This window comes from Chanodichthys erythropterus, chromosome 21, assembly GCF_024489055.1.
Source record: "Chanodichthys erythropterus isolate Z2021 chromosome 21, ASM2448905v1, whole genome shotgun sequence".
Taxonomy (NCBI): Eukaryota; Metazoa; Chordata; class Actinopteri; order Cypriniformes; family Xenocyprididae; genus Chanodichthys; species Chanodichthys erythropterus.
Genome location: NC_090241.1, coordinates 23380898 through 23452986, shown reverse-complemented (window position 1 = coordinate 23452986; position 72089 = coordinate 23380898). Strand labels below are relative to the sequence as shown.

The following is a 72089-nucleotide window of genomic DNA, read 5'->3' as shown; positions in this document are numbered from 1 at the left end:
GGTGAAGTGAATATATTTTGTGAGGTTAAGAGGCAAGAGACAGACAACACTGATGCAAGTGCTTCAGTGAGTAATACAGGGCTTCTCAGAAGCACCGGTGTTATTTCTGAAATCCAATTTGTCTGTGCAGGCTGGATATTGTAAAACATGTAAGACACAGAAGTGGGTAATAATAGCGAAAATTTGGCTGCCCAGTGAGAAAACACTTCACCCTTGTCAATTGAAGATGATTTTGCTGAGTAAAGTTGTTTATAAAACTGCATCTCATCATCTGGCTGAATTTGAAATTGACTGAAAAAACATCTTGTATCAAGAAAATGCACTCTAAAAAATGCTGGGTTGAAAATGGACAAATCCAGCGAATGGGTTGTTTTAACCCAGCGGTTGGGTTAAATGTTTGCCAAAACGTGCTGGGAAGTTTTATTTAACAAAACTATTGTTTCAAATTACTACATGACTGGCTTAAAATGAACCCAAATAGGCTGGAAATTAAAAAAAAAAAATCAGACACATAATTGATTACTGTTTAGAGGTAACAATTACTAGATGCAACAATAGTAAGCAAAAGTTGTAGAATAGATCTGTTATGCTGCTACTGCTTTTATTGCTGCTGCTGCTGTAGGTTATTGCTGCAGAGAAAGTACAGGAATGCCAATACATACACAACACATTTCTGTGAGCAAGTAAGAGATGCTGCTGCTGTACAATATAGTGTACATGAATTACCCATAGCAGATCTATACAGGTGGAGTTGGGGAAGGTGGAGGGTTCCTCAAGAGCTCTGCATTGCCAAGGCAATGCTATCAAAGTATTTTGAAGGTTGAGCACACAAGCTCATTGCCTACTGATAAAACAGGAACCAATCAGCTGTGCCCTGCAGATAATGATGTGATTATGAGCAGGTTGAGTTAAAGGACCTAGCCTGCACCATCTAGAGTTTCATGACAGAACTTTGTATATAAAAAAATGGTTCCTAATGAAAGATGATTAGTTTACATTTGATTTTTAGATCTTGTTCTTTCATTGTTTATATATTATTTATTTATATATTTATTTATTTTTAAGTCACTTAAAGGTGCTCTAAGGAGCAATGTCACACGTTTTTAGGCCAAAAAATTTTTTGTCACATACAGCAAACATCTCCTCACTATTAGCTAGCTGCCTGTCCCCTGAACGCACTGTAAAAAACGCGGTCTCTGTAGTCGCCACAAGCTCCAAAAACTGCAATAAAAACAAACTGGTGCAGCCTGGACCACGAATCATAATAAACATGCTCCAGCCAATAACCGACAAGAATGATTTTAAATGTGCATTCATGACTGTTTCAGGAACCATGGAGGGGAGGAGGAGGAGGAGGAGGAGGAGGAGGGAGGGTCTAGCTAGCCTCTGTTTTGTTTGACAACACTTCGAACGTCAACAGGAAGTTACTCCACCCAGGATCGCTTAGAGCACCTTTAAAAAAAAGTTGGTCAAAACCCAAAGGTACAGAAGATCTGATCAAAGCAACAGTTAAACATGGGGACTTAAATACAAAGGGGGGTGATGACTTAAAGGGATAGTTCACCCAAAAATGGAAATTTGATGTTTATCAGCTTACCCCCATGGCATCCAAGATGTAGGTGACTTTGTTTCTTCAGTAGAACACAAATGATGAATTTTAACTCCAACCGTTGCCGTCTGTCAGTCGTATAATGCATGTCAATGGGAATTCCATCTAAAAGAGTAAAAAAAACATGCACAGACAAATCCAAATTAAACCCTGCGGCTCGTGACGACACATTGATGTCCTGAACCACGAAACGATCGTTTTTTGTGAGAAACTGAACAGTATTTATATCATTTTTTACCTCTAAAACACCACTATGTCCAACTGCCCTGCGCTTCCGGTTAGTGAGGTCTGAACGCGCTCTGACAACTGAAGTGATGTCTCGCACTCATTGAAGCAAAGCGCACAAATCGATCGTTTCGTGTCTTAGGACATCAATGTGTCATCACAAGCCGCAGGGTTTAATTTGGATTTGTCTGTGCATGTTTTTTTACTCTTATAGACGAAGTTCCCATTGACATGCATTATACGACTGACAGACTGCAACGGTTGGAGTTAAAAATCATCATTTGTGTTCTACTGAAGAAACAAAGTCACCTACATCTTGGATGCCCTGGTGGTAAGAAGATAAACAGCAAATTTTCATTTTTGGCTGAACTATCCCTTTAAACAGTTATAAAACAATAATATGACAGGACTAAACTGAAATGAGGAACGAAAAAATGAATATGCAAGACAAGAATATGGAGACTTAAATTTTCAAATAAAAAAACATAAAACATAAGAAAAAAGTTCCTAATCCTATCATCTTATTTATTTATTTGTTTGTTTGCAGAAATGCTACTATTAAAGAGTTTGGGTGACTAATATTTTGTGTTTCTGTTCCCATATTGTATCACTGAAATATGATGTAATTATATATTGTATCAGAAAACTGTTGTATTAATCAGTCAGTATGGCTGCCAGGCCAGAAAACAATAAATAGATTCAGTAAGCCGCTGATCAAGTGTCATGTTTTTCCTGATTTGCATAGGACATTGTTAAGATTGAATTAAATCAAACCTTCATTAAAATATAAATTTACTCTTATATATATTTAACGAGTAAAAATTAGAATTCTGTCACCATTGTGCCGTTCCATAGTTCCCTAATGATTTTCCATCTTCTGTGGAACATTAAAGGATAAGTTTTGAATAATTTACTGGTAGCTCTTTTTTATAAAGTTAAAATGAATAGGGAGTCTTTCAAGCTTCGAAACTTAAACACATTTTATAAAAGTTTTATTAAAACGTATAATTTATGTGACAAAACAGACCACAATTTAAGTCATTATCCACCGGTAATCTTCCCCTCCAATGAGCCGTTTAACAATTAAACCATATTATTGAGTCAGTAAGTTGATCTCCAGAATCAGATCAGCTCAGTCAGATTCGTGAACAAACCATTCAAAACAGTTTTTTTGAACTGAAAAGCTCCAACTGAAAATAATTCACAATCTGCTTCTCTCACGAACTCTCACGAACGGGCCAAGGAGAGCTAGGGTGGATGTCAAGATTCTAAGTATTACTTTCGGTCTGTTTAGGACACAAAGCTTTACATGGCGTCACAAAATTGGGAAAACAACACACAAGACTTATGGCCCATTTTTATGAAAGTTTTATGTCATTTTGTAGTGTGACAGCTCCAGTCCTCATTACCTTTAATCATATTAAAAGAGTGGCCTGGAAATTCTTTAAAAAATTAATCTTTTATTCCCCAGAAGAAAGTGATAAAGGTTTACGAATGGATGATAGTGACAGTTTTCATTTTTGGATGAACTATTGGTTTAATTTGTAACACATTAATAACTTCACACACTTAAAAAGATGCAGATAGGAAAATTGCAGACGAGATAAGTTACACATTATTTCATGCATCATTATGCAAAAGCATCAGCAGAGCTTTCTGCTTGAAGGAAGCAGGACAGGCAGATCTTCGGTGACATACTGCTTCTTTTTGTCTTCCCAGTATGGCAGGAAACATTGTAGTGTCACATAAATTAAACGAAATAAGGAATAATGAATAAAGGATAGCAAAAATGAAATGAGGAATGTGTATGTGAGAATGTTACTCTGACAGAATGACTGACAGACCAGTTTACGATAACAAAATAGCTATATGCAACATGTCTGCTGTATGTCGATTATCTTGCATATTCTATGTCATCTCAAAAAAGCACATACTTTCATATGTCAAAATTCAAAAAGCCAATTTATCAAGACTAATTTTTCAAAAGTCCAATCTTACATACAATATCTCAAGACATACTTCCGGCTTTCCGCTGCTGTAAGTAAGTGCTCTACAGCAGATATTGCCTAAATGCATGTGGTGCAACATTCTGTTAAGATGATTCACCCTTACAGTTGGAGCAAAATAAACAACTCGATAAGAGAGGCATTAATTATAAGCATACAGCAGAACATTAATGAAAAATGCAAACACCAAAAGCATGCATGTTCTAACAGATATGCTGAGATGCTCCTGAAATTACAATGACACTCTATTCATCACTACAGTGTGCAGAAATTAATCGTAGCCATCTCATAATTATACCTTGTTTTATCATCCATCTCTAAAGTATTTCTTTGTTGTGGCTGGCTTGTGAAATGCTCATAGCTAAATTGGCTCATCAGGGCTGATTGGGGTAAGGTTGGATGAAAAATAGACAACTTACCTTCAGGGTAATTATACATCAGCAGAATACACTTTCCCTACATACCACTGCCTTGTTACCATGGAGGCACTTGGAGATGGTGAAGAGAGGAAAACTGAGTGTTGGGGATTCAGGGATTGGCCACTGGCAAGCTCCAAGGCAATGCCAGTCACCCTGAACTATATGCTCATGCATCATCCAGATGATTCTGGCTGGTCACAAGTTCACTGCCCTTTGGAGAGGTTCCTGCATTCACATGGTTACTCAGTGTCTGGACATCACGCACATCTTTATAGAGAAGGTGAAGCAAATGATAATTTCAATGTCACTGTGGGATAGATAGGAAGAAGGAGATTGCAACCTGCATATATATATATAGCTTTTGATTGAATACGAAATTGGTCTTCCATAGAAAAGTGAGCAGCAAATTCAGAACTTTTCCACAAGTTTGACATTTTCTTTTAGTTGATAAATAGCTAATAAAATGTTAGAGGTTTTCAGAGAGGACACAGGTCTTAACACTACAATAACAATAGTTTATTACCTTTTCACTGTGAAAAAAAAAAACCAAGCCATCATTGGAAATCTGTCCCAATATAATACCACCAGGCTGCAACATAATAACAGTGATGTTCAATATTGTTCCTCCTGTCTCCAAAGCATCCAAAGAAAGACCTGGTGAAGAGGTCAGAGAACAAAGTCTGGTGACCTATCTTTATTTGGAATGATTCCCATTATTATGGGTGTGTTCACACTTGGCATGTTTGGTTCGATTAAAATGAACCCTGGTGCGATTGCTCTGTTAGTGCAGTTCATTTTAATAAGTGTGAACGCTGCCATCCAAACCCTGGTGTGCACCAAACAAGCGGACCGAGACCACAGAAAAGATGGGCCTCAGTCTGCTTCCAAACGAATCTGCTGCAGTTCGAATGAAATATGAACGCAACACGGACCAAAGGCATGTAAACAAACCACAAAAAAAAACAGGACATGATGTCACAAGATGCAACCCTAAAAAGGACAGAATGCTCAAGCATACCTGTTTTTTCTTGTCATAGTGGTGATGTTGCCATTCACAGTTCAGTAAAGGCATCAGAACCCTGTCTTCTCATAGCAGATCTTCATTTGTGTGTGCGACAGAGGGATTCCTGCTGCTGTTTTGACTCCTTTTGACACATTTTATAAGCTCTTCACGAGTTGTCCATATGTACGCACATACAGCGAGCACATTTAGCCTAGCACACAGCATTGATTTGAATGTTCAGCAAGTTCCGTCACAAAAAATATGTCATAAAATAATTTTATCTTTAGGTTTGGTGTTAAAAATGACAATGTGAATGCTAAGCAAACCAAATAAGTGTATTATTTTCTTGTTCTTGTTCTTCTTCTTCTTCGGACCAAAAAAAAGAAAAGAAGAAGAACTAGAACTATAAGTGTGAACACACCCTAAATGCCTGAATATGCACTGTTTACAGTACAAGCATGATGAAACAACTACTTCTAGTACTTGAACACACAATGAGAACTAAAGAGATAATTAAGAAATGATGACATGTTCTGGGCAAATATAAAGTACCATGGAATTACAAGGGTTTTCACTCATATATATGTAATGATGAATATACTCTTATTCTGATCGAATAGACAGGCCTTAATAAGAGAGTTATAATGTCTGTTGAAGTAACTGGACTCTATTAATACTATTCTGAGAATAAAATCTCATTTTGCAGTTAAATGGCATTAGATTTAGTATCATATGGCTTTAAACATCACAGTGTGGGTAACATTGACTTAAAGGGATAGTTCACCCAAAAATGGTGTGGTGTATTAGAGGTAAAAAATTATATAAATACTTTTCGGTTTCTCTCACAAACCGATCGTTTCGTGTCTTAGGACATTAATGTGTCGTCACGAGCCGCAGGGTTTCATTTGGATTTGTCTAAGCAAGGTTTATTCACTCTTATAGATGAAGTTCCCATCTACTGCAATTATTTGAATGACAGAGGGCAGCGGTTGCAGTTAAAAATCATCATTTGTGATCGACTGAAGAAAAAATGTCACCTACATCTTGGATGCACTGGGGGTAAGCTGATAAACATCAAATTTTCATTTTTGGGTGAACTATCCCTTTAATGAAACAGGAAGAGTAAAGAAGCCATTGTGCCTCTTTTCTATATGAGCTGTTGTTGTATGCTTTTGTTTTAACGCACCCCATATGTACCAATATAATTTGATAATACATATGGTTGTTCAGTTCTGCACCAAAGACCTTATTTGGTTACTCAACTAATGTTCTTATACTATCCAAACTGCTCATTTCCCTAAAATGTCCCTTTGGCATTCAGTGACAATAGGCCTCCACAGACTGGAATGCTAAAAACTAGATAAGGAAATGCCAAGCATGGCAAATGATGTCTAAACGACTGTCTGACATAACTAATAATGAAGAGAACAGATGAACATCCTCTTCAGGAGTACTTCATCACAGGAACTCACATCAAGAATGCAACCTGCTCTGCAAAGATAACTGCAGCCAAGAGCTGCATCCCGTTCACCGGCTTCTCCCAGAAACCTACAGCCAAAAGAAGGAGGAAAGGAGTATCTGTGAGAGAGAAAGAGAGAGAGAGAGAGAGAGAGAGAGATAGTTTGAGCAGCAGATTTGAAAGGAGGTGCATAATGTACTCATCATTTTCACACCGCATGTCTAAGTAAATAACTACAACAGCCCTTACAGCACTCCGCTAGTACGCACCCATACTTTTGTTCGATCTAATACAGAATATAGACAATGACAAAAGAGCAAAGCATCAGAATAAGCTGTGTGTGTACTTGTACATAATGTTTGCATTTAAGTGCAAGGGAGAGCTATTAGTAGGCCCAGAGGGAATCTGCTGGCATATTCTGCATTTTCTGTGCTGAATTTTGTGGATTTACGGAATTTAAACATGGTAAAATATGTTAAATGGCGCTGAAACATTCCAAAATATTTAATGAATGTACACACATAAGGAAAGGGATTAATAGAATCTTATGAATGACAGAAATTCAAATTCTTTGGAAATCTGCTAGTTTCTTTGGCTGCAGATTCCATATGGGCCTATAGCTATTAGTATTTCAGAAGTATTTCTGAAATATTTTATATTTCTGTGAAATATTTATAATCATACTGCAAACTGAACTCACATAATGGATTCGTTTTCTGCAGACCAAAGCATGAATCCTTCTAACTTTCATATTCTCCGACAGTAAAATGTACAACTGTGCCTGGAGAAGCAAATTAGTACTTAAGATGTCATGTGCTTGTACTCTTGCCAGCAGCAGGACAATACAGGCCACACCCGTCAAAGACAAAGCAAAAAAGAAGAGATGCTTTTGACTTTTCCCAGTCAAAAGCAGAAATTTATGGAGGAACTCAATGAGCCTTGCCATCTAAACAACAGCAACCTCAGGTACTGCATCTCATCAATCATTTGACTCTATAGCACACAGCTTGACAAGAAAACTTAGGACGGTGTAGGTGCTAAAGAGAATTCTAAATAGCACTAGAAAAATTAAAATCGTAAACCAAAATACATTTTTTGACACAATATTATTTTTATTGACATGCAGTACACCCAGTTGTGAACAAAATTTTAAAGTAATATTTTTTATGCTGGAAGATATGTCAGTCATTTTGGACTTATAACTGGTAGTGTAGATGCAGAATTATTTACAATTACAAGTGCAGTGAGTAATTTCTGAGAAAATCAACCCAAACAAACACACCCCTCCCCTCATTGCTCCGTCCCCAGAATGCACGAATGCAAGAGTGGATGTCTTTTTAGCAGCTGAAGTGAAGTAAAATAATGTTTCGTGGAAAATAATGTGAAGAAAATGAACGAACAATAAGTAAGAACAAAAAATTAACATACAATACACAAGAGTATATACAAGAAAGTTTCCAGACAAACAATGACACTAAAAACTGTCCTGTTACTATAGCTAACATTAGAACAACAGCATATCTTGGTCCTGTGAAACATTGCAAAACCAATATTGCTCGGTATGGAGCAGAAGTATGGGGTTAGATTTGATGCATTAGATTGATATTCACAAATAAATGTAAAGAGATTCACAAAAAATAAATCAAATTCACAAATAAATAGATAAAGGTCCACAAATAGCACACATTTTGAAACACTTCTAGCCACACGGGTATTCCCACCAAGGACGAAGACAATATGATTAGATTCAAATAAAGATATTTTACTTGAGTAAAACTAACGAAAGCAGTATTCCAACAAGATCAAACAGAACAGTGTGAACCATACACAAACCACACTAGACAATGAACTTAAGGTCTTAAATACACCAGATAACGAACTCAAATGAAAACAGGTGTGCACTAATTAAACGTAATGAATAACCATGACAACAGAAGAGCGGGAACACCGAACACAAAGAAAAAAATGTAATGAAACTGAAAATGAAAATGAAACCAAAACAGACTAGAGGACCTCCATGGTGTAGAAGACCACCACAGCAGCCGTTGAATGAGACGGCTCTGGTCTGTTATTGTGTAATATGGGCAGACATGCTTTCATTTCCAAAAGTCTCCGTTTTAGTCCATTTACACTGAAATGCAACTCCAGAGTTTTCAAACTAACACGGGATCTGCAGCATTTCCAAAAGTCTCCATTTTCGAAGGTCGAAAAGTAGTAGACAGAGTAGTGTAGACAGAGTAGTGTAGCCAGGCAGGCATAACCGTAGTGTGGCGACCAGGGCGGGCGAGAGCCGTGAGGGACCGGAGTTAATGAGCTTCACCTGGGAGGCACACCGGCCTTGAGTCTCTCACGGAGGAGCTCCGGAAGCATAAAAGGAGGAGCGACGACAGTGAAGGACGAGAGAGGACCAGGTCTGGACTTTATTTTATGTTTTATTATGTTTGTGTGGCTGGCAAATGTCCGCAAGGGTCTGCCGGCATTACTTTCGTTTTGTATTTGTTTATTTTGAATTAAAGTTTTGTTGAATGTTCGCCGGTTCCCGCCTCCTTCTTCTCGTACATACAAACTGTGTTACATTGGTGCCGAAACCCAGGAGAAAGGAGGGACATGCTGTCGGAGAGCCCTCGCTGCTGAGGGGGATCGCGGTGCTGCGGAGTTCGGGCAGCGCAGGAGTGAAGACCTCGAGAGGCTGCCCGAGGCGGTGGTACTGGAGCCTTGTGAAAGGTGGGACGGAGACCCGGATACCGTGCTCCTGGGACGAGGTGGGGTGGCTGCCGTCCTGGAGGGAGCGGAGGAGTGCCGTCGTCTGCCATGGGCCGGAGCCTGCTACTGTCCGCCATGAAGGGGAGAAGCAAGGGACGGCGGACACACTGCCAGCTGCCCTCAACCGGAGGATCCATCGCCAGCCGCCAGGAGGCGGTCGAGGATCAGGCTGTCCACCGAGCGTCCAGTGCCATCGCATGGCACCGCGAGGAAGAGCCTCTCGGCAGGCTGAGGACCAAGCGGCAGTGTGTCTGGGAACCGGACCCAGAATTTTTTTTTTCCTTCTTTTTCCTCTCTCCACTCTCTCGTCCTGTCGCTCCCCTTGTTTCCGTCTCCTTTCTCTCATCTCGTGTGTCCTTACCCCCAGGTGCTGCGGCCGCCGAGACAGGCCCCCGGGGGGGAGTAGAGCGAAGTCGCCGGAGTACCCCCCGGCTTGCGAGGGGCAATGGGGGTATGTGGCGACCTGGCGGGCCCTGGAGAAGAATTCATTTTGGAGAAGAAGAATAATTGACCAAGCAATTGCAATAGGGTCCTCACACCATCATGCTTGGGCCCCAAGGAACTCACTCCTTTACTTCTTTCTATTAAATGTGTTTTAATCACTATATAAGTGCTGGGTGACACTTTACAATAAGGTCCCAAAGTTAATGTTTATTTACTGTATTAACTAACATTGAGCAACTGTTAGTTCATGTTAGCTCAGGTCCATGAACTAATATTAACAGAAACAGCTTTTATTTTAATAATGTATTAGTGAATGTTTATTCAGTTAATTAAATATTAAATTTAATGTCATTGAATTTCAATGAGATAATGCATTCATTCAAGTGTTTCATTGTGCTGTTCTGTGATTTTTAAAAGACTGAGAGCATGCAAAAAAAAAAAAGCTATTTTATTTTAATTTATAAATAGAAGCTCAACAAGTATGAAACATGATCAATGAGTAAAAAAAAAAAAGTTAATGGGAAAATTAGCACTGGACAGCTGGTTAGCATGAGCCCCTGCTGGTAGATGTTATTACTACATGCACTGTTAGAATGAACAAATGAATGAATGAATGAATGAATGAATGAATGAATGACCTTTTATGCCTGTTAAACTGGATACAGATGGATGGATAGATGGACATGCACTGTGGACAAAAACAAAACAAACAAAAAAACTTTCATGCCTGTTAAAACGGACGGACGGACGGACGGACGGACGGACGGACGGACGGACGGACGGACAGACAGACAGACAGACAGACAGACAGACAGATAGATAGATAGATAGATAGATAGATAGATAGATAGATAGATAGATAGATAGATAGATAGATAGATAGATAGATAGATAGATAGATAGATAGATTAGACTCTCATGTGAGTTTTGTATTTCTTTAGGTGTAAAGCTTTTTTAATTCTGCACACATGCAGGGAATAAAAGGTGGACTGTGAGAAGCAAAGACACACAATGCTTGCAAAATAGAGATGTTAAGAAAATGCATTTTACATGAACCTGTCTTAAAGAATTTGACATTTCATCTAACCCTGCAAGAAAGATAACAACTTACTTTTTAAAAGCATGCAAGATCAATCATATGTGTTGGTTTTAGGGCGCTTGGGTCTAGGAGGGACACAGAATCACACAGACTTTGCCATTCCCTCAGTTGCTTTTTTTTTTTCTGGCCAAGCACAGCAGTCTACAGTGATGGCTGGGGGGGCCTAAGAACGCTCACTGTTTCCAAATCCCTTAAATATTTCACTCCTCTGACAGAGCTGAACACTGACTCCTCTGTTTGCCTTCTTTGTGCTGTGCATTTGCACCTGTTCCAGCTCTAAGTCCTGATCTGTTCCTCTGTTCCTTCTCACTGCAGTGCCTTCCCCCCTTTTTTAGAAAAATCCTCGCCAGGCCAGCATTATGCTAATTTCTCTCACAATAGTTTAGGTGAAGAAAACATATTGTGTGCTATCCTAACAATGACTTCTCTCTCTCTGTCTCACTTCCATGCTAATGTACCCTGCGGCTAACTGCAACTTCTCCCGTTGTGTGGTGTTCCTTGCAGGGACATTTGTTCCTAATCAGGGGAAGGTATCATCAGCATTGTGTGCCATGAAGAATTAAATTGAGAATGCTTTCCCTGAATTTGAATTGAGTTAGCAGACAGGGTGCATTATAATTCACATTTATTCATTTTAAAAAAGTAGAACTACGGAATGAAATTCAAAGACATTCTAATAACTCCTGTAAATGTAGTTTGTATGCACATCTAAAGCTTTGAAATGTTGCATCAAACCTTTTTGAAATATTATTAGTTATTATTAGTTTATTAGGAAATATTATTTCCCTTATCAGTTCAATTTAAAACTTAAAGGGTTAGTTCACCCAAAAATTCAAATTATGTAATTTATTACTCACTCTCATGCCGTTCCACACCCGTAAGACCTTTGTTCATCTTTGGAACACAAATTAAGATATTTTTGATGAAATCCGATGGCTCAGTGAGGCCTCCATTGACAGCAAGACAATTTACACTTTCAGATGTCCAAAAAGGTACTAAAAACATATTTAAAACAGTTCATGAGTACAGTGGTTCAACCCCAATATTATAAAGCGACGAGAATACTTTTTGTGCGCCAAAAAAAACAAAATAACGACTTTTCAGTAATATATAGTAATGGCCAATTGCAAAACACTGCTTTGAAGCTTTACAAATCTTTTGCTTCAAATCACTTTTTGAATTTTTACTTAATTTTTATTTAAAATAAATGCATCTCTTAACTGATATGTGATGGGAAAAGGGAGAAGAATGAGTTCGGAAAAAGATTTGAACTCGGGTCGGTTGTGTCAAAAGTTAACACCAACACCTTACTCTCCAAGACAATGCTCCAGTAACCAACTGAATTTCTTTTGTTATTTGGTCTGGCTCAACTAGACAGTGGTGGGCAGAGTTAGTGTAAATAGCATCTGCCAACAAGGTGGTTTATTTGCACTTGGTGTAAATAGACATTCTGATATTTTACCTAGTAGCAAGATACTGTATGGGAATATATTAGGGATGCTCACATTGACCGTTTAACCGTTAACCGAAAGTAATAATTTTAACCGATTAATACTATCAGTTAAACGTTTTTTTTTTTGTTTTGTTTGTTTGTTTGTTTGTTTGTTTTTTGTTTTTTTGCTGCATGGTTAAAGAAAAATATGCTATATATAGTTATGCTTATTTGTTAACTCGCGGGGCGTTTCACACGTGCCAGACATATTTCGCTAAGCAACAAGCAAAATGAAGCGAGCGAAAAGAAGTACTGACCATTTCGATAGGCACGGGGGACAGGGGGGTCAAGACGACCCCGCACTTTTGAAAAGACAGAAATCGACCCCCCCGCACTTTTGATAAGGGCTGCTTCAATCAGTCACAATATATCATCTTTTAGCTTAGGACATTTTCTTTCAAATGAGACCATTTTCACGTTTCTGTGAGCTTTCCTTCATAAATAATCAACTGTTTTGTCGCAGATGTGAAGAAGAGGAAATGCGCTCTCGAACAGAGAAACACGCGATCTCCAAGCAATCGATCACAGCGTGCTAACGTTTTAGGACAGGACGATGGTATATAAATCGTGGCCGAACGTTAGCGTTTGTCAATCAAGCAAAACCGTCCATTCAGAAACCAAGAAATTTGACACTTTAAGGTAAGAGGCTGGTCTCTCAGATTGACGCGCGAGCTGGCTTGACTGAAGTTTTCGTGAGGATTTGTAGTTAATGGACACCGTACACCGTCCGTGGTCATAACAAATAACAATCCTTGAGGTAGGCCTGCTATTTTTATTTGACGGAAAAAATGTCTAAAATACCGGTTGTTCAAAGCTTCAATCGATTCACCGTGTTTTTTTTTGTCATCTTAATTTGTTAAACATTTAAGTGAAAAATATTTAGTGTAGGCCTATTTATTTTATGCCTTTTTATTTAAATTATGCAGGTGCGAATTTGATAATGTGAATCCAGGTTCTGTTGTTTATCTGTTCTATGCTGCTGTTTGCATGTTAAAATAAACCCGTGGAAGACACAGACACTCGTCAATTGTATTTTTTTATTTAATGTCATATATATGTCATATTATCATCATATACGCTATACAACATTTTAATCTTATCAGTTAACGGTTAATAATCGGATAACGAGCGTCGGTTGTCGGTCGAGAAAGTTAACCGAAATGAGCATCCCTAGAATATATATTTTACTATAATAAATGTTAAACACCAAAAAGACATACAATATAATGCAACTGCATCAGTAAAATACAGCCGTGGTTTAAAATCTACCGTGTTAACAAGACTGGAGAGAATCTGTGGTGGTATGGTGGATAAGAAAGTGGTATCTGTTTCAGTTACCAGGATGAGCGGCTATACAGCGTTGGACAATGGTCAGTATTAGAAAAAGTTTCAGTTCCATATGCCAGAGAGACTTAATGAATAATACATAATCAAGATATTCAAATGTATTCATTTTGGTGCTGCATTGAACACTTAAAACTTTAACTTTTAAGAGAGTAATTTTATTTCTCTGTTAAAAATATGCCTAAATGGTTGATAAAAAAATATATATATATATTAGTGAATAAATAATAGTGAAATTGAAAAATGAATGAAATTGAAGTGAAACTAACTAATAAAACTGAAATTAAATTCCTCTTTTGTGTGACTATGTTGAATTGCAATTCACTAATGTTTTCCTCCTCTCTGTTTAATCCGGTCTGTGCGGGTCTGGCCAATTCAATTGAATTTTTAACCCAGTGAATAGGAGCCACTTCCTAAATTCTGATTTTTGCCCAACGCTTATGACCACTCACACACATATGAAGAATACATAGTGCACAGGGTAGAAAGATTTCTGTTCTTTCTATTGCCAACTTGGCACATTTTTATTTTTTATTTTTTTTTGCAATAAAGAAATTGTTGCACTGCAGCAAAGCTGGCAAGAGGTCATGAACCATAAAAGAAATAAAGAGTTATAACAGTAACAAGTCATGCATGAAAGGAGTCTGGTGTCTCTCCAGAGAAAGAATGGGAGTTGTATGTTTGTGCGTACGTGAGAGAGGGAGATAGAGTGCAAAGAGAGGGGGGAAAGAAATGCAAAAGGCACTGAAGGGTGTCAATATATTCTGAAATTGAATTAAAGAGTAATTAGGGAAATCATTACCTGACACTTCTGCAGTGGGATTTGGTTAATTTACTGCACCATCATTCAGTGAATGAAGAATGTCCTATAAGACTTCTCCTTTTGCCAAAGGTGATGGGCACATTAGATAAAAGCTTAATTTAAATCACCAGGCTTGACTTCTGTCCTTGATGTTACCAAAGACACCACTCTTAGTTAAATTACTGTTATTGAACTGATAATGTTTACCTAGACAATTGTTTTATTCAGGAATACCTGTTATATAAAATACCAAATATCTCAAACAACTTTGAAAGAAACTGAAGCAAGTAATAAGTAAATAAACAGTTTCATGGGCAGCAGCAAGACCTTGGCCCTGTTTCAGTAGGTCATTTGAACACTTCCTTGTTGATTCTGCCTTGGCTATTCCCCTAGAGTGAATCGAATCCCCACTGCTGCCCTAACTGCCATTCAATTACTCTGATATCTCAGGAAATAAGTGAGATCAACCATTCGATTAAGGGCGAGTTAACAGAACTTCAAGAGTACAAACAGCCCTGAGACTGTTGTAAACATTTGAAATTACTTCTTCAACAACAAAAGTGACATAGTGCATTGATACATAGCAGATAATTTGCTTCTCCTCATAGATTAATTAGTAGTCCTTTCCTCTTTTAATAAATCAAAATATTGATGACAGCAAGTTGTTAAATGGTACTGCATGCAAGATGAGCACTTAAGTGCAAAATTGTTACAAAAGTAGATGGAAGTCACTGTAGTTTACATAAGGTCCAGTCTTTGAATTAAAGGAATATTCCGGGTTCAGTACAAAACAAGCTCAATCGACAGCATGTCACGGTCATGTTAAGGTTCTGTCTTGTTTAGTTTTCAGTCGAAAGCATGCCGTAATTACGATTCTGAACTGTTAAAAAGCCTTACACAATGTGTAATTTCGACTTGTAAGCTTGTCGACTTGTTGACTATGACTATGTAAGCTACGAGTTGTACCAGGTGTGTTTGACTTGAAGCGGCACTGTGCAGACCATAGACTGTAAAAAAAGATGGACGCCGCGACGCCGCTTCCTTCCATAGTATTGAACTGAAGCCCAAACGGACGGAGATGGGCGCTGACACATTACGCAAAAACGTCAAAAAAAAAAAAAAAGTTTGGAACCAGGGCATGCGCAGAAAGACTCGTCGGTGGAGCCCAGAACTTATAAAATAATAGGCTATTCTTTTTTTAGAGCAATAATATTTTTGAAACAGCAAATTCAGTAGATGAACTCAATATAATATGCCTCTAGAAACTCTAAAATGTCAGAAACAGTCCTGCCATTTTAAATAAAATGTTTAAACTAACGTTACAGGAGATCGATTGCTGTAGACAGTGCTCTATAATTAGAGTAGGCTATAATTAGTTTTATCCTGCTATTTTATACCCATAAAACTGCCAGATAACGATCACCTGCTTTTTTTCCGTCATGGCTAATGTTAGGCATGTTATCTTAACTAATTAACGTTTATTAATTAGCTTATGAAGTCCACATTTAACGTTACAGAGAAAAGCTCAGATATCCATCATATCCTGTAGGTCAGTTAGTACAGTTTACTGCTGAACAGCTCATTTTGTCGGTGGGAAATAACACAGGAATTGAAAATTAATAGTTATTTATTTATCTTCAATCTCCCCTCGAAGCTCCGACAGTCCTCAGACAAGCTGTCAATCAACTGTGAGTCACGACGACACGCCCCATTTCTATAGCACCAAATTGCTAGCTAAAATCAAACTTATCACAAAAACAAACAATTGAATACATATCAGCGTGATAACAATTACCTTAAATGACCAAAACCATCTTTCTGAGAATTTTATGTGAAGTATAATTTATTTTTATGTTTTAACCTAAGTCTCATTCGTCTGCATTGAGCGGGCGGGGTTTATGACCTGTACTGAATCCAGCCTCCAGGGGGCGATCAAAGAGCCCGCAGCTTCACTTTTCAGGACATATGAGGCACACGCGGTGCAGACCGATAGGAGTATGGCTTCAAAGTACCACGAGAGTGATCGAAAGCATACAGAGCTACTACTCATCACATCACCTTTTGCCTGAGGTCTAGACTGTGTCCGAAATCGCCCCATACTCTTAAATAAAGCACTATTTGAGGGGACAGACATTTGTAGTAATGTCCGTAACTATAGTGGATGTTTTTGAGTGCACTCATTCAATCCCATAATGCACTTCATAAACGAGTGTAGGCCTACAACTGATGTACGCTCAACAGCTAGACAATACCCATAATGCACTGTGAGGGTCGTGCCGAATTAATTCCTGCATCTCACCAGACAATGGTGCCCACAGCTGAATCATCCATCCATCCATTTTCCAAACCATTGGTCCAATGTGGGTGCAGCATAATATGATACAGATATAAATTGCTTTTCATTTATACTTGCTAGTTTCCATGACAGAATTTAAGATAAGTCTTTTCATTACTACTGGAGCTGCCGGTTTGCCTAGTTTCAAATGATTATTAAACTATGCAAAAGCAACATCCCGGCGCACTCAGTGTCCAAATTCAATCACTCGTTATCATTCACTCCTTCAAGTGGATTATTGGAGTAATGTAGGTAGGGTATAGTGAATGGGGGCGATTTTGAACACAGCCTTGGGCTGCGTTCCAGTTCGGTTTTTAAATGCCCTTCCCTCGCTAACTTCACTCGGTCTCGTTGACTCGGATGTACGTCATTGTTTACGTTGCACAAGTGCCCACTTCTGGCGGAACCTTTGTATGGGCTGAACTGGAACGTCTTAAGCCCTTGATCACTTGGAATCCGCAATGGAGCTTATTTATTATTTATTTTTTCCCCTTACAAAATTGTTTAATACAGCATTCTATATGTATATATGTGTGTTTTAAATGTTTAAAAAATAATTAATATATCATAGAGTTGTTTGTGGTGGGGTAAATTAAACGCGATATATGGTGACGTCACAATCGTGTTGCACTGTGGGTTATGGAGCTGCCTGAAGTGTACATATGAAGTTGACTTGGTCAAAATCGAGGGAGCGAGGGTCTGTCCATATAAACTTCCCTAGTCCACTTCACGAAGTGGAACGCACTTCAAAATGGCGGCAGGGATTCCCCCGAGGGGAAGTGTGTAGGGAAGTTCGCAAGTGTGTGTCTAAAACCGAACTGGAACGCAGCCCTAGTCATTCATTCATTGTCATGGTTAATGATTAGTTACACACCTGTTCGATGTTACATTGATTATCTTCCTCAGTGTATTTAAGCCCTTATTTTTCCTCTGTTCATTGTCTCGCGTTAACATTCATTTTATTTGATTATTTGTTCATTCTGCATCACACATCTCATCCTTGGATTCAACTACACAGCAAACACGTGTCACTTCCATTGCAAGTCCTCTGTCACAGACACACCAGGCTCTGCACCCAGCCAATCACGTCGCATTCCTTCACCAGTGTACTGATCACACGCACCTGACACTCATCACCAGTCCAGTCAACAGCACCATAAAAGACACTCACAGTTACTCAGTCATTGTCCGGTCTCGTTAATGCATACTAACCTAAATGCTTACCTTCCGGACTCCTTACCTGTCTCCAGTGTGTCTCCTAGATCCCCCGTGTTCTCCAGTCCTCCGTGAGTGTGCTGTCTCTGTTCCAAGTCTCCTGATCATCGTTGAATCTGGTGTGAAGATCAAGCTCAGTATTCCTGTCTTGATATATTCTCTCTCTGGCTCCACGTCTCTCTGCCTTCATCGCACCTGGTGTGAAGATCAAGTCAAGTATCACTGTCTTGATAAATACTCTGTCTGGAAACTTCATCTGAAATATTCACCTGCTAACTGCTCTGGTTGTCTCAATAAACATCGTAAACTTTACATGTGTCTCCGACCTCCTGTGTATCGTAACATCACTGTATCCCAGATTTTTGCACAAGTGGTCAGTAACTTTTGGTTATCAATATTAATCCATAAATACCGCTGTTTGAGCTTAACTTATATTGAACCCAGAATATTCCTCTACTAAACTTCCAACCCCATCATCCCTATTTTGTTGATCTGAATGATGAAGCATTTTGTGTTCCGAACTGTATTGTAATAAGACTTAGTGCTAGAGTACCATCGGATCACTCGTACAGTATTGTTTGTTTTCTAGTCACAATATGCGTAGTGCTAGTCTGTTAAGGACTCCGTTGTTTTTCAGTTTTTTTTTTTTTTTGGCTGCATGGTAAAGGATAGCGAGCCAAACTAAGAATGCTGCCAGCCTTTTCATTGACAGAGATTACTTAAAGACAGATGGCAAAGAAAGATGATGTTCAAACTGAGATCTTTATTAAACGGCCCTTTAATAACTAAGCCTCTCATTTGGCAAGATTTAACGTTTGTTTGAGAAGATTATGCTGTTATTATTTTGATCTTTACTCTAAGAGAAACATTTTATCTGCTATTTAAGCAGGAAAAGTGATAGTTATGTCACATTTATCATGCATTAGATGTCAGTATTGTTTAGTAATCTTATTAAAATATGTATTTGCACTAAACAAATTTGCAAATAGAAAAAGAATGGTTGTTACTTCAGTGTTTATATCGGATTTTACTGAGTTTTGCTCTTGAAATTGCACTTGTTTTAGTGCAATGGTTCTGAACTGATTTTGCTAAAAGACTTAGATTATACTTTGCAGAATTACAGATGAAATCGGGACCCACACAGTAGCAATCCTGTTTAATGTTATATCCTCATAGCAAGTGAGCCCAAATTAATTGTAGCCTGGGCCATATTTTATTTATGTGTAGTTTTATTGTTTTGAGGATGAGAGCAGACTGTGTGACATGCTGGAATCTGGAAGTGACAGATGATTATGGACTAAAATACTGTAGAGACTGATAGAACATGCAACTGTTGACGTCAGCAGTAAATGATGGGCAGCACTTTCTCCTCCCTTTGAATAGTTTATAAGCTCTATATGATTAGTTTTAGTTTAGTATTTTTTTTTTTTTTCCTGTTGCATGAAACTCTGACCCAACACTGTTCTAGTGTACTGTATACCCAGCCATACATATCTCAATTTCTTTCTATTGTCATGCTAACGATAAAGCTATTATATGAACAAACAATATGGATAAAATAAGAAGGAAACTCTTGAGCTATTTGATATTTTCAGACTGATGTCCACCAGGCTCACCCTCTGGACTGTGCCATTCATCAAGCAACTACTACAATTCATTGTGCTGCGATATGCCATTTTCTATCAATGACCTGTACAATCTGTTCATTCCCCAGACAAATGCCACCAAAAGTCCTTTTTAGTCCACCTTATTCAAGCAAAAAGTCACGCCGCAAGTAAGAAGGGAAAATTGTGTTGCCTCTCAACCATGACAGAATCTAATATCAAGATGGATCTATTTTGAGGGCAGAACATCACACAAATAATGCATCTCTTTAGTGGTTTATTAAAAAAAAAAATTCCATTAGCAAATGACCTGAGGTCTGGAATGACAGTACTCTCCTTTTTATTCTTTTATCCATCCTTTTTATTTTATTTATTTATTTTTCCAACAATAGGTTATTTTTGAATTCTTTAGTTTTTTTCTTTAATAATATTGCTTTCTATAGAGCTATCTTTTTCAACATACAGTATGTCAGATACTGTATCATCTTACACTAAGAGGGGACAAATGTGATACAATTTATTTTGTGCATTACATGAAATTGATCACACATCTACACTGTAAATAAAGAATTGTTGGTTTAACTTAAAAAAGTAAGTTACCTGGTTGCATTGAAAATTTTGAGTTCATTGACATTAAAAATTTGAGTTAATATAATGAAGTCAATTGGTTTTGTTGATTTAACAAAAGAAATGTTATGATCACAAATAATGAAAATCATTTTTTACAGTGTACCAAGATGAAATATGATTGGATGCTTATTTATAGGAATTTACAAAGGTGCTATTTAGCATTACAATATTAAAATATAAAATAATCCATGCAGTGATAATTTCATGCTTGTACACTGAGCTAACAGAATTAAGACTTTATGATTTTCACCCCTTTTTGAGGCATACAAGCATTTATAAACCCATTGTTTCTTTATAGGATTCTGATGTTTGCAAGCTAGCTGTTAAACAAAACCACTTACAAACTCGCAACGCTGGGGATTGATTTATGGGCCTGCACATTGACCACGTGGCATTGAAAAAGGGGGGGTTAATGTTTTTTTCAGACATCATCATTAGACATTTCTAGCTGTAGCAATGGTGCTTGTTACTGTGAAACAAAGCTCATATGTCAGAGTCATTAGAGAAGGAGAGCATGACACTGGCTTGGCCTCATCACTATTCGGGTGATTCATACAGCCAGAAGAGAGTCTGACACTTCAGCTACACATGCAGTGGCTGAGATTAAAGCTTCACACACTGCTTATGACAATTAATAGCCTGTGAAACCTCTTGGTGCCAACATGCTACACTGATAAACATCACTTTTACGTGGTTTCACATAGTTAGTTAATATGTAACGTGCATCTTCAAGCTAATTATGCAAGCGAGAGCAGAAGTGTTTGCAGGAGTGAAATTCTCTTGCCTGCAATTACATTTTCCAAAGATTCTCATGTTTTCACAGTCTAACCTATTTACAGGAGCCATTGTAGGGCGGAGTGAGGGAGAGAGAGAAATGAGGAAAAAAAGCGAATAAGCATAATGCATCCAATGAGATATGCAGAAATACCCTGCCTCAGCTGTCATGATGGTAGCTAATTAAAACATTATCTTTAGTTTGCTTCCTTGATTACCCTTCAACAAGACAACATATCACTGGCTCCATCAAGGCTGCATTTTAAGGGAATATTTACCTGTTGTAATGACTTCCTGTCTATGCATTGACAAATGTCCCTGCTTTGTCGTCTCAAACACTATACCATGATCTAGATCTCAACTCCGCCTACAGCAGTCGACTGGTTTTAAAGAGTGCCTTCTCAGCTTTGTCAAACAGCTGTTTTCTACACAATCCACTGATCTGCTGGATGGCTTTTCACTATCCGCATCATCTGAAAATATCTCGGCAAAAACGGTGCTGATATTTCTCTCACTCTCTCACTGTGTGGACTTGATTTGATTTTGTCTTTGATTTCTTCTCCTTCCTTTCCTCCCAAGATTGCTCATTTCCTCACACGGTCGATCACTGCGAATCAATTGGAAGCCAATGTCAGACTGCTTCTGCTCATTCTTGTTTAAAACAGATGTCAGCATTGTCAGTCCAGTGTACTCCTTTGATAATCTGCTTTAAAGGGTTAGTTCACCCAAAAATGAAAATTCTGTCATTAATTACTCACCCTCATGTCGTTCCACACCCGTTAGACCTTCGTTCATCTTCGGAACACAAATTAAAATATTTGAGATAAAATCCGATGGCTCAGTGAGGCCTCCATTGCCAGCAAGATAGTTAACACTTTAACATATTGACGTATTTAAAACAGTTCATGTGACTACAGTGGTTCAACCTTAATTTTATGAAGCGACAAGAATACTTTTTCTGCGTCACATGCTTTCAGTGAACAAGGTTTAACTACGTCATAAGTGCTTCGAAATTTCAATGGTTCACCACTGGGGGGTGTGACTTTGGCAGTTTGATACACGCTCCGAACCACTGATTCGAAACAAAAAGATTCATAAAGCTTCAAAGCTTCATGAAGCAGTGTTTTGAAATCGCCCAACATATTGTTGAATAAATTGGTTATTTTTTTATTTTTTTTTGACAGACAAAAAGTATTCTCATTGCTTCATAACATTAAGGCTGAACCACTGTAGTCACATGAACTGTTTTAAATATGTCTTAGCTTTCTGGGGATTTGAATGTGTTAATTATCTTGCTGGCAATGGAAGCCTCACTGAGCCATCGGATTTTATTAAACGCATCTTAATTTGTGTTCCGAAGATGAACAAAGATCTTGAGTAATTAATGACATAATTTTCATTTTTGGGTGAACTAACCCTTTAATGATAAACTTCTGCTTTTACACTGTTTGATATAAAATAATGTAAAGTTAATAAGCGTAATTTCGGGAGGAGTACGCCCATCTAATCTTACAATTAATACCAAGGTAAAAAAACAGTATCTTACCTCTTCCTGTTGTTAGTTCTTTTGGCATCCCTCCTCCTCCCCTTCTCCTCCTTTTGTACTAATTTTGCCTGTTATTGGGGGCAATCGGAGCTTGAGTAGGATATTCTTTCCGAGCCCCTCTATAGCAGACAGCAAGCCAAATCTGTTTACCACTTACGCTAACATTATATGGGCACACAAACTCGTGAAATAGGCTACTTATTCAAGTTTGCATCTGCTGCAGGTCTGGATAGAAGTTTTCAATGTTAATTGATAGAATTAACCAATGTTGTGTGCAACCTTATAGGGTTAGGTAGTTTTGAAAAGACTTACAGTGCAATTATTTTTGTTAGAAATGTTGATTTATGCATAATAATGCAAAGAGACAAGCCACCATTGCATGATTTCTGTTTTGCGATACATTTTCATGTTCCCTTGATATGTGTTAACATACTTTATTAAACCCACAATTTTTATGTAAAACATATTGGTAAGTGTTGTTGCAATATCACAATTGTATTGGTGTGTAAATTAGTTTCCAGTTTTTTTTACATGTTCCTAGAGTACCATGAAAAACTGGCAATTTGTTAAGAAATATTTTCTTCTTCATTCTCTTATCAAGTTATTCTCTTATTAGGTTCGGTTGACTGTGACAGTTAACAGTGATATCTATATTAGCAAAAAGTTACAGAGCTCAGAAGTTACAGCATAACAGTGATGTATCAGTAAACCCAAAACACCTCAATTCAAGCCATTTTCTAGTTTACGGCTGTTACGGATGTGAGCCTGATAACGACTCGAATGAATAATACAATTTAGATCTTGCAGCTCGAGTACGCTACTATTTGTATCATAAATATCCCATTCATAAATAGCTAAGTATAGGCTAATATTATTTTCATGACAAGCACATAATGTTCAAACTCACCCTGACAAAGTACATTCTCTCAGCAGCCTAACCCCGCCCCTCTTGCTCGCGAACAGCCAATGAGGAGTGGAGGAGGCTTGTCTCTGAAATAAATTGGATATTTTCATGGTGTGTATGGGAACCGTCGAGTTTGAGCATCCGACATACGCGCAGTTGCACAGAGTGGACCTCTGGAGTCTACATTTACATAGTGCTTCTTGGGCACCGGGTTAAGTTAATACATCGAGGAGAAACGGTAGACTTTAATCGCGTCAGTCGTTAATGGTTATGGGATTGCTTCAGCGTAACTTCCAATTCATAAGAGAGCTGTCTACTTGGAGAGAGAAGAGTGAAGACAGAGCGACCGCTTCTCCTCGCGATAGTTTTTTTCTTCTGTTCACCCGGATTATACGGCACAAGACGTTGGAAATATACACGATAGTGGAAGCAGAGAGTTGGATGCTGGGTTGCCAGGGCTCTTCTCGCATCGCGATGGTGTTTAAAACAAGTTGAACTGAGCCAAATCTTTAAAGGTCACCCTCAACAATTTCCCTATGCTTTGCGTTTACAATCATTTGCCTCTAATAGTAAAACTGTAGAGGTTGTTGACTTCAGTGGTTGAAACATCGGACAACTGGACAAGGTAAACTTACTATAACTATAATAATTAATTTTTCTACAAGTATAATAATTAATCTACAAGTATAATTATAATGAAATATTTAAAATAATATATATATATGTATATATATATATATATATATATATATATATATATATATATATATATTATTATTTTTTTTTATTTTTTTTTAAATAATAATTGAAAATACTCATTACAAGCATAATATTAACATAATCCTATTATTTGCAATATAGAAATGCATGTGACTTAATTTTATTGATGAAAAGAATATTTCTAAAACCCAGTTTGGATGGAAAATGGCAATGACAATGTATGTGCCTGTGTAAGGAAATATATTTGAATAGCTTAATTCTATTTTTATAGGCTAAGTTAAGTCAGGGGTTTTCAATCTTAAAAGACCCAGGGACCCCCCCAGCCAGATTCTCAGACAACCCAGGGACCCCCGCCTTTAAGAAGCTAGATTTTCTTGGTAGCACTTCATAAAGGCTTTTATTAAAAAATAAAAACTACCATTACTACACTATTTATTGCTTAAAAGAACGATAGTAAAAAAGTTCAAATGAGATAATAATTAAAAACGTCAGAAGAATTTACACTTTATATGTCTAAATCTTCTCCACACACCTCCTAGACTTTAGGTACCCCAGACTGAAGATCCAAGATCTTTAACTGTCTTTACAGCTGTGTTTGAAAAAAAAATAATGTCAGGAAACAGTTAGTATACTTGAATTCACTTTATTGTCTTTGTTGTTTCAGAAGGCAAGGAAAGTTCGGAGAGAATGTCGAGTCGCAGGGTGAAGCATGAGCTGCCAGTGTACTGATTTTAGACTGGCGTATCTGATGAGTCTATGGGTGTGTGTTGTACTAAGCCTTCACTGCTGGGTTCTAGCCCCTGTGGCAGCCTCCCATGATGCCGCTGGTCCATTTGGGTGGCTCCTTTCAGATAAAGGGCCTTTTCATCACTCACAGGAATTTGCAGAATTTGTGGAGCGTTATCAACAGGGCTTCACAACCAAGTACAAGATTTACAGGTGAGTTGGATAATTACTTCTGTTATTTATTGCCAGTGATGTGTAGAATGTGTTGGACTTAATGATATGCCAAATATATGGTGCTTTTTCGTTTGTACACAAAAAGTTAACGAAACATAAATGGAGGCTGGCTCATTTTGCTGGTGTGCAAACTTTCAAATGGAATAGAATAGAAAAGAACCTTCCACATGCAAAGTGCCACATGGTTGGACTAGTGGAAAACGCTGATGTAGATACAGCTAAGCAATATAAATCAGAGTATTTAAATATATATATTACTGATATGTTGGGTAAACATTGTGTGCACAAGAGGAGTTTTTAAGCAACATGGCTGCTGTTTTCAAGTTTAAAGTCTAGTTCGAAACTTTTAATGCCAGATTATTAGTTGCAGCTGATGTGAGGTGAGGTGTTGAGGGAAGTTGTGCTGAGTTAGAGCTGAGGATTAGATGAAGTGATAAACAGCCCAAAAGGGGAGGAGAGAAAAGCGGGAAAAGAGTTGGCTGAACTGAACCTGACTGACACGCTCATTTGGCAGGGCTGTTGGACCACGCTGCCAGGCGCAGATGGAGATGGCAACATTGGGGTTAGTCAGACGCTCTCTCCTCAACATACGTGTGTATCTGTGAATGCTCCACTGGCTTTATTTTTTGCTAGAGACAGACTATAGGAGTCAACAAAAGTACAGTTGTGCTTTCTCAATGTCAGATCTCCCCCTGCTGGTGGAAACCGGCAGCTTGTGTGTGTGTGTGTGTGTGTGTGTGTGTGTGTGTGTGTGTGTGTGTGTGAGAGTGCGTTTCTAGGTACATAATTTTACTTCGCATGCTAGGCAGGGCTCCTAGCCCAACATCCCTTGTGCCTGAATGACTTTTAAGTACCTTGCTCTCACAGTGGCGTTGCAGAGAGGGACAAGTTTGCATCTGCTACAGATCTGAGTTGAGAGAGAATCAATTCTGCTTCCTGGCCTCTTAACACTCTTTTCCTTGTATGAGACATTTGAGGAAAGATAATGATGTGTGACATTGGAACAGTTTATAAGCTTAAATGTGTGTGTGTGCATGTGTCAGACATTCTGTCATCTTTTCTTTGAAAACAGAAATGCAGTGTGTCAAAAATTTGAGTAGAAAGAATTTTCTCTTTTAGAAATTGCTAGTAGATTTCACAAATAATTACAAAGAAATGACAAGTAACACTTGATTAAACATGAAATTTTTAAGTAGAAAGACTGAAATAGTATTTCCGATAATGTTTGTTTTATTGACAACTTTTTTTTTTTTTACAGTCCATCTGCAGTTTGTTTGCCTCTGTGGAAACACACCTAGGTTGTTACGAATTCATAACTCGCTTGTGGTAACATAGGTAGGTGTGCGGTGACATAGATTGAAGGTAAATTTGTGTCAGATATTATATTCTCATTCTCCCCATTTACCTTCCGCCAAAGGTTGAACAGGGCCCAAGGGTACAGTAAAAACTTAGTAGTGTCTATCCTTCCTGTCAGATGCATGAAAGGGATCTCATAAAACACCAGACATATGCTTCCTGACAAGTGTATGATGGGAGGGTTCTGCACGGGAGGATGGGTGGGTGAGGCGGACAAGCCGATGGCAGTGGAAAAGGTTGCCGGAGCACATATACGTGCTCGCTTGTTCCTCCCGGAGATGCTAATAGCGAAGCTCCCCGAGCACAAGGTGACAGCAATTGTCGGCTTAGCCAGAGCTGTGTGAGCAACAATGAGGATAAGCAGTAATTCTCCCACGCAAACACTGTCTTGCTGAAGTTTTCCTGCACTCTGGAATGGAACTTAAAGTCGACAGAGTCTGACATTTTAGAATTAGACAGGACATGTGTACTTTGAGCCCTTTACTGGAATTAAAAGTATTAGGATTTAAATACATCTTACTTGTACATTACAAAAAAACAACAGAGATATTCTGAGACTTTACAATGTATGGCTGTGTTTAAAGATTTCTAAATGAGTCCCTGATATTTAAATCAAATATCTTAAAATAAAACATTTGTGTTGATGGTGGTGCACCACTTTATTACCTTTTGCTTAATTAGTTAGTCATTACTTCAGTATACAAGCCTGTAAAGGCTATATGTGGATGTAAACAAAAGAAGTTCATTTTTTTTAAAGCTAATTAAGGGACTTAATTAAATTGTAAGTTAAATTGTAAAATCCATAAGGTTAGGTTTAACATGTTTTAATGTAATTAATCTTAATTTAAAGGAAGATTTGTAAAAATCTAAAAATTAAAAACATAAATAACCATAGCACATACCCAGACTGCTGCTTTTTCCAGCACAGGGTAAAGCTTAGAATGAGGACGATGTTGAATAAATCAAGATTTCAAATTAAGAAAGCTTTTGAAAGGGTTTAAGTGGAATAAATATAATTGAATTATCATGCATTCCTAAACATGTAAAAGTCATAAGTGTTATTAATGCCTGAAGCATTAGAGGTCTATTAGCCTCTGGAATCTTCTGCGTTCAAATAGCTTTAGATGGAAAATGTTTAGCCTAACGACAATAATGTCTGAACGTTCTCCATAAAAGCCTCAGATCATTGATTGCTCAATTAGTGGTTCTACATTGTGCTATTTTAGAAGGATATTTAACTTAATGCCATCGTGTGTGTGCTGTGTACAGGACATTAATGACAGCTGGGTTCTGTAGAAATTCTTTGAACCACTCTTATCAAACGAATATCTCTGTGTTGTCCTGAAAATCAAACTGGAGCAAAGACTGTGATGCTCACCGGTGTGGAATTTCAAATTAAACACATGAAGGGCTTCCGGCATTGAATACTTGACAAGTTTTTTTTCTTTTTTTCTTTTTCATTTGTGGAATGAAATGGTTGCATTGCACACCTCCTTTATACCGTTGGATTTATTTTGCCCTCATTATATATTTTTTTAATTTCACCAGTTATATGTTACCAAGTAAGTTGAATATGCTGTTAAAATAACAGTCCTTTATTGGCACCGATGGTTCCATGAAGAACCTTTAACATCCAGGGAAACTTTCTACTTTCTTTAGATTATTTAAATGTTCTGCACTCTAAGGAAAAAATTGTTATTTTTAACAACTATTCACTGAACGGTTCTTTGGGTAATTAAAAATTATTCTTCTATGGCATCACTGTAAAAACTTCATCTTCTCTTCATCTTAATTTCATTCCAAAAGCATGATTATGAGTGTGATATTGCTTTTATATAAAAGTTATTTAAACAAGAAGTTAATTTTGAATGACTCACATTTTAGACATTCACTAAACACGAGCAGAACGCATTTTTATGTAAATCATTCGAAAGCCATTCTTTTCGGTTTCGTGAAAATGTTATATTTTCTAAATGTTAGTTGGTACAAAATAAATTTTACACATGCTCCCTACCATGTGTAAATTGTGCGTAAAACATTTAAACGTTCTGTGTTCTTTTTGCACTATGCATTTTGATGCACTATGTACCATAATAATAGTTTGATTGCCCTGTCTTTTTGCCCTTGTCGTTTTTTTTTTTTTTTTTTTTTTTTTTTTAGCTAAAAGCTGAAAACTGACAGTTGAAAACTGTTCCACTTTTGGTAAAACGGAGCGCTGTCACTGTCACTTTTTACCTAGCTGTCCAATCACAGTGGAGGAGGGGTGGGACAAATACCTCAACAGCTGAAAAACAATGAAGAAGTTAATATTTCTGGTTACTGCAATTTTTATATTAATTAATATTCTTCAAAATGAGATGCTAGTTACACATTACTGCCTGGCATATTCCGTATCATCTAGGGCTGGACGATATGACCTAAAATCAAAATCTCGATTAACTGAACATTTTACCTCGATTACGATTAATGAACGATTAATATTATTATTTTTGCCTTCATAGTTCACTTACAAGGTTTGTACTGTAAATATGCTTGACTATTAAAGGTATATTTCTCCTAATGAAAGAGTGGTCCGACATAACAGCTCACTTTCAGTAGCATTTCTTACAGATTTCTGCTCATTGAAAATCAGATACAGATAAATTAGCACAGTACCAGACAGTACATTTATTTGAATGCATTAATGAGAGAACGACTGCGTGTGTTAATTAGTCATACCATCTCTCTATTAATTGTGAAGCTGTGGGTTGTAAGTAGTTACTTCAAAAGTAGAACATATATATGCTATAACTTTTAAGTTTCTAAGCTACACAATGCCACAATGCATCAGCGCAGTAGCTCGATATAATGATACACATCCGATGGTATAAAAAAAGGACACATACGACAGACAAAGTTTAGTTAAGACGCAAATGGAAAAAGTTATCCCACTTCAGGGCTCGCCGCTCGCACGCTATCTGTGTGTGTTGACTGTGTGTTTGAGTTCGCCTTCATGTTGCTTCCATGCCACTGACTGGATCGGGGAGACACGTGACTACACACATGGAAGTATGTTTTTAAAGGGGAAAGTATTAACAGGATTGAAAAACCGAAATAACTGACAAATTATGCCGATTAGAGGTTCTGAATTTCGGTTTTGAATACTTTTCAATAAATCGTCCAGCCCTAGTATCATCAAAGCAACTATAGCATCTCAGCTGGAAAAGCTGCGCCTCCAAAGCGCTCTTAAATGCCACCAGCTGGCCATTTTCAGAAGAGTGTCTGGCATATTTTTTAGCTGGTTAAAAATTCTTTGGAGGACACACATTAATTGAATATTTAGTGTTAAGCATATGGCCATTTAGTCTCTTTAGCATTTATACATTATACTGGAGCCAAACCTGAGAAGGGAGTCCAGAGTCCACGATATTTGCGTAGTTGTAATTCATAGGTGGGGATTATGCTGAGAATGAGTGTGCACGTGAATTTACTCATATTTACGAAAGTTTCATGAATGAGGCCCAATATGGCCAGTTATTTTTGCATCACCAAGGGAAGTAGTTCTAAAAGTAATCAAATCAGCTAACAACTTAGATCAATATTGGGTGAATTATGGTAATCTAGAACATTGTTTGCAGTTTTGACCTTTACAATTTACTTCCATTGCCACGCCCAAAACAAATAGGGCATTATTACATGACAGCCCAGCTAGAATATGCTAAAGCTAACTGATTGTAAGCAAGAAATGTAGACAACAGAAATTGGTTTTCTCAGAATACCCTAATTCACCCTATATAAGAGAATGAGAGAAGGTGGGTGGGAGTGAGTGAGAGAGAGAGATCGACAGAAGGAGAGGGAGAGAGAGATATCAGGCTAGTAGCGTCAGGCCCTAGCTAATCGTCTCATTATTTATGTTTCAAGACATGTATATCCCCTGAGTATGCTTGCACTTGCATTGGAAACACAATCAAGGACAAAACACCTACTGGCTGCTCGGTCATTGCTATGGTCGATTGTTTTCCTAGTTCAGTTTATCAGGGCCAGAGCTCGACTAAGAGAGATGAGCTGTTGGACTTCCCTTATGGGAGTTGAATGATGGAATCGCACAGAGGTGCGTATGTTAAGTCATATCTCACAACTGACAGGAGAGATGATGACTGGGGCTATGATGGCTCAATATTTCAGTATGAAGAAATACTCTTTGAATAAATAGCAAATGTCCTTTGTTAACCAATTAGCTCTAATTTTAGGTCCAGAAAGTTTCTTAAAGCCCTAAATGACTCATGCCGTGGAATGAGTTGAGGCCCTAATGAGCGTGTTTACATCAGATTAATGTTAGCATGAAGAAGTGTTTGATAAACACAACTAATGAGGTGTAGCCTCAGCTCTCAATTTGCTTCAGGTTAGTCTCGAATTGAAAATCAAGTTAAGACCATGATATAAACACAGCTGGTAGTTGGCAATAAAGGGCGTTTTATTGAAAAATATTTTAAAAAATGTTATTTGACTTGAAGGTGCCGAACAACAAAATAATTAAATGAATTATTAGAATCTCATACATATTTTTAAAAGGTCATGAGACAGGAAGACACTTTATTTTTAATATCAGCAGTTTATAATATACACACTGTTTAAAAGTTTGGGGTCAATAAGTTTTGTTGTTGTTGTTGTGAAAGAAGTAATACTTTTATTTAGCAATGATGAATTTAGCAAAAGACATCTATTTCAAGTAAATGTTATTATTTTGATTGTTTCCACAAAATATTTGGCAGCTGTTTTCAACATTGGTATTAAGAAATGTTACTTGAGCACTAAATCAGCATATTAGAATGAATTCTTGTGGATCATGTGACAATGAAAACTGGAGTAATGGCTGCTGAAAATTCAGTTTTGCAGTCACAGGAAGAAATTGCATTTTAAAATATATTGAAATAGAAAAAAGTTATTTTAAATTTTAATAATATTTCACAATATTATTTTTACAGTATTTTTGATCAAATAAATGCAGAGTAGGTGGCCATAAGAGACTTATTTTAAAAGCATTAAAAAATGAGTAACACTTTACAATAAGGTTTCAGTATTTAACATTAACTAAGAATGAACATTATGTCTACAGCATTTATTAATCTCAGTTAATGTTAATTTCAACATTTACTTGTACATATTTAAAAGTAAAAAAATTATTTGTTAACACATACTTAGTTAATGCACTGTGAACTAACATGGACAATCAATGAACAGCTGTATTTTAATGTTTACAAAGATGAATAAATACTGTAACAAATGTATTGCTCATTCTTAGTTCATGTTAATTAATACATTAACTAATGTTAATAAATGAGACCTTATTCTAAAGTGTTACCAAAAAATCTTACAGAATCTTCTGTCAGCAGCAGTACCTCTCAATTCTACTCATGAGAACACATGGCTATTACCCTTTAACTTTAGCACTTGATCCACCAATGTCATTCATAATCGATTGTTGCAAGAAGTGTGCATCTACATGGCTTTCTCCATGAATGCTGACAGACCACCAGGCTTTCAATCAGAGACTGACACCTTTTGACACGTTTTTCTGTGCAGAAAGCATTTATTACGTGAGTTTCTAGATTTATGGACTGTTTGAGTTGCAGCCTGACTCTGATAGTCATGGACACAAATGTGAGTGTGTTAAATGATTAAACCACTTATAGTATAGTATATTTGTCAGAATAACAGCCTCAAAAGTTATTAAAACTGCAAAATAACATGTAAATATATTTGTAAATGATCTGTGTAATGAATTTCAAGCTTACAGAATATTACTAGTCAAAAGTTTGGGGTAGGTAAGATTTTTTTTAAAAAAATGTTTTTGAAAGAAATGTCTTATTCTTACCAGGCTTGCAATTATTTGATCAAAAATACAGTAAAACAGTAATATTTTGAAATATACAATTTTAAAATAACTGTTTTCTATTTTAATATATTTGTCAAATATTCCTGTGATGGCAAAGCAGAATTTTCAGCAGCCATAAGTCAGTGTCACATGATCCTTCAGAAATCATTCTAATATGCTGATTTGGTGCTCAAGAAACGTTTTGTTAATATAATCAATGCTGAAAACAGTGCTATTTTTTTGTGGAAACCGATAAATTTTTTTCAGGACTTTTTAAAGAATAGAATTTTCAATTTTCTCAGCATTTTTAATCAAAATATTTTGTAGCATTATAATAAATTTACTGTCACTTTTGATCAATTTAATGCATCCTTACTGAATAAAAATATTATTTTAAAAAATAAAAAAATCTTACTGCCCCCAAACTTATGTACATTAGTGTATCTGTATCTGTATTTTGTTGCATGCAGTTATGAATATAAGCGTGCATTTTTGAGAACCTTTGATACTGTTAACTTCATTAAAGCGAAATAATACAGACTGGATAGACAGTTTTTTGTTGTTTTTTTAATACATATTTTATATTTATTTTTATTTTTTCAAAACTGAAATGACCTGTGCCATGTCAAAAATTGTTAAATTTTTAAAAACCGGTCTTGAGACCCCTGGATTCTGTTCCATTCTGTTACTCTCCATCTTTTTGAATGCAAGAACGTGTTCTGTGTTAACAGCTTTTGCTTTTCGTTAATTATTTATATATATATAATTACTCACATTAAATTTGTAGCCTACTTGAAACTAATTAGTTTAACAATTGAATGTAATTTAACTTAACACAAATCCTTTTTTTGCCTATCCATAAATCTCAACATAGTGTCTGTTGCATTATATTGCAAAAATGTTGCATAAATCTGACTCTTTCCTATTAACGAAGACCAAATGTATCAGTCACCCGGATGTTTCAAACGTATAGCCCTGCTTCCGACAGTATAACAAGCTGGACTCATTTGCTTGTACTGTGACACTCTCAGTCTCCCTTTGGCTTCAGACTGCTTCCTCTGGAGCGTGTTCTCGCCGTTGACTCCGTGTAGCTGTGGGTCTCTGTGGGGAAGCCTGGCAGGTAGTTCTTCAATATGCCTTCTCCTGCTGTGCGGCTCTAGCGTGGGCCCAGTGGTGGATTAGCCTCCAGCTCCATCCATAACTGTCCATCAAGAACTTTTGTTCTGACACAGTGTCGATCATATTCTCTCTCTCTCTCTCTATTTCTTCTCTTTCTCTCCCTTTTCCCCTCCATTTGTCTTTCTCTGTCTCATTGTCTTTGCTGCTTGTCCTTTCTGCTGTCAATAATTGTCATCTGTTATGATAGTATGATGTTTAGATACATACTTAGTAAGCCATATTCTGCAATAAAATATATAGGGTATAATGAGGCAAGATGCCCCCTAGGCCTATGGTATGCTGTCCTGAATTGTGACATTTGTGACAACATTTGTGTGATTTATTCAGTCTTTCAGTCAGTTTTGAAGTTAGTGATTTGTATAATTGTATCACACGGAATATCAAAAGCTTTCTGTTGATGGGGATTAATTGATTTAGTAATTGATTTAGATTGGAATGGAAAATGTGTTTTTTGTTGTTTGTTTTTGAAGTGCAAGAGAAAAGTGCAGTGCATGATGTAGTTGCTGTTATTATTCTTATTGGTAATCTTACTTTAAATTAGGGTCCAATTCTCACTATTAACTATACAACTTGTGCCTCAATAAACACCTAATTACTGCTTATTAATAGTTAGTAAGGTAGTTAAGTTTAGGTATTGGATAGGATTAAGGGATGTAGAATATGGTCATGCAGAATAAAGTATTAATATGTGCTTTACATGTACTAAAAAAACAGCCAATATCCTAGTAATATAAATGCTAATAAGCAACAGTTAATTGTGAGAACTTGACCCTAAACTAAAGTGTTACCTTATTATTATATTGAAAATCATTCCTTCTGAATTTATAGTCATGTATTCTATTGTGACATAATGATAATGACTGTAAATTCAGATTGAACAGATTAAAAGTAACAGGAAGAAGAACAGAGCATTTAAGGAATACATGTATCTTTCAGATCTATTTCTTTGATTTTGTGATTTGCCAGTCATTGTATTTTATTCAGTTTGAGTGAATTAAGTTGCATCTGAATTTAAATAAAATGTTTGATTTAGTATTTTACATTACTGGATCTTTGATGTTTAATCATAGTAAAAAAAAAAAAAAAAAGAAAAGATTGTTCATTTACAAGATTATTTATTTTATTTTACTTAGGAAGTATTGGCTTAATGGTGATGATCATGCTCCGAAAGTCTATTCTACATATTGAATTTCATAACTTAGAACAGTCGTACAGTCTTGTTGAATACATTTATATTTTACAAAAGTTCACTTACAGTTGTTGCTGTAAATGAAAGACAGAAAAAGGATAGTGGCAGCTGATTTTCTCAAACGTAATTCTCTGTTCTCATCTAACAAACTCATCTTGCCTCTTTTCCGTGAAAGAAAGAAGCGTGCCATTGTTGCTGATTACTCCCAGTCAGCCCTTCTTCAGTGCAAAAGTCACAGAGAAAAAAAAAACAAATTGCACCATTATGTAGAGGACAACAGCTTTTAAAGCAGGACAGAGAAATTCCTAAAGTTGAAGTTGGAAAAAAATAAAGAGAAAGCATAATATGATTTGAATTGCAGGCACGGGGGTCATGCAGTCATCGCATTTTCTCCTCAGCAGGTCTTAACCGAATATGCGTCGTACTCAAGCTGCGTGAAGGTTTCTTAGACCTCTCTTTAAACTGCCTTTTGTTTTTTTTCTCCGTTTGGGGAATATAAAGAACACCAATTTCAGAGAAGCTTTACAGTATACAGTGGCTTACACTGAACCAGATACTAAAACAAACTCTCCCAGCTGTTGAAGAAATTATGTTCAGGATTTCACCCTCCTGTGTCCATTGTGGCTCAAATGAAGGACATTTCCAAATAGGGTGTATGTGTGTGTGTTTGTGCGTGACCTTGCAGAGAGTTTGGGCGCTGGAAGGTGAACAGCCTGGCTCTGGAGAGAGAGGACAATGGCGTGGCTCTACCCCTCGATCCAGAGTTTATGCAGACCATCAGACAGTTGGGCCGCAGACCCACCCTCGCTGCCATTACTGAGAATATCATCAGGAAATATGGCACACACTTTCTGCTTTCAGCTACACTCGGAGGTATTTGAATAAAGCTGCCTGTTCATTTCTAAAGAATTTCATCATTTCCATTGAAAAATAAATACATATTCTTTTGATGTGTCCTGGTAGATGACATGAGATGCTATTGCTCTAAAACAAGGATAGAATATTTAGGATCAACTTACAGTTTAAATCATTATAGTTTAATTGGGAAAAATTAAAAGTCTACAATAGTCAATAATCCAAAACAATCATAAAAAAATAGATCATTAAAGGGTTAGTTCACCCAAAAATGAAATTTCTGTCATTAAGTACTCACCCTCGTGTCGTTCCAAACCCGTAAGACCTTCGTTCATCTTCGGAACACAAATTAAGATATTTTTTGATGAAATCTGAGAGGTATCTGAATCACACATAGGCAACAACGTCATTGCACCTTTCAAGGCCCAGAAAGGTAGAAAAGACATTGTTAAAATGTCTTAAAATAGGAGAATGACAGGGAGCAGGTGGAATTGTTGAATAAAGTCATTATTTTTGTTCTGTTTTTGCGCACAAAAGTATTCTTGTCGCTTCATAACATTAAAGTTGAACCACTGTAGTCACGTGGACTATTTTAACAATATCTTTTCTTCCTTTCTGGGCCTTGAAAGGTGCAATGACATTGCTGCCTATGTGTGGTTCAGATACCTCTCAGATTTCATCAAAAATATCTTAATTTGTGTTCTAAAGAGGTTTGGAACGACATGAGGATGAGTAGTTAATGACAGAAATTTCATTTTGTGGTGAACTAACACTTTAAGTTAAATTTACTTAATGATTCAGTCAATTTTTTTAGAGAATAATTACATTTTTTCATTAATAACTAGGGCTGACAAAATTAACATGCTATTTTTATTGCATTTATTCAATTTGACATTTTAACACACATCTACTCTTAAAAAAATCTCGACCCAATGTTTGCAAATGTGAACACGTGAAAGTCTGGCTGTGGCACCTGTTTCACTGATTTCTGTGTGGTATTTTATAAAAAAATAAAAGTTTAAAATTTGTACAAACTGTGTACAAACATGAATTAGAAGGGCTTCTGTTGCATAAATCTACTTTCTGGTGTGTTTTTTTTTTTTTTTTACATGTATGTTTTCTTCTACATGCAACATCCACACAACCTGCTGAACTTAATAATTACACAACATTATTTGCAATTAAATGTTTTAGGCGATTGACAGCTGTATTAATGATTTCATTAAAAACTTTAACAAGAATCTTTCTTCAATTGATATACTTTCATAATACTCATATGGATGTACATCAACTATTGATTTGTTGAACATTATGTAAAGTGTTAATGGTTTTTAATGACAGTTAACTTTCTCATTATGTATTTTCCATATTTTATTCCCTTCATATAGTCTGTGTTTCAGAGTCACTGAATAGATAATTGCCTTGCTTCACTCTTCCTTACATAAACACAAAGAACATTCTTCATGAAGCCATTTTCCCCAGTGTTCCTCACTCTTTTATGCTGCTTTGCCCTCGATGCAGGTGAGGAGGCATTGACTATATTCGTGGACAAGAGGAGGCTAAGCCGGACGGCAGACCTGACTGACTCAAATGGCACGGCTGTGACTCTGGAGGCCCTGCACCAGCTGGCTGCCTCCTACTTCATAGACAGAGAGAGTACTCTGCGAAAACTGCACCACCTCCAGATTGCCTCCACTGCCATCAAGGTAACCCTGTGGCCTAGATGCGCACAGACCTGGGGACCTGACCCCACGTTTGTGTGCTTATTTTTGGAAAGCAGTTTGACTTGAGCTCGGCTGTTTCTATTGTTTTGCAGCTGCATCGTTTGGAAATCAAAAGAAGTGGGTTAAATGTTAGTAAAGCACAGTAGTTTTCCTTTACTTTTGTTCTTGCATTTCTGGTTCTGTAGATATGAAGTATTGATGAATGACAGGTGGGAGCAAAACGCTTTGTATACGCACAGAGGAGCATTTGATTTGTTTGAAAGGCACTGTTTTACACACATATTCACTCTTTGAGACATCATACATGAGTTAATCTATAGCAGGTTATCTGTTGCAAGGAATACTAGATGTGTCAGGACAGTGATTGTGCTTGAAACAGTAACCCACATACACACTAAATGAGTTGAAATGCCTTCGGCACAATGCACAGTGTCTACACACGTCTAAATGCATGTTGTTGATGTTAGAGTTGAATTGGTGATTTGGAAAACAGAGGATGGTTCAGTAGGTACAGTATACAGTATCTGTCATACAATATGTGTAAATCTGTGTTGACTTGGCAGGATGGGAACTGTAAAGAATTTCTCAATGTTTCCAGTTTATTTATGGTTTGATTAAAGGTTCTTTTTATACTTTTTGTACTAAAGAGAAGAAATGTACACTACCAAAAGTCGGTAATTTTTTTTTTTTTTTTTTTTTTTTGAAAGAAGTCTCTTATGCTCACAAAAGCTGCATTTATTTGATCAAAATACAGTAAAAACAGTAATATTGTGACATATTATTACAATTATTACTGTTTTCTATTTTAATATATTTTAGAATGTAATTTTATTTCTGTGATTCCAAAACAGTCATTACTCCAGTGTCACATGATCTTTCAGAAATCATTCTAATACACTGATTTTGTGCTCAGGAAACATTTCTGATTATTATCAATTTAGAAAACAGTGGTGCTGCTTAACATTTTTGTAGAAACTTTTATATTTTTTCTGGGATTATTTGTGAATGGAATGTTCAAAAGAACAGCATTTCTTTCAAATAGAAATGTTTTGTAACATTATAAATGTAAATATCTTTACTGTCACTTTTTGATTAATTTAATGTGTCCTTGCTGAGTAAAAGTATTAATTTCTTTAATAATAATAATAACAATAGTACTTACTAGCTTACTTACTAGCCCCAAACTTTTGAACAGTATTGTAAATCCATTGCCAAATAATGAGAGAATTTCAATCAATTATTCAATACCTTAATTTTTAGTTATGGCATAAATGCAATCTAATAATTGTCTATATATTATAAAATGCAGACAAAACTGCACATTTTCATATTAGCAACCAGTCAGTAAATCCCTTAATTTGCAAAGAAATGTTACGCTCACTTGAGGTGGTTTTAATTGAACTAATTGACTAAAATTGAAAAAAAAAGTTAATGCGAATAATGGGAGATGGAAATGCACTTGCCAAATATAGTCTGATGTAGCAAACATTAAACCCATGTGACTAATCAGCTATTTTTGCTGATGGTGTTTTATTTACGGTTGGTTACTAGGGCTGGGACAATATATCGATGCATCATGATTAAGTTACCAATACCACTGTCATCCGCTTAAACAATTTGATGGAAACGCACCTAATTCACTTTTTTTTTTTTTTTTTTTTTTTTTGTGAACTTTGAAAAGATTTGTTTCATGTTTGGATGGAAACCCAGCTACTGATTTAACTTTCACAGTTGTAAGCTGTATATGTTTCCTTATGTATGAGTATGAGTGTATAATATATATATATATATATATATATATATATATATATATATATATATATATATATATATATATATATATATATATATATATATATACACACACTGTATATGGAACTCTGTTCCCAACTCTGTTTTATTGTAGTTGATTTGAATTTGCAGGGAGCAAGACACATTGCCTCCTGACAGCAAGTGTCTTAGCTTAAGAGCTTGTAAGCTATCTTGATGGAAATGAGTAGATGGAGGTCCTTTTAGATGCCTTTATTTGCCTGGCATTTCAGGTGATTGATGTGAAATATTCTCAGGATCAGCAGTCTTTAATTCAGCCCATGGATTTTTACCTCATGTGGATGAAGACGGATGTGAATACAAAGGCTCTCCATACCAAATTGGCGATTCTCTCCATGGCAAACATATGTTTGAGAGAGAGTGACTTGCTCAAATGGAAGAGATATCTTCTTGGGGGGGAGGGTATAGGGGGAATATAGCAAATAAATAAATATGAAGGTACTGCTGGAATTATGCATCAGTGTGACAAATTATCTGTTCCATTTCAATAATTTCTTTGAGAGCCCAGCCCATTCGTCAGCCATTTTGAATATAAGTGAGGTGTCAGGGTCTAATGAATAAGAGACTTATGAGGAGGATTTTCTGCACCGCCAATAATAAATGAATCTTTAACCTCCACAGTCAGATGCGACAGTGGACAGGAAATGCAGAGAGTGCCAGCTGACATCAATCACAACATTTTATTTTGATTTACAGGAGGGAGGAGTGTTAGTTGAGGTTTATTACAATAGGGCATGTTTAGATACATAAGGATGGTTTGAGTAGTCAGGGCTGCGCATTTTAATGTCTGACTGCAAGATGTGCCTGACATGCCTTCTGCAATCAAGGTGATATACTTGCAAGCCATCATGCTAAGTGGCCAGAATTTATAACTCTGAAGAGGCTTAGATGAACGTCAGGCAATGGGTCAAGGACTCATTAGAACTTTGATTTTATAATGAATGGAACTCAATAAAAATATCAATTTTCTGATTAATCGTGATCTTCATTTGAACAATCCGATATCGATTGATTGCTCACACCCCCATCTTGCAGGTGTCACAGATTCTGTTTCTCCTGGCAGCTGCCCTGCACACACGCTCCTCTTGTATTCCTCATCCGCATCAGTTTTGCAGGATTGAGCCTGCTCTAAATTCTGTGACTGTTTGCCTCTTTCATTAGAAATAAATTGTCATAGTGAGTCTCTTTTTTTGTGCAACTCCCTGTGCAATACTTTCTCCACTGTCACCCCCTCTCATTTTTTTTCTGTAATATTGTCCAGAGATATAAATGGTACAGATAAATCAGGCTAAGTCAGTCAAATCGCAATCTAAAATGTAACCAAATGCTACTAGACCGATTGTATGTGTTATAATAATTTGGTAAGTGTTTAGTGATTTGTGTTTATTTTATGTAATTATAATAACAATAATGGTTATTGTTGTTATTATTATTATTACTGATGTGTTAAAGGGATAGTCCACCCAGAAATAAATATTCTGTCATCATTTACTCACCCACATGTAGTTCCAAAACTGTGTAACTTTATTTTTTCTGTGGAACACAAAAGATATATTGAAGAATGTTGGTAACCAAACAGTTTTGGTTACCATTGCCTTCCATTGTATTTTTGCCCATATAATGTAAGTCAATGGGAACTAAAACTGTTTGCTTACCAACAGGGCTTGACATTAACACCCGCCAAATGCGGGTGAATTTCAGCAGTGTCGTATAACAGAGTCACTCCTGCTAGCCACTTTGGTGGGTTGAAATTTAAATTTTTCAATTGTAGTCTTTTAAAAAGTCAATTGAAATCATAAACTAAGAGCAGTGTTGTTATCTGTTGTCAGTGTTGTCATCAAATATCGATTTTTGATATCGGTACTGAAATATCTGAAACGCTTCCAATACTCATTTTCCACATAGATACATGATACCAGCTGTGCTTTCTCGCTCTCTCATGTCTCCAACAGCGAGTTGACACACAAACCTGCCTCCCCTTACTCACTCATTTCATTTTCTCAGGATGAATATTGGTGTTACAGGGCTTGAATTTTGGCACGGAATTGCACATATTGCGCATAATTTTATGCATTTCCGCAGAATTTGTGCTTACACCCAAAGTGTGCGAGCATAAAGCCACCTCTCAGTACTAAATTGAGTTGTTTTTCACTGCTTATAGCGCTTAACACACAAAATAATGTCAAAATGCCATCCATGGCGAGAATTCACGTATACACAGTCAGTTATATTTTAGCTCTTCTGTAAAAGTAAAATGGAGCTATGTGTCAGGTCTTGACAGCAGTCTTATATACCTGCTATATTATGAGCTCATAAAAATATCTATATGCAGTTTTTCCCCATGGTATCGATGTCAAAATGTTGGCCAGTGAAAATACTGAGTGGCTAGTAACTTTGGAAACCACTAGCCACAGTGGCTAGTGAATAAAAAAGTTAATGTCACGCCCTGGTTACCAATATTCCTCAAAATATTTTCTTTTATGTACCAAAGAAGAAAGTAAGTCATGCAGTTTTGGAACAACATGAGGGTGAGTAAATGATGACAGAATTTTCATTTTTGGGTGGACTATCCCTTTAAACAAGCAAGTGCATTAAAAAATAATGCACATTATTTTTTAATAATACTCAATAATACAATATTTATCAGTTGTTGTTTTTTTGTTTTTTTTTACATTTACATTTACATTCCCCGTTCTCCTATATACTCAAAATCACATTCCTCTCTGTTAAGCATTGGAAAACCTTTTGCGTGCTATGAATACTCTCACCAATGCTGTGGCAGAGTATATGAACTGTGGAAAACTTTATGAAAGATTATGATTCAGAGAAAGAGTTGGGCATTTTGCCACTGGTAGTGCTTTGACGTTTGCCTGGGTCATCAGTCAAGCATCTCGAGCACAAGCTGGGAGGCATGAAAACTCTGCCAGCACCTCCACACCTCCCCCAGTTTCCCCCCTCTTAACTGCCATAAACCAGAACGAGAACTTCCGAATCCTACTGCGAGGAAAAAACGCTTGAAAAATCAAAAAGAATTTCCAGCTAATGCACGCAGATGAAGCTCTCTTGTAGAGAGCATGCCTTTGTGTTTTATTCTAAGATTTCACAAGCTGAAGCTGAGAGCATTAACCACTACTAGCCTCACTGAGGATTCCCTGCTGCTTTCAATAAAGTCCCATTTTCTGTAGTGAAGGGTATAATTCCATTCTAATGCGCACTTTCCTCCAATGATAAGCTTCCCCCATAGCACACACTGAAACGAGGGGTACGCTAACCCACCGGAAAAGGACTTTTCATGAAAACAGCTGCTTGAATATATCAAAGATGGTTTCAATGCAGTGTAAAAACATGCCTGATGCAAATAGGAAAATGCCTTTTGACTAATGCTCACTGATTAAATACAGGCCCCATTCTATCAGGATCTTTGTGTAAAGCAATATTATAATAAGTGCCAATGCCTATGAAACATTAATGACATTTCTAGCATATCAAAAAAGCTGGGATCGGCATCTTAAAATCCATTATTATTCAAATATGTGGCTACGCGGGCCCACTCATCCTGATATTTTCCTGAGTCTTTGTTGGATTAATCGCAGGTGGGAATTACAAAACTGTCTGTTTTTACTCATTTACTGTAAGAGAAATGCAATGGATTGCTAATATTTATTTAGCAAATAATTTTAGTCACTTTGTATTTTTACAGTCTTACTGTCATGTTGTTCTGTACTTTTTTTCTTCTGTGTAACACAAATGAGGATATGTAAATGAGAGATTTACATTATTAAGTGAGCTCTTCCTTTTTAAGTGAGGCTACTGTGACATTTTTGGGGGGTTTAATTGTTACTCAGTCATAGAAACTAGTCACTAGGATAGTTCCCAGAGAACTAATTTCTCCCACGGGCCATCTTCCTGGTTGCATTCGCACCGGGAGTAGGAACTGTGAAGCGGCCGACAGCGGCATCTTTAAGTGCGGCATTTACAAACGCAAAAAAACAGTGGATAGAAGACGCCGTGATTGGAGCTGTGTTTGTTGTGTGTTGTGGGTTTCATGATAATGAAGATGGAATGTAAAAGCATAATTTACGTGACTGAAAGATCAATAAGTGTGGCTAAGAGACAAAATCTCCTATGAAAACTTTCAGTATTACATATCATCGGGGCAAAGAAAAGAACACAACCCTGCAGACAACAGGTAAATGCCATTATCACTGTTTTCCATGTTTGTGAAGTAAATATGTTTACACAGCTTTTTAAAAATGTTGGGTGCCGGTGTTTGACACATGCGTCTGACAAATCAACATACACTTACGTCATTGATAGTTCATAGTGCTGGTTTAGGCCCTACTCTGAAGTAGGAGTTTCACCAAAAGGAGTTCCTAGAACTAAAATCGTTCCTAGTTCCTGCGGTGCGAACATGCCAAAATCCGGGTACAGCCAATAGTTCTAGGAACTATGAAAAGGTTCCTCCGGTGTGAAAGCCCCTATTGTTATTACCCATTCTAAACTATGCAGTGTTTTAGTCTCTTACAATGGCAGTAAGAGACAAAAGACTGACACAATAACTATGTATAGAACGACACACCAAGGATCATGAGCACCAGGTCTTTTTTAATAAAGATAGAGGGACAGTCTTAGGAACTTCATTTCAGAGTGATTAAGAGTGAATGTTACAAGTCACAACTGACCCATTTACTTGAATACATCCCTTATACTGAGCCACAATAAAAGCGACCCTTATACCAGTCACTGATCTCTTTACAGCCTGCTGCTTGAGGTTCTGATGTAGTCAGCACAAATAAAACACTGCAGATAATTTGAAAAAATACAGTTTTCAGTCCACATGGTTTGTACTCAGCATCTGTAATGGATGGCACATAGTGCACACTCAGGTAAATTCTGAATTTCCAATTCAGATGCACTAGCTGCAGCAACAGTTCTCTACTTTTTCACGTTTCATTATAGAAAGCCCAAGTTCTGCACATGCTCCGCTCCGTCGAGCCCTTGTTGCGGACCGGCTCATTGCTATGCATAGAAAAACCCATCTTTATACTTGCAATTGGTCAATTTTCCCTTTAAGTCGGACATCTGTCTTTGTTAGAAATTAATCTGCTGAACCCTGTAGAGGCTCCTTGGATTTTAATTAATTGCGTGGACGCGTCAATAAGAGGAATGGAAATGCCAGCGGTAGGCTTGCTGAACTTGTGCTTTTCCTCCTGATTCTCACTGGCTTGAAAGTTATTTCAACACGCTGAATGGAAATTAAATAAAGCAGCTTTCGATAATGGGGATTTGCTGCTTGTGTAACACATTAGAAATGCTTCCTTGGCTTTTCCAGGTCCTCAGTCATTTTCAGTGGTTCACTTGAATGACAACAACTGCATTCTGCTTGGAGGGTTCACTATAGTGTTTACTTTGTATAATTTTATCCGCTTCACCGTTTATCCGGTGACCCTTGAGAAGATGTCGAACAAAGGCAACTTTTCTTCCAACAAAGAAGAAGAAAAGTTAGTTTCGCCTGACGTAAATCTCGGGTCACCATTAATCTACAAACACGACATGAAGACTTTTATTCACTCACCGGGGGAAATATTAAAGAAGACAATGTAGAACAGAGAACAATTTGTAAGTGACAGGTAGGGAGATATATTTGCCCACAGGCAGTGAGTTTTCTTCCTATGTGTCAGGCGAGCCTTGATATACAGTGACTTTTGTCAGGGAAAAAAACTGAAGCTTTTGTCAGGAATGATTGAGCTGTGATTGTGCTCCATTTTAACACAACTCTTGGATGGGAACAAAGATACCGTGTCGATAGTTTTGTCAGTGAGGTGTCAGTGATATGGCAGGGATGTTCTACTCTTATGTCTACCTATTTGTTTGCTCTGGATTTTTGATCCATTTGCCTGTACAATAGTTTCTTCTAACAGCTGTTCTTTGCATTTCTTTTCAGTACTGTACCTTACAATATAATATATAATGCCTTTTACTGCAACAGCAGAAATGTTGGATTTGAAACATCTGTGTTGATATGTCCCAAACTGACTAATTCAAGTCGCATTCAGCCATTTACTTCCACAACAGGTCCATTAACCTTCACTATTTACGTACAGCGAAAGTCCATTACTTTCACTGTGAAATATTGCCCTTCACTACATTACTGAATTTGGTCCAAATGATAGCTTTTTCAATAACAGTCATGTCCTTGGCATAACGGTAGAATCGTTATGGTATTCTGGACAGACACTTTTAAAACTTATGCAATTTTAACATTGTATAGTTCTTATGTTCCAACAGCAATCCTGACTTCTTTAAATACATGTCTAAAACAATATGTCCTTTTTTTGAGCTTGTAGAAGCACTGGATAAATCTATGTTACTCTGATTTTACAGGGCAGTCATCTGCCTGCTCTGCATATTTAATTGCCTCAGTGTCATTTCTGCCTCTGTTTTGCTCAGAGTATTGTCATGTGCTTTCTCTTGTCTTCCCTTAAGGTGACCGAAACAAGGACAGGCCCTCTTGGATGCAGTAACTATGACAACCTCGATTCTGTCAGTTCCGTTTTGGTTCAGAGTCCTGAGAACAAGATTCATCTACAAGGTAGCACATTCATAATTTAACGATATCCCAGACTTTTCAATGATATTATCATTCTTTGAATTTTATTCTTTTGTTGAATAACGCAGCAGTGTGTTCAGAGAAATATGCCACAACCATCCTTTGTTGTAAAAGCGCAAAAAAAAAAAAAAAATGTTTCACTTCAAATGTTTCTGTAAAAATTTCAAGGAATTTTACAAAATATTAGCTTGAAATGTATGGAAATGTATTTTATTATAAAAGATTTACTTATAATATTTAAAATAGTGGTATTTTACTATACACTACCATTCAATTGTTTGGGGTCAGTAAGATTTTTTTAATGTTTTTGACAGTAAAATATAATTTAAATTGTATTCCTATAATGGCAAAGTCTTCAGTGTCACATGCTCCCTAAGAAATCATTCTAATATGTTGATTTGGTGCTCCAAGTAACATTTATTATTATAATCAATGTTGACAAACATGTATACATTTTTTTTTTTCAGGATTATTTGATTAAAAGAAACAGAAATCTTTTATACATGCCTTTACTGTCACTTTAGATCAATCTGATATGCCCTGGGTGAATAGATTTTAATTCATTTGTTGTAAATAAATCTTACAGACCCTGATCTTTTGAGGCATGTTATGTATTTATATACAAACAATTTTGTATTCTTTTAGGGCTTCAGGCCATTCTGCCAGAATACCTAAGGAGCCGATTTGTGGAGGCAGCTCTCAGTTATATTGGCTGTCACTCCGAGGGTGAGTTTGTGTGCCGGGATAACGAATGCTGGTGCAAATGCAGTGTTGATTATCCCCAGTGCAACTGTCCCAGTGAAGACCTGAAAGCTATGCAGGACAGTCTGAAACTCATCAGAGAATCATGGACACAAGCCAACCAAGAGTTTGAAGAGTCTGGTAAGATTCTGCCATTTTCAAGTTTTCTTGTTACTTTTAATGAAACATGGTGAATAGTTAAAATAAAAAAATAAAAATTGAAAACTAACAATTTCTTCTGTAAAACACAAATAGATTTGTTTAAGAATTGTACTGATTTCTCTGTTCCATGCAATTGGAGAGAGTGGAGAGACTGAATCTTCTGAAGCTGAAGCTTTTGACAAACTTCTAGATGGACAAAAAATACACTATAAATATATCATAAAAGTGTTTTGAAGCTATACAATAGCATTTATAATCTGCTTAAATGGTTATTCACTGAAAATATTGCTTTAGATTGTCAAATTCATGAGAGAGGTAGCAGTTTGTACACAAATATCTCTTTTTTGAACTCAAATCGGTTCATCCAATTTAAAAAAAAAAAGTCTGAACAGTCTTTTATCAGTGAATAATCAATTAAATTGCAGTCTTTTGTATGCTTTTGTATAACTTAATAACATATAAAGTCATATGGACTGCTTTTATGATTCTTTTGTTCCTTTTTGAATTGAAACCATTAGTCCCAATGGGGAGTAATTTCATGGAAAAGAACCACCAGCACAGTTCTTTAAAAATTCTCCTTACAGTAATATGGGGTGATTTCAATAGCAATCACTTAGAGGTGAATTATTTCTTTGAATATTAAAAAGCAAGCAGTAGTTTTGTATTGCAAGAGGTTTCATAATTATGATTTATTTATTTTTTTTTAGTAAAAATTGTATTCTGTTATGCCACTTAGATCTTTGAATATCCCTGACACATAGTGGGGTGACATTAAACAGTGATTGTTGTCACCTTGTTACATTTGATGGCTGACAAGGAAATAGTGGGAAGTGCTTCCTGGGATCTAGTGTCATTGTCATTGTGGTAAAGCAGCGTTTTGGACTTGGCAGGCTTACTTGTCCCTAAGCTAGGCACTGAGCCAGCACGGAGCAGGTTTTTGTGTGCATCACGGCCATGTTGGAGCTCTACCTCCTGCAGCAACAGCAGGGAGTGAAAAAAAAACACTGCCTAATGACTGTAAACCAAATAAATAAACAACAATCATCAGCTGGAGCAAGATCATCTACTAGTCCACACCACACAGGGCACCACACCAGTTTTTGTTTCGTTATGAAATTCGATATCAAAACAAAACTTGGCGACTTGGACAGATCAATGGATATCCAAAAATGGAACTTGTAATATTTTCAATTACCTAATGTTTGATTGCATGAAAAATCCAATTCTGCACAGACTGGAATTGTCAGGCTATGATGAGGATCTGTGTTGTTAATTATAGCCACTGAGATCATTTCTTGTTAGACGTTAGGTAGAGCATTGATTAGGGCGTTGAGCACCATAACACGGCTATCGATTTTTTCTTGCCTCAAATGAAAATGAACTTCCCTCCGCTGGAAGACATTTGTGTGGCCGAGGTGATCCTGCTTTGCTTTTAACGACTTGCCATCCTGTCAGAACTTAATGTTGTTGTTTTGTTGTTGTTGTTGAAGTTGAACCACATGTGCTCCTTCAAAATCAGTCTGTGCTTCTTAGAAACGGCTTAGCGTTTTTTAGCAATTCATTGAAAATACCCTGCTGTCCTCGCCTATCAGTGTTCAATCACACAGGACAATTTTCAATTTTCATCAAAGGAATGAAAATAACGTTCCACCTGCTCCCCTTCTACCCCCAGTTTCACTGTTGACTCATTTTATCGAACATGACTGATTTCTTTTTCCCAGACATGAGGCAAAGTCATTCCAGTAATTTATTCTCAACACTTGTCTGCCTTTCTAGAGGACTTCCAAAATTTTGTGAGGAGATTACCAACGTTCTATGCTCTGAACACATCTGCTGTGCAGTACTTTTGGAAGATGGACCCTGGCGTTCAGCAACGTTTTCAACTGTTGGAGACTAGCACTCAACAGCTGTTCAGCAAAGCACAGCGGATTGTCGGCAAACTCTTCAAACTCAGCAAAAGGTGTCGGACTCAACCCAAAATATCTGTGCCCAGGGAGAGGTAAGATATGTGCGATGTTCCTAATGGGTTATAAAAGGAAATGTCCGTATTTATAATTGATTGTAATGTGATGAGAGGTAAAAATAGTTTGTCATTGCTTCCTGAAGGATTCAGGGTTGAACAGACTTTTACAGTAAAGTTCCTTTTGTTAACATTAGTTAATTAGGTATCATGAACAAACAATTAGCAACATTTTTACAGCATTTATTAAGCTATTTAAAAAAAAAAAAAAAAAAAAAAGGTTTTATCCTGTTGATACCATTGAAAAGGTTTTTAATCAAATTAATCCAAGTTTTGTTTTTTACAAGAATAGATCTTATTTTATGTTATTTAGATTTTATATTAAATTATCTGTTTTTTAGATTTTATATTAAATTATAATAACTCAAGTTTGGTTTTCACCATGAAAATGGCCAACGAAGCTGTCATGGCAAAAAATGGCAGAAAAAATAAAATAAAAACTTAGATATATATTATTTATAATTATAAAAATAATAGTAGTAGTTAATTTATGTTTGTTTATATAACTAATGTTTGTTTAAAAAAAGATCAGTATACATTTTTTGGGTGGACTGTCCCTTTAACCATGATTAATTGTTAAGGTGAAATGAAATTTACACACGTTAAAAAATAAATGCGACCTCACGTTGTGTCAATCACGCTTACACACTGCCTCCGAAACTTTCGTCCATCATAAAAAAAAAAAATAATTGGATCGGGTTCAGTTTTTGGTGTTTTTCGCATCCGTAGCAAGCATTTTGAGAGGTGTTTTGACCATTCAGAGACACCAAGAAAATGGCAAAATCCAGAATGCTGTCTGACAAATTAATCCACTTTGTCTCGCAACACAAAGCACCATATGACGTGAGGAATCCATACTGGTGGTCTAATTTTTTTAATATGTGGCTCCAGTATCGTTAGCAAAGCATCAAACTGAGCCACAGACATCCTGAATTAAACTTTGAATCGCTCGGGATAATCCCACAGCTCCTTGATAAGGAGGTGGAACTCTTCTTCCTCTCTATATGCAATCCGAGGATTGGAAGGTCCCAATATTTCCTCTTTCTTTTTCTCTTGATAAGAAGAGAGGACAACAAAATAATCCTCACTGCTTGAAGACTCCATTTTCTATTGCTTTGCACATTTTTTTGCAACGGATTAATTACTACGCATCGAACTCAGTGTGCACAGTTTCTGTGCGTGACAAATGTTTAGGATGAAAATACGCATATGATACGAAAAAAAGCATATGAAAATTTTGGACTCAGTGTGCAAAGACCTTATTATTTATTATTATTATTCATTAAAATGCTGTAAAAGTATTGTTTATTTTATATATATATATATATATATATATATATATATATATATATATATATATATATATATATATATATATATATATATATATCTTACAATACCTGATGCTTTAACTGCTGTGAACAGACCTTATTGTAAAATCTATTATTTTTTCATAGAATCACAGTATGTTGATTTTTACCATAAAAGATCGAAATGTATGTTCATATAAACGTCAAACCCTGAATTCTCCTATAGTCTGTATTAGTCACAATGTCACATACATTTGTTGTGATGTTGCGTTGGATTTTTTTTTTTTTTTTTTTAACTGTTTCCAAATGGATGTTCTAATGGGAGATTTAAAATGCATGTCCTCCAAACTAATTAATTAAGAAATGCCTTTAACACACTACTCAGTCCATATCTGAGGGCAATTGTGGCAAGCATAATTGTGTTAAGTCTAGTGTCTTGGCTGAAGTCCCAGCCTCTCTGAAATGATAGAGACTGTCCCATCTAATCATTTCAGGAGTTAGTGGATGAATAGGTTTTATCTTCCCATCTATAGGCTAAAGTGCAGGTTGTGTTTTAATGGAAGACACGAGAAACAGGTAATTTATTGGCTCTGCACTCGCATGATAATGCAGTGCCTTTGGTAAGGGCTGTAGAAGGAGAAAGTTCACGACTTAAGGTCTGAGACTGAGTGTTCAAAGATGGTAGAGGGTCAGGGCTGTGCAAAAATGAGAATTATGCAAACCACGCAGGCATCCAAGTCAAGTGGAAACTACTTGAGTCAGATGAGGTGAAAGCGAAGCCTAAAGCGATGATCAGCTTCACAGTTGAAAGTTCTTGGTTCATTAATATTCATATTGACTTCTCAAAGACATACTATTCAGATATCCCCATATTATCACTTAAGCTAGAAGGGTGCATTGGGATGACATGCAATACAGTTATTGCAGATTTAGCGACATATAGATGCCACTGAAAATCTTCTATTACGTAATTTATTCCCTGGAAGGGACGGTGAGATTTTTGGATTTTCAATTTTGCACTAGTCATGCTTCTTTCTTCCAAATATCTTGTATACTAGAAAATTGAAAATTTGGATTTTATTTTCTTGGCATATGGCAACTGTTATACAATTTATAGATTATATTGATTGGTCTTTTTTTCTTTTTTTTTTCTTTTTTTTTTTTTTTTGGTCAGCATAAAAATAAAATAATAGAATGGAAATGAAATGAAATGAAAAAAGGCAGCATGTGAGAACTGATTACATGTAATATGGATTACATAATCAGATTCCAAATTAAGTCCTTGTATTGCATATTGCATTTTTTTTTTTTTTTTTTATTGATTACATGAATATTCTTTTTTTTTTTTTTTTTTTTTTAAAAACCCCAGTTTGGGAAACCCTGACATGTCATATTTAATGCACTTCATGTTATTTATAACAAAGAATGCAAAATATTGTCTTTTTCTTTTGTAATCTAAAAGTAATCAAAAAGTAGTCCGAATACATTACCTTATTAGTTCACCCAAAAATGAAATTTCTGTAATTTATTAATCACCCTCATGTCGTTCCAAACCTATAAAAACTTTGCTCATCTTCGGAACACAAATTAAGATAATTTTGATGAAATCCAAGAGGTTTTTTAACCCCCATAGAAAGCAATTACAATCATTCAAGGTCCAGAAAAGTAGTATTGTTAAAATAGTCAACGTTACTAAAGTGGTTCAACCTTAGAGCTCATCCACACAGAGATGTGTTTAGATGTATTCATAAAAATTTTGTATTGTATCTACATTTCATCCAGATGGATCTGGCATTTTGGGAGCCTGAAACTGCAAAATTTTTTTTGACACCGGGTCTCAGAGTGGATAAATCTGAAAACGACACCCTTGCGTTTTCGTGTGTTCAGCCAATCCGAATATTTTGTGCAACGATAATGTCATCACCCCACTTCTCGACCCTAGTCGACACCGCTACGTCATGTAACAGCTACAACAACAACAATGGTAAACAATGTTTGTGCTACAGAAGCTATGGGGCTATTAGCTTTACTAAAATAAAGCTTTATTTCTAAGTATTACTAAAGTTTGTATACAGTTTATGTGCATGTTCCAAGTCTAAAGGCCAATTCACACCGCGCCGACAAACGCCTACAAACACCAACAAACGCCAACTTGTTGGCCGTTGGATTTAGAATTCTATGAGAAAAAACGGTCATGTTCACACCGCCCCAACAAACACCGACCAACGAGTGACGTCTGACTGGGAAAAATTACACAATTACATATGTAACCATGTTAACAATATTTAACCATGTTAAACCTGCGTTGCTCTCATAGTGGTTAACATTACCTCTCTCTTTCGGTGAAGAGGAGCAGCTGCTCTTGCTGAATGGCACGGATAGCACTATGGACTATTGTACCTTTTGTATATTTTATTTTTTTAACTGTATTTTATTTTTTTATAACGAACAAGCTGCGATGTCACGTTTCCAGTACTTTGTTGTGTGTGAGGCGCGGGCGCAATCAAACAGCTGTCTTTGCAGGGGACTTGCCTCATGGAAAAAAAGATTGGAAAGGGAAAGCTCTGGCTTTGTGTGGATGTGGCCTTAATGCTATGAAGCGACGAGAATACTCTTTGCGTGCAAAAACAAAACAAAAAATAACGAATTCTATTGCGCTCAAATTATTCTTGTCGCTTAATAAGTCAAGTCAAGTCAAATTTATTTATATAGCGCTTTTACAATTGGTAATTGTTTCAAAGCAGCTTTACATATTAGAAGCACAGATAAAAAGGGAAGTGGTTAAAACTGTACAAACAAGCGTGGTAATATGTAACATATACAAGATGGTGCTACATTAAGCCAATGTCGGCTGACTTCCAGGGGTGGAAAAAAACCCCTAGGAGAAAAACCCAGCGTGCTAGCATTAAGGTTGAACCACTGCAGTCACGATGACTATTTTAACAATGTCTTTACTACTTTTCTGAACCATTTATATGATTATATTGCTATATTGCTTGGATTTCATCAAAAATAAATACATTTGTGTTCTGAAGATGAAAGAAAATCTTACGTGTTTGAAACGACACAAGGGTGAGCCCTTAATGACAGAAATTTAATTTTTGGGTCAGCTAACCCTTTAAATGTGTCATAGATTATGTTACCAACTACATTTTTTGTCATGTAAATTGTAATCAGTAATGGACTACAATTTGTAAGAAATCTAGCCAGCACAGGAACGAACACATATTGCACTAACAACAACGTGTGAGTTGCTTCCCGGCTACATGCCCTAATTATTCATGTAAATAATTACATGATTAATTAGGGTATTATTAAGCATGCATAATTAAGTATTTTAATATGACTCTATTTTGTAAAGCTGTTAGTTAAAAAATGTGAAGTAAACACACACACACACACACACACACACACACACACACACACACACAAAAAAAGTGCTGTACACTTCTTTACAGCACTTATGAAAACAAACATTTCCATATATGAGAATAACATCAGATCTAAAGTCCAAATGTACATTATACTAATACTTTCCAAAGTTTCTTATCTGGGGACAGAGGAGTCTAGGGCATGAGAACAATAACTGCATGTGTTTGAAATGTTTCTGCAATCTGCCTTGATCTATCTTCAAGAGCATCCTTCATCTTTGATAACATATGATTCAAGTTGCAGCAAGAAAAATAAAGCAACAGACATAGACATTTTATTAGACTGCTTTTGAGTTCCTGATTTACTGTTTTGTTTTCCTTGTCATTTTATCATTCACACTTGATTTATTTAATTTTCACCCTTCATTTAAATTACTTTTTTTCATTCCTTTTGTCAGGCAGAATTTGTCAAAAGCTTGAAAAATTTGTTCGTAAACTGCATTCCTATATATTTCCTTTATGTTTGTTTTCATATCACTTTGTCTTTTACTATAGCTTTGAACAGAATCAGTGCTTTAAAATCAGTCAAATACATTAACTTTCTGAATCTGATAACTGGTTTTGAGTGATTATACTACCTATTCCTTAATGGTGTAATTTTCCATAAGAGCAAAAACGCTTGTTTAACTGTTCTTCCGTTAGATGTTTTTTTACACTCTAAAAATATGGAAATTCTCATGAAATTGTTTTCTCGTGGAATAAATGTGCATGAGCATGTTTTGTCTCTGGTGTGAATTTCCGTTTTGCTGTCAGTGAAATATGCTGACAGGCTGCTGAGATTTCTTCCATTGCCAACCACCTGCATACTGACTGTCTCTCAGGCAGCCTGGTGCCATGAATATTTATACATTCTGTTGCCATCACTTATGTTTTAATCCAGGGTAAACTGTTTTTCTCTGCGCAAGAGGAAATTCCATGGCAATGAAAATCTTCGGCTATCTCTCAGGAGAGCATAAATAAAGGGCAATTGCTGAAATAGATTTTTGCACTATGAAAAAAAGAGTTACCATACATAACACATGCCTTGGAAATAATGGGTTATTTATCTATAAGCCATTTCAGAGGAGAATTAAGAATATTTGTGACCTTATTTAAACTCCAAAAATATGCACAAACATTATCCTCTTCAGGTTTATTATGATTTGTGTTTAGTGAGGATTGTTAACCAATGACATTAATATGTGTACAAAATTACATTCAGTATGGCTCAAATATTGGATAGGCACATCATTTAATGTTTTTAAATTAGGCTTTATAAATGATGTATGAGATTAAATTTTACTCTGTTATTGTTTTTGGAAAAACAAAGTGAAATGGAAAATGGGAAACAAGTACATTTTTAGCTGATGTTTACAATTTGACTCCATGTGACAGATAGTGCTGATCCACTCCACTGAGTTCATTTGCCAGTGGCTGCTGAGAGAATCATTACAGTGTCTGAATATGCATGTTATGTTAATTTTTGCAGGATGGCATTTTTTCATGCTCATAAAATGGATGAAATTATTTGGAAATAATTTAGTGACTAGTGTTATTTTTTTGTAAGAATTGAATTGTTCCAAATTTTGGGTTAAGGAATTTATTAGAAGAAAATCAATCAATCAATCTTTCTTCTTTGTTCATCAATTTAAAAAAATATTTAGTAATACAATTATTATAATGAAATAGGTACTTTGAGTAAATTTGAAAAAAATGAAAATTTGCTGTAAATTTACTCACCCTCACGCCATCAAAGATGTAAGTGACTTTTTTTTTTCTTCAGTTGAACAGTAAAAAAAGATTTTTAGATTTTTTTTACTGTGGTCCTTGGTGATTTGTATAATGCAAGTCAATGGCTACAGTCACTTTGAGAGTCAAAACATACAGGCTAAACAAAATTAATACCCGTCGCTCCTGGTGATACATTGAGGTCTTATGAAGGTCTGTGCAAGAAACTGAACATTATTTAATACAATAGGTCATTATGCGACAGGAAGCTCAGGACAAGTCCTGTTTTTTTTTTACTCTCAAAGTGACTGTAGCCATTGTCTTGCATTATACGAATCACCAAGGACCATGGTTTCAGCTAAAAATCTTCTTTACTGTTCAGCTGAAGAAAAAAAGTCACTTTCATCTTGGATGGCCTGAGGGTAATTAAAGGGATAGTTCACCCAAAAAAGGAAAATGTTGTCATCACGTACTCACCCTTAAGTTGTCCCAAACCTGTATGAGTTTCTTTCTTCTGTTGAACTCAAAAGAAAATATTTTAAAGAATGTTGGTAACCAGACAGTTGACAGTAGCCATTGACTTCTGTTGTATTTTTTCCTACTATGGAAGTCAATGGCTATCATCAACTGTTTTGATTACCAACATTCTTTAAAATATCTTTTTTTTTGTGTGTGTGTTCAACCGAAGAAAGAAACTCATACAATTTGAGGGTGAGTAAATAATGACATAATTTTCATCTTTTTTGGGCAAACTATCCCTTTAAGTCAACTTTTTCAGTACAATACATATACATGTACATTATATGTTTTATTTGTTCAATATAAAACACATATATGCTGTTACACTGTAAGCTACTGAAGAATGAACAAAATGGAATGTTCCTATGAGCATCAAGTACCTTGATTAATTCTTGTGACATCTTTAATATTGCCACTTACTTTATCTTCCGACTCTATCTATGATGAAATGCAATATCATTTACGACTTTCAAGACAATCTGACTTATCGCATTCATTCCTTCCTTCACCATAGGCCTCTCAGCTATTGGCTGAGGTATATCCTCTCCATCATGTACTGCAGTGAGAACAATCAGATAGGCTCCTACATGGAGGAAACGCGAACCTGCTCCTGTCATTATGAGCACCCGTCCTGCCAGGGTGTTATCCCTTGCTCCGTGGGCGACGGTCCACACTGCGCCTCCTGCTCCTATGAGAATCGCTCTCGCTGTGCCAGCTGCAATCCTGGCTACATGCTAAGCCAAGGGACCTGTAGGAATACCATACCGGATTCTACCGACAACTACATCGGTTTTGAGACCGACCTCCAGGACCTGGAGCTGCGCTACCTTCTGCAAAAGAAGGACGGACGGATCAGTATTCACGCAATGTTCATAAGCAATGACGTCAGACTCAACAACTGGTTTGATCCCAGCTGGAGGAAGAGGATGTTGTTGACACTGAAGAGCAACAAGTTCAAGTCTAACCACGTTCATATGCTCCTAGGGATCTCCCTGCAGATATGCCTTACTAAAAACAGCACCCTTGAACCCGTGCTGTCTGTGTACATCAACCCATTTGGAGGGAGTCATTCTGAGAGCTGGATCATGCCCATTGACCAGAACAGTTACCCTGACTGGGAAAGGACCAAGTTAGACATCCCACTTGACTGTTATAACTGGACCCTGACTCTAGGTAACAAGTGGAAGACCTTTTTTGAGACAGTACACATTTACCTGAGGAGCCGTGTCAAAACAGCATCAGCTCAGGGTAACGGCAGCGCCCATTTCGAGCCATTGGAATACATGGATTCGTCCCGTAACCTGGGTTACATGAAAATCAACAGTATGCAGGTGTTCGGATACAGTATGCACTTTGATCCAGATGCCATCCAGGACTTGATCCTGCAGCTGGACTACCCATACACGCAGGGCTCGCAGGACTCTGCCTTGCTCCAGCTGCTGGAGATCCGAGATCGGGTCAACCGACTCTCCCCACCTGGCCAGCAACCTCTGGACCTCTTCGCCTGCTTATTACGCCACCGTCTCAAACTTTCTACCACTGATGTGGTCCGAATCCAGACTGCTCTTCAGGCCTTCAGCGCCAAGCAGCCCAATTCAATGGAGTATGAAACTACCAAACTATGTAGCTAATAAGGCACTGCACGGTAGCAGTATATTTGTAGCTATTTCTGTAACTGTAGTTAAAAGGCCTGGTATACTTTTGGGGGAAAAAAAAAAACATTGGACAGCTGCTGGGATACAGTGTTGATGGTGATGCCACAGTTCTGGTGTTTGTCTGAACCACTGATGTAATGGGCCACTTCAGAAGAATGGCCAAATCTTTGCCTTTTCTTTTCTTAACTGCAATGATGATTTACAATAACTCTGCGTGAATAGTGTGACAACCTCATTTCAGTTTCATGGCACACTGCAGAATTTAGCATCAGCCCCAGTCCTAATAAACAATGTGTGCAGTAGGACTTATCCGGAAACAGTCTTTTTTTTTTTTTTAAGTGACTTCTCTTCAAGGAAAATAGAGGCTATAAACACATGGTGAGCCAAACCTTGTTAGTGTAATCAGGTGTTCCCGCTGGGCAAAATTCCGACTTTCTTTCAGTTTTTCTTCCTTTTTTATGCTGTCTGTCAACACTGTAACTCTCAAAATATAAATATCCTAATCAACAATAGATGGTTTTGTTGATGCTTAATACTTTTTTTACAGTATTTGTTTGAATATGAATGTAGGAGGAAATCTGGTTAAAAATAAAATCACACACCATAAGCAAAGTACTTATTATATATGCCGTTTCATGTACATTTATTTTTATAAAATCAATTATTTGTGACAAGTTACAAAGGTAATGTCCATAAAATGTATAGAACATGAATTTGTTAATACTCTAAATAAAAGTCATTTTTATGTGCCGTCTGTAAATATCTCTAATTGTTTGAATTGCACATAACTTTGTTTCTTGTCTTAAGTTATAGTGAAAAAATACAGTACATCTTATCAGGTGAACCTATCCATGCTCTTTATCCTTTTTAAAAAGCTGGCAGGCAAGTCTCTCTGAAAAATGATTCCTTGAGAGAGCCAATTCATCTACGAGAAAAGCTTTGACAACTTGCATGTCAGACCAAACAAACAAACAAAAAACATTAAAAACAAAGCCCATGTAGGAGCAGTTTTGACTGATTTTTGGCATGAACACCTGGGCCTCATTTATAAAATGTTCTGTAGAAACCGTCCTTCATTTGATCTAAGATTCTTTCTCAAATGTGTGTACGCATGATTTATAGAAAATGAACGTATGCACATGTATTATTCTTATTGCTGCTTAGATTTCCAAATACCTGCAGTACTCCGACTCTGCCACAAGGTAAAGTGCGTACGCCTGCTTAGAACCTGATGTGCCGTTAAGCACTTCTTTATACAGATTTTTATAAATCTGAACGTTGGCATGGATATTAGTGGCCTCATTTATAAAACGTGCGTAGGCACAGATTTTATCTTAGAGTGTGTGTGTACAGACGTTTTATATTAAAAATAAATCTCAACTTTTTTCATAGAATCACCTTGGGATGAAGTAAGCCATGATCATTAGGGAACAAATAATGATACTGCCACAAAGGAGAAAAGTTTTTCCACTCTAATAGATAAACCAAAAGTTAAATGAGTTATTGATTGGTCAGCTGTGATATATCTGAAGAAACGACCCAGCAAAAATATACATTTAAAGAGGTAACAGAAGGGGCCAGACTAATGAGCATTATAGGAAGCAATTACGAGGGACAGTTCTCAGATATGATGAACAAATATTAATGATCAACAACTGGGACATAAAGTATTGCACATCAGACACATCTGGAGAGACTTTGTTTTCTGCATAGATACAGTAGTTCTAAATAAGAATGACTTCCGCCCTGCCGAATACTTATATATACATTTTTACTAAACAAGCGCATGTTAGCTGAGAGATCAAACCCCATTATATTAGATGTTTCTCTTGCCATCCGAAAGTCTGCAATCTGTTAGATTGTTATATACTGTATATATTGTCTGATTTCCTGGAAATTAATTGATTTTTCATAAATGCTACTTCCAGCATCCATACTAAAGTGTGCCACAATAATTGAGTCTAATATTAAAAAGGTGTGTGGTTTAAGTGAAGACTGGCATCACCAGTTCTCTATGGCTTGCTTTAATTAATTTCAATGGGAATCCAAACAATGGCATTCTTGATTGCTTAGTATGATGTTCATAAAAAGCAATGACTCCCAATTCTGTAATTTCATTGGTTCTTAAAGGATTAGTTCACCCACAGATGACAATTCTGTCACCAATTTAATCACCTTCATGTCTTAGCAAACCTGTATTGCTTTCTTTCATCATGTAGCACAAAAGAAGAAAGTTTGAATAATGTTCTGGTGCAATTACAGTGAATGGGAACTAAAGCTCAATGATCCGATCACAACGGTTTACAGCCCACCTGGGTGGAAGGTTATCCATGAATAACTACTTAAATTTTGGTCTGTTCTTCACACAAAATTGAAATTGGAAGTCTTTGAATAAAGTTCATAAAGTCGAGTCATAGACCACTTTTATTTATTTATTTATTTATTTTTATTTTTAATTTTTTTCTTGACAACTCAAGTTCTCATTCACTTTCATTACATTTCAAAGACTAGCCAGGACATTCTTTGAATTCACCTTTTGTGTTACACAAAGGAAAGACATTCTGGTTTGGAATGACATGAGGATAAATAAATAATGCCAGAATTTTTATTTTGCAGTGAACTGTCCATTTAAATTCTTCTCCCTTATGTGCACTTTATACAACTAACTGTAATTGTTATTTCAACTATTTGCAGCTTTCATTAGAGCTATTTATATGAGCACATTTAAAAAGGGGTCAAAAGAAAAGGTCAGTCTTCCTACATCACTTCTAAAGCAAATTGGTGTAAAATTCATAGTTACAAAGTAAGAAAAGCTGCCCTCACAATGGCACAATGATAATTGCGCCCAATTAAGATTTATGCACATACAGCTGCTATTAAGGAAACTAAATTCAGTCTGATAAAACGTTTTATATTTTATAGCATTGCAGATATCCCGTACTGTGCAAAAGTCTTAAGCACGTTAGTATTTTCACCCCAAAAAATGGATTTAAGCCAGTTATTTATATATTTTGTTGTAGTGTATCAGTAGGAAATATAAGTTTACATTTCCAAACATTCCTTTTGCCATTAATTGTAATAATCCAGTGAGATTTTTGTATGCACAGGAGTCTGACAACAGCCGGCATGCTCACATATACACACACAATCATATATATATATATATATATATATATATATATATATATATATATATATATATATATATATATATATATAGACGCAAACATATATAAAATTTAAAACCTTTTTTCATAGTGAATTTAGAATTAATTTATGTGTGGTCTCATCAGATTATATACCAGTTTTATATACCATTTATTTACCAATATTATAGTATTTATATACCAATATTGTATGGCAAAAAAAAACTTTTTCGGAAGCATAATTGTTTTAAAAGAAAACACGAATACAACAACTCTATACAATTCCTATCGCAGTCCACAAACATCACCATCCGTGAACTGTCTATAGTGTTTGTTTTTAGTCCTTCTATTGAAAACTCAATGTTCCCCAGAAGAGCAATTTTTGCAACCTCATTCAGTGTTCTTCATAGTTCATCACACAAGCACAATCAAGAAAAACTCCCAAAGTGACACCATCTCCTTACTGAGCCCCAGCCTATCCAAAAGGAATATGTGCTCCAATATAAATGTAATGGTTGCACTAAAAGATAATATGAAAGTGCAATAGCGTAGGAAAGTTTTTTTTTTAGGTGAAGGTGACACTGTAACACAAAAAAATAAAATCTTCAAGAAAATCGTTTCCTCTGTAACTTTATCTTATCTAGCACAAGGTGCCCTAGCAGTGCGTGGCCGTTTCTAACGAGAATAACCCCCCCTTAACTTGAAACGGTCTAAAGTGCATCCATTTTATATGAGCTAGAGTTCACTGGCTGCACATAGCAGGTAATTGACATTTGTGTGAGGCGCATATTTGTAGTGCAAATGTTTAGGGGCATAAATTATATTTATGCACATTACATTATGCTGCCTGAGGGGGTAAGTGAAACTAATTTAGTGGCAATAAAACTAAATTAATGGACTACAAGCATCTGAGCACATAAAGAAGTAATTCTGTTTGAAAGTTACATTAACATCGAGAGTATGTAATTGTGGAAAGGGCCTCATAAAAAGTAATGATTTTACATGCCAAAAATAAATGCGTGTCTCGCTGGAATTATCCAAGTTTCAATCAAAGCTCATCAGCTCCATTTGGATCAAGAAAGACATGGATCTGGCCCAGTGCTGAAACTGTTTCAGCATATTTAATGAACTAGAAGCAGGGCATTCAGATGTGGCTAATGGTGGCGATATAGGCTCTGGAGAAAATTGCTCAGGCATGTAGAAAGTCAAGAGTTTTCACATTGATCTACAGCCCTCCAATATATATATATCAATAAACACTTTCTGACAATTAGGTTCTGTACTGTATGTAATTAATCTAAATGAGTTAAAACAAAAGTTTGCCAAGTATACTCTGTTTAACGTGCTAAAGTTTCAGAGCCTTGTAAATGTGCTGATCTTTGCGACAGAGTCATAATAACGGGACTATATGGGTGGGGGAAGTATTTACATTTGGTCACTTTGTGCATTTTTGTTGATCTGATAATGAAAAGATAGAATGTAAGTGTCCTCCAAGACACTTTGCAGAAGAATAAGAGGTGGTTTGAAATGCAAACAAGACGTGACTGGCTGCATTTGAAGAGCTCTTTTCCAAAACGCTATAAATCCATTTTAATAGTTTTCATGAAAATGATTTTTTTTTTTTTTACCTAGACCTATACATTTTGTTAATATTCAATTTATCCTGTTAAAATGGTCTATTGGCTCAGTCTGAACATGTTAAACAATGATTGTTAAATGAAACAACAAGTTTGTTCATTATAAATTCAAAGTGTTTTTTTGTTGTTGTTTCAAAATGCTACAAATCCATCCTTTTTTTAAGCCTTTTTATATAAAAACATTTAGAATATCAGTATTGAAAGGGTGACTATATGTTTTAAACAGTTTACTGAACTGTTTGATCACCTGATACGATGTCACACACTTGCACGCACACACACAAGGCGAGGCGAGCCTCTTATAAAGCAGCCGTGAGTTGAGCGCCTCTTCTTAGCCTTTTTATATAAAATCATCTAGAATCTCAGTATTGATCGGGTAACTATGTGTTTTAAACAGTTTTCTGAACAGGTTGATCGCCTGATACAATGTCACACACTTGCCCGCACACACACATGCGAGGCGAGACACCCTTATATTCAAACGAATCTATCTCGGGAACAGAGCCGAGTTGGCGCTCCGGACTCCGGCCCCCAGGTGTAGGTCTCACTGGCTCATTCAGGCCATCAAAAGTGTTAATAGAGTTTAAAACACTCATTTTGAAGACTGAGCAAAAACACACTCCCTCGCTTTAAAGAACCGCCATGTTAGATTGCATCCATAGACTGTAAAAAAAATATAGACGTAGTGTCCGTGACATCACCCATAGAGTTTTTTTTTTTTTTAGTTTTTTTTTTTATTAAACATCATACAGGGGATACATGAAATAGATTTCAAACAAAATACAAAAAAGAACGCATAAGCAAGCGAGAAAAAAAAAAAAAAAAAAAGTCAATTTTCAGGAAATATACAGGAGGTATTATAATGACATTATAATTATTTTTAGCAGTTGTGCAGTTTTTGCAGCTTTCTTGTTGAATGATATGACGTCACCCATAGAGTTCTGAATAGCAGTTTTGACCAAGCAGCAACCTCCCCCTTTCTCTCGTGAAGCCAATACGGAAGTAACTTAAACTGCGATTCATCGACTGGCCGCTAGGGACATGCTCCAAAAGAGAGCAGAATCTCATAGAGTCCCATGTTAAATTGGCCAAGTTTATAGCAGAAAAAAACATGTTTACAAGTTGGTTCAAATTGTGGTTTTGGTCTATACTGCTATTTTTGCCCTTCATGACAACTCTGAGGGGGGTGAATTTTTTTTATAACTTATCCGTTTAAATTATATTAAGCCTTAAAGTTCTGCATAATTAAGGGGGCGTGGTCACTTGAGTGACAGGTAGAGTGCGCTGCTGTCTGTGAGCTGTCACTTTACCTCAGCTGCCGCTGAATTTGGCATCTCAGCCGTTTTTTTTCTCGATTATTTTATACAATTATAAAATATGGCTTGCTGCATAATAATAATATCTAGTTGGAGCCCATGCGACTTGTTGCTGAAACCACGCCCGCCTAGCATATCTATCTTAGATACTATCTAAAATATTAATAAAGATAACAATACCATTAGAAAGTACTAAAGTTTTACTGTCAATCTACGGTGATTTTTAAGATAGCGTTATAGCATTAGATGCTCTAACACCAGTAGGCTGATTAATTTGTGTGGGGTGTGCAAATAACACAAAAAAAAATCAACTGGGACTTCATACCTTTAATGAAATAGAGATCGCGAGATGAATCCAATCCGTTGCACTCGGGTAAAATTTCCATTTCAAAACATAAAAAAAACACTTTTTGTTCATGAAAGCGGTAAATCCATGAAATCTTTATGTATTATCCATCGTTTGCATCACATATCTAAGGAATGATTTGCTCTCCATCATCGTTCTTCAAGAAGGGATGCAATCTGAGCATCGTTTATAATGTAAAACTCTATACGTACAGTACCAGATATCTGTATAACTCTGAAATGTTCTCTCAAACTAATGAGCACGTGTCCAAAGTATAATTTTTCAAAATAGTGCAGCAGCTTTAGTTATGATATCCGAGCAGTGCTGTCGGAGTTGCATATCCTCCTGGTATTGTCATTGTAGTAAATCTCAGGAACAAAACTTTTAGCCAATGCCACGACGATCCAACAACGTGCGTTCCGCATGCGAGCACATGTACACAGACTGACATCTGTCTCAAGTATGCAGCAAGCCATATATTGTATAAAATAATCCAGAAAAAGGGCACAAATATGGCTGGGACGCCAAATTCAGCGGCTGGAATTAGCTGAGGTAACATGACGGCTCATAGACAGCAGCGCCAATCCACCTGTCACTCAAGTGACCACGCCCTTAATTATGCAAAACTTTAAGGCTTAATATAATTTAAACGGATGAGTTATAAAAAAATTCACCCCCCTCAGAGTTGTCATGAAAGACAAAATTAGCAGTATAGACCAAAACACAATTTGAACCAGAGTGTAAACATGTTTTTTCCGCTGTAAACTTAGCTGTTTTAACATGATGGTCAATGAGAATCTGCTCCCTTTTGCAGCCTGTCCCTAGCGGCCAGTCGATCAATCGCAGTTTAAGTTACTTCCGTATTGGCTTCACGAGAGACTGGGGGAGGTTGCCGCTTGATTGCATCGAACGCTCGCTGAATTCTGATTGGTCGAGAGAATATATCGTATTTCGTCTAAAAACAGGTTCGCCGCTTATAGCGGTTTGGAAAGAAACTGCATCTTGCAGTACATTTTAAACAAGGAAATATAGCGATTTGGCATGAAACATTGATGGAGCAGACAATAGGTTCAGTACACAGCAAAATGGCATGACAAACTCATTTTTTTTTTTTTTTTTTTATTTGTCGTTTATAGCGTTTTGGAAAAGAGCTCTTCATATATAGTTTACTCCACCCTATGTCAGAAGACAAAGTTTGGGAACTTAAAGGATTGGTTCACCCAAAAATGAGAATTCTGTCATTTATTACTCACCCTCATGTCGTTCCACACCCGTAAGACCTTTGTTCATCTTCGGAACACAAATTATGATATTTTTGATGAAATCTGAGAGGTATATGACTCGTCCATAGACAGCAATGTAATCACCACTTTCAAGGTCCAGAAAGACATCGTTGAAACAATCGACATGACTGCAGTGGTTAAACCTTAATGTTACAAAGCGACAAGAACACTTATTGTGTGCAAAAACAAAACAGAATGATGACTCATTATTGTCTGGCTCCTGCGTCAGCATCACACGCATGCGTTGTACTGCTCACGTGATCAGCTTTGGCCAATACTGAGCCGGCATTCGGATGTAAACACGGAAGCCTTCACTGTGCTTACTGCATAAGGATAATGACAGGGAAGAGAAGAGATTGTTGAATAAAGTCGTTATTTTTGTTTTGTTTCAGAACTTTCATTTTTGGGTGAACTAACTCTTTAACAATCCAAATGTGAATGAGCAATAAGGACACACATGAATAAAGACAAAAATTCAGAAAAAAGAAATGTTTCTAAGAAAAATATTATAAAGAGCATCATCATGTAAATCAACCCATATCTGAATATAGCACATCAATATTTGACTGGATTCATGTTCTGCAGAGACACATTTACTGCATGTGACTAGCAGTGAATTGAATGTTCATACTGAATTGGACAGCAATCTGAATCTACTAATTTTGATGTTCTAGATGCTTATGTAAGGAATCTACCTATGAAATCTCAAGGTAGAAAACCTGATTTTCTTTTTAGTTTTAAAGTGTTCATTTTGTGCCTGTCTTTTAAGGCCATGGGTCTAAAAGTGCTACAGAAGTAATTAGTGCAACTCTCACTTTCCTGTCAGGTTTTTGTATAATGTGCTCCGGTGTGCAGAGAAGGCAATTAAACAGGACAATCCCCATTAACTTTTTAAGAGCGAAAGGATTTATGCACAGACCTTATTTGTAATCAGTAGCTTCCTTGAGACATATTTAACTTTGCGGCATTAAGGTTTATGTGTACTGCAATAATAAAGCTTATATATTGTGTATCACATTCTTAATAATTTGAAAATGTACTAGTATCTAATTCATTTCAGGGCCACAGTCTGCACTTCGCAGTCTTTTTTAGATGGCCGTTTTATGGATGTCCTTCAGAGCCAAGAAACATTTAATTTGAGTGGGGGAAAAAGGAGTTTGATGTACTTTGTAATTTGCTTTAAAGCTTCACATCATTGCACTAATTTTGTCAAAACCTCATATTCATAATGCACATACAGTTTAGTTGCACATCAGTTAAGCTGTACGTACCGCCTGCGATAATTGCAGTGATTTTACGCACAATCGTCCCACAGAGACACCCCGATGCTATGCAGACACATCCTTGAAAATACAGAAAATTGCCTTTTTCCCTCCCTAGAGAATGTGTCAGATGAAATCAACAGGGTGGAAAAATAATTGTTTGTATTGCATGTCATCGTTTCTCCATACAGTAAACAAAATGAAAGGGAATTCTGAGGATGAACGGTGAACGTTATTGACACAAACCGTTCTCCAGTCTTTTGTCCCCATCTTATTCTGATCATCGACGAGAGTGACATTGTACGCTGATTGGCATATTGCGCTGAGAGGAAAGTCAGCGCCGTTTCCAGTGAAAATGAAGGCGCGTGGCTTGTCACTGCGCTCCCCTGCAGTTGGTGCATGTAGGAGTGCTCTCCTGGGCATTTTCTCATTTATGATTGCTTTTCACTCTTGGCACTTCCTGGACTCCCAATCCCCTTCTTTCGCTCTCATATATATGTAGTTTGACTGGCGGGCAGTTCCTCATTATTTGCATTCTGATACCTGCCAGCACTAATGAGAGAAGGGACCGGTGCTGTCGTGACAGAGCTGGTGGATTAATGCCCGCGCAACAGCGAGGGAAGTCGGGGAATAGTTCATTATGGCACATATGCGACATTTTAACACTATGATGCTTTTTCTAATAATATGGCATAATAACAAACACCTGAGACCACAGAGACCCCACCTGAGGGACCGTTCTGCCTGTGGGGACCACATTGTGCATTTAAAAGCGTGTTCCCCTTCTGGTGCTTTATTAATAGAAAAAGAAGTGTGTTTGTGGCATCTTTTACTGGAGAATAATAGATTTGTGGCTCTAGACTTGAAAAAATGTTTTAGGTGGAATAGCTCGCTTTTTTCGTGCCATTCAGCTTAGAATGCAGGCGTATTGATTTTGCAATGCAAACACGTGGGTTAGTTATGAGGACCTATTTGAACTGCATTGATCATCGTCGGCTAGCACTATTATTTGGACCAACATTGGACTGCAGGGAGAAGTTATATTTTATCACTATTGAGTGTCTACCTAAATAAAAGAAGAATAGGGAAAAAGCAGTCAGCAAAAATCCCCCAGTAAACAGAAACGTTTGCTAATTTAGTTATGTAAAATGACTCAAAGAGGTAAGATGGACCCTACCTGGGGCAAGAAACTTTTAAAGAACGTATAAATGACTTTTGATATCATTCTTATTTATATTTATATATTATTTAAAGTGTCATTAATGTAAAATACTAAATCAACAATTTGCTTTGAAAATTCTGTTTGGTAGTTGGGTAGATTACTACAAATTGTAATTAGTTACTTATTCCAAATTACATGACAAAAATTGTAGTTAGTAACGTAATCCATTACATTGCACATTTAATTTAATGTAATCTGACTACTTTTTGATTACTTTTAGATTACTTTTTTTACTAAACTCATTTATCACATTGATTTGAATAGGATAATTTTGTACCATATTGATATAAAAATACAAAGAAAAACAAAAATAGATTCCATTATCAACAAAATTGAGTGTATTAAATATTACATTAAGTCAGGGTTTCCCAAACTTGGGTTTGTACTGGAACCTCAGGGGGTTTATGAGTGTAATGAAAAGCTATTTAATTAAACCATAAAAAAAATAACATTTAGAATAAATAATTTTAAAATAAAAAGCAATCAAAAATAAAATAAAACACTAAAAAAGATTACAATTCTTTTAAAATGTAATATAATCTAATCACAGGTACTATATTTTAATAATCTGATTATGTAATCCAGATTACATGTAATAAATTACTACCCAGCTCTGTATATAAATATATACATATTTAATGAATTGAAGATGTCATAATCAACTGAATATATATATATATATATATATATATATATATATATATATATATATATATATATATATATATATATATATATATATATAAAGAACAACACTGCTAAACTTTAAAAAAAAAAAAAAAAAAAAACTTGGTTAGTTATGAGGAATTGCATTGATCATTGTCAGCTAGCACTATTATTTGGACCAACAATGGACTGTGAGAAGAAGTAATATTTTATCACTACTGAGTCTCTCCCTAAAAAAAAAAAAAAGGGGGGGGGGGGGGGGCGAAACAGAAAAAGCAGTCAGCAAAAATCCCTCAACGCTACAAAATGACTTGTGTATTTGGGGATAAAATATACAGCTGTTCTGCGGAAATATTTATTAAACGTCAAATTGATGGTGTCAACGGTACCAGCCTACAGCCTCCCAATGCCACTGGTGCTGACGACGCACAGCTATCCCTCAAAAAGGACCCTGTGGTTCTGCACGAAGACAAATTATCCTTTCATTTGAAACGGAGTGTTTCCTTAAATACCTGCTGTGCTAACGAGGCCCTCATGTTGTGTTTGAGTCTCACTCGTCGCTCTATTAGCGTCCGGGGCCCGAGCGCAGGGCTGATCTCACTGAGTGATTAACTAAACCTCGGGGCTGACAGGCCTGTGAGCCTCTACGGAGGGAGAAGCCGGACTAATGTGGGGCTCTGTTTAACAAGCATGGTGCAGATAGGAAAGATAGGAATGAGGGGACGGAGGTGGGAGGGTGTGATGATGTGATGGCTGCTCCACTACACGGGAGAGACTGCCGGGCTGACAGTAGTCAGGCAAGCCCCCTAATGAGCGGCTCCTGTCGGATGCCTGAAAGCCTGAGGAATGCAATAACGCACAAAGGTTTGAATATTTCTATAACTAGCTCTAAAAGCAAATGGCAGAACATGTCAACACTCTTCACAATCACATTGCTAAAAGGGTACTTGCCTTCTGTCACACATCATAATCAATTAGATGAACATAACAGTGAAGTGTGCTGGACTTTAATCCAGGGTTTGTTTACACACTTATGCACAACACCATTTATCAGTAGGCTATTAGAATATTTAGAATGTTTAATATTTACATTCAGTTTATGTTAAAAAATGGAATTCAAAGTTTTATTAATGTATGATTTTAAACATTTTTACATAAAATACATTACAGTAAAAAGCTTACTTAATGCAAAAGTATTTTTTCTTCATCTATGCTTATTTTTTGTGATTTTTTTGAAAGACATTAATACTTTCATTCAGTGAGAAAGAATTGATCAAATGTAAGAAGTAAGAAGGTAAATATATATTTATAAAACGGTTAGTTCCTGTCCTTGATTCTGATTGGTCAATAGATGTGTTTTATTCACGAAATAACACGGCTATGACCTCTTCACCTAGCGGCTCTGTGTATCACTTCACAACACCCTTAGCAACCACACTTAGCAACGTAAACTGTATGTTCTCAGTTCATATTGTTCATTGAAGCTTACTGTATTATGTAGAAGAGTATTGTGAGAAAAAGATAGAATGAGCGAGTTTTATACCTGCATTGAGATTTAGCATTTTCCCGTGACTGACAGCGCTAGTCAAAGCGTTTGTGAGTTGTGTCTTGTTCTGTGTTCACAACAATTCAGTCTTTTCAAGACAGTCTTTGCCGCCATCTAATGGCATAATAATGTAACTTCTGTTGCTGTTCACGGTCAGGGACTATTTTTTCCGGTGGAAGGCTTTTAGTAAGAGTTTACTTCATGAAAGCTGCATTGTTACATATTTTTGGTTTTAACCCTTTCGCACGTAAGTTTCAAATATTCTGGCTGACCCCCCAGCGTGAGTTTTTTAAGGCGACCGTTATTTAGAACGTATCACTTTATGGTTTCCATGGTGACGCGTCATTGCTTGTTACCGCAGCACTGTATGAATGATGATCTGCTTTCATTTAATTTTTCCTTTTTTATTCAAAATATTCACAAATTTGTTAACTATAGCATGAAATATCTGTGCAATATGTGCAAGTGGATGCGTTTTGCTGTTTAAACACCTTTATAACGATCGCTTTAGTTGAGCCATTTGAGCGATGGGCGCCGCCATGTTAGTTTGCACCGCACAGAGAATCGGATCTGTTGGATTTACAACCCGTGAATTTATCCACTTCTCCCGAAATACATTAAAGTAAGTGAGTCGGTGAACTGGGGAAGAATAGAGTAAGCTTTTAAGTTACTTTCACAATGTGTATCTGATATGAATTAAACGTGTTGTCAAGTTATAATGGAAAGGGTTGTTATTTCCGCTTCTATAGACATCATTGTGTATTTTACAAACTCTAAATATATTGTTTTGTTAGTACTCATGTGTATTTAAATGTCTGAAACCTGAAATGAACATTATTTGGTTGAAAACACTGCATATATGTGATATATGAAAAGCGCTGCGCGCGTCCATCTCTGTCTTAGTGCCAGTTAAAGCGCGCACGCACATTTGAATTTGGCAGTTGATCACGTAATACACCGGTGTGATCGTACGCGTCAAAGGGTTAAAATTTGTATTTTGTGATAACCGTTTTATAAAAGCAATAAGGTACTCGAGGCTAGTGCTGTATCGTGAATAAGTCACGGCTGAAGAGCGTTGCTGCAACCCCTTCATCTGTGACTTATTCATGATACAGCACTAGCCTCCAGTACCTTATTGGCTAGAGCCATCCTAAATTAAACAATTACAACCTGCAAAGTGTAAAAGTCACCATTGTTTATTTCAACTTTCAATGACAAAACCTCATTTGTATCAGTTTCAAGAAAGCGGGAATAAGGCCAAGGTAGGTTCAGTCTGTTCCTCATTATCTCTCAGGAATGTATGAAAATGGCGAAGAAACATACCAGATGATAAAACCTGTGGCCGAGACCAGCGGAAAACCCCTTAACTGTTAAAAGGACTGCATAATACATCGGACATTTAAACAAATTTTTTTATTATGAACATAGGACTGACCTGAAGGAAAATGGTAAATCTGAATGTAGGTAATAAACTTGCTCACTTGATCTTTTTCTCACAATACTCTTCTACATAATACAGTAATCTTTAATGAACAATATCAACTGAGAACATACAGTTTACGTTGCTAAGGGTGTTGTGTAGTGATACACAGAACCATTAGGTGAAGAGGTCATAGCCGTGTTATTTTGTGAATAAACACATCTATTGACCAATCAGAATCAAGGACAGGAAATTCATGAATAAGTCACGGCTGAAGGGGTTGCAGCAACACTCTTCAGCTGTGACTTATTCATGATACAGCACAGCCTCTCTTACCTTATTGATTAAATAAATATACCTATAGTGGGTGGGATATATTAGGCAGCAAGTGAACATTTTGCAGGAAAAATGGGCAAGCGTAAGGATTTGAGCGAGTTTGACAAGGGCAAAATTGTGGTGGCTAGACGACTGGGTCAGAGCATCTCCAAAACTGCAGCTCTTGTGGGGTATTCCTGGTCTGCAGTAGTCAGTATCTATCAAAAGTGGTCCAAGGAAGGAACAGTGGTGAACTGGTGACAGGGTCATGGGCGGCCAAGGCTCATTGATGCACATGGGGAGTGAAGGCCAGTGTGGTCCGATCCAACTGACGAGCTACTGTAGCTCAAATTGCTCAAGAAGTTAATGCTGGTTCTGATAGAAAGTTGTCAGAATACACAGTGCATCACAGTTTGTTGCGTATGGGGCTACATA

At 36.6% G+C, this 72089-nt stretch overlaps 1 protein-coding gene across 2 annotated transcripts; it reads left to right on the top strand.

Moving 5' to 3' along the window:
• Window positions 1–23950: 23950 nt before the first annotated feature.
• brinp3a.1 (bone morphogenetic protein/retinoic acid inducible neural-specific 3a, tandem duplicate 1) lies at window positions 23951–58241 on the top strand. Of its 2 annotated transcripts, none has more exons than XM_067373536.1 (8): window positions 23951–24298; window positions 25061–25332; window positions 35617–35804; window positions 37308–37492; window positions 45827–45932; window positions 46596–46832; window positions 48630–48852; window positions 56355–58241. In XM_067373536.1, the coding sequence occupies exons 2-8, from the start codon at window positions 25103–25105 to the stop codon at window positions 57469–57471; spliced, it is 2286 nt and encodes a 761-aa protein (XP_067229637.1). In that variant the 5' UTR covers window positions 23951–24298; window positions 25061–25102; the 3' UTR covers window positions 57472–58241. The 2 variants fall into 2 exon arrangements, with proteins under 2 accessions (XP_067229637.1, XP_067229636.1); XM_067373535.1 differs by having other exon boundaries at window positions 25058–25332.
• The last annotated feature ends 13848 nt before the right edge of the window (window positions 58242–72089 follow it).

What these genes read in the sequence shown, in the direction of transcription:
- brinp3a.1 (XM_067373536.1), top strand. Translation starts at nt 25,103, where the DNA reads ATGAGCTGCCAGTGTACTGATTTTAGACTGGCGTATCTGATGAGTCTA. An exon ending in TTGCCTCCACTGCCATCAAG is followed by an intron (nt 37,493 to 45,826) that starts GTAACCCTGTGG and finishes TCTTCCCTTAAG; the next exon opens with GTGACCGAAACAAGGACAGG. An exon ending in ATATCTGTGCCCAGGGAGAG is followed by an intron (nt 48,853 to 56,354) that starts GTAAGATATGTG and finishes CCTTCACCATAG; the next exon opens with GCCTCTCAGCTATTGGCTGA.